Source organism: Henckelia pumila, chromosome 3 (genome assembly GCF_033568475.1).
Source record: "Henckelia pumila isolate YLH828 chromosome 3, ASM3356847v2, whole genome shotgun sequence".
Classification (NCBI taxonomy): Eukaryota; Viridiplantae; Streptophyta; class Magnoliopsida; order Lamiales; family Gesneriaceae; genus Henckelia; species Henckelia pumila.
Window position 1 is genome coordinate 169,882,595 of NC_133122.1, and position 72,089 is coordinate 169,954,683.

A 72,089-nucleotide genomic window follows, 5' to 3' on the forward strand; every position below is an offset into this window, starting at 1 on the left:
CCATGCTGCTATGGCAATAAGGATTCTTATGGACTTGAACATTGCGACTGGTGAAAAGGTTTCATCATAGTCAACTCCTTGTCTTTGAGTATAACCTTTTGCCACCAATCGTGCCTTGTAGGTCAATACCTTTCCATTAGGCCCAAGCTTTCTCTTGTAGATCCATTTGCACCCAATTGGAACAATTCCATCGGGAGGATCTACTAAAGACCAAACTTGGTTAGAATGCATCGAATCTATTTCCGATTGCATAGCTTCAAGCCATAAATTCGAATCCGCATCAGAAATTGCTTCCTTGAAGTTTTTTGGATCACATCCAATATCGGGTTTACTTTGATCCCCTTCAAGAAGAAGACCATATCTAATAGGAGGCCATGAAGTCCTCTCGGATCTCCTAGTAGTAGGCGTGTCTTGTGATGATTCTTGAGGTGTAGGATCGCTATTTTGTAACTCGGGTTCTTCTCGAATTTCTTCGAGTTCCATCATCTTGCCTTTCTTATCCAATAAGAACTCCTTCTCCAAGAAGGTGGCATTCCTTGAAACAAACACTTTTGTTTCAGCAGGATGATAGAAATAATATCCGATTGAATTCTTCGGATACCCTACAAAATAACATAAGGTGGATCGACTATCCAACTTATCTCCCACTGTCTGCTTCACGTAAGCAGGACATCCCCAAATCCTCAAGTACGAATACTTAGGAGCTTTGCCATTCCATAACTCGTATGGTGTTTTATCTACTGCTTTAGTGTGGACGTTGTTCAACAACAATACCGCCGTTTCAAGCGCGTAGCCCCAAAACGAAGGTGGAAGCTCAGTGAAGCTCATCATGGATCGAACCATGTCCAACAAATTTCGATTGCGATGCTCCGAAACACCATTCAGCTGAGGTGTCATAGGAGGAGTCCACTGAGAGAGAATCCCATTCTCTTTTAGATAGTCCAAAAACTCGGTACTTAAGTATTCTCCACCTCGATCCGATCGAAGTGCCTTAATACTTTTACCTAGTTTGTTTTCTACTTCAGCCTTGAATTCTTTGAACCTTTCAAATGCTTCAGACTTATATTTCATTAAATATAAATACCCATACCTAGAATGATCATCAGTAAAGGTAATGAAGTAGGTGTTGCCACATTTAGTACCAATCCTAAATGGACCGCAAACATATATATGGATCAAATCCAACAGATTTTGACTACGCTCAGGTTTCCCTTTGAAAGGAGATTTAGTCATTTTTCCCTTTAGGCAGGACTCACAAGTAGGTAGAGAGTTAATATCAAACATATCAAACATGCCCTCTCCCACTAGCTTGTTCATCCTCCTTGAGGAAATATGACCTAGCCTAGCATGCCAAAGGTTTGCCGGGTTTTGACTATCGTCCTTCCTTTTAATTGTTGTTACCGGTTTATCAACATAATTAATTGGAACGTTTTTTAATTTTAAGCTATATAGATCGTTTTCAAGTTGTTCATTTCCAATCAAACATTCATTATTGTAAATATTGCAAATCCCATTCACAAAATTGCAAGAAAAACCATCTCTATCAAGCATAGAAATAGATATAATGTTTTTGACCAAATCCGGAACATATAAAACATTTCTCAAAAATAACTTAAAATTGTTCTGCAAAACTAAATAAATGTCTCCTATAGCTTTGGCTTCGACTCTAGAACCATTCCCGAGCCTTAGCTGGGTCTCACCCATCCTTAGCTTACGACTTCTTGTCATCACCTGCAAATCATTGCAAATGTGAGATCCACATCCGGTATCCAATACCCAAGAAGAAGTATTAAGCGAAACATTTATTTCAATGTAAAACATACCCTTTGCAGTTCGCAACTGTTCGAGGTATTCCTTGCAGTTACGTTTTCAATGACCGGGTTTCTTGCAGTAATGGCAAACGTTTTCATCTTTTATCTCAATTGAAGCCTTGACCTTTCCCTTCTTATTTGGTACAAACTTCTTGAGCGGGGCAGAACGTTTCTTACCCTTTCCACTTGGTCCTTTCTTAGAGTTAGAAGAGGAGCCAACCAAGAGTACTGGTTTATCCTTCTTTAGTGTGGCTTCATATGTGACAACCATATTGACCATCTTTTCAAGGGTGGCCTCTATCTTGTTCATATTGAAGTTCATCACAAAACCGTCAAACGATGAAGGAAGTGATAGAAGCAACAAGTTCGCGCTAAGTTCATGCTCCAAAGTCAAGTCGAGTGTTACCAACTTTTCAATGAGCCCAATCATGCGCACCCCATGCTCACGGACCGAAGTCCCATCTCGCATGCGGCTCGTCATGAGCTCTCTGACGGTGGAATACCTCTCTGACCTTGACTGAGCTCCAAAGAGTTCCTTGAGGTTCTTGTGAATGTCAGCAGCATTCACGGCATCCTCGAATATCCTTTGAAGCTCATCAGACATCGAAGCCAACATGTAGCATTTGGCCTTGATATCATGGTCCCACCATAAATCAAGTTTGGCCAACTCTTCCGGACTTGTATTAGCCGGGGCTTCCTTCGGAGGCGGCTTCTCTAACACGTAGAAAGCTTTTTCCGAAGTAAGAATAATCTTTAACTTACGGAACCATTCCGTATAGTTTGCGCCAGTTAATTTGTTTTGTTTGAGAATTGAAAATAGTGGATTGCGTGGATTCATCGTAATATAATACTGAAAAGGAAACAGACAATAATCAGTGATTTGTTTAATTAATTTACTAAGACATAAAATATGGCGAATTTCATTTTATGAATTACACTCCCACTATTTTGACGATTTCACTACCCTCTAGTGAAAACGAGAAACATTTTCTTTAGTGGGAACATGGAGTCCAATTGACAAACTATGGTCCCGAATAATATCAGCCAACCATAATTTTCAAAAGGTAGAGCCCAATTGCTTCCAAAGCAACCTCCATGTTTTTACCTCATGTCCAATAAGGGCCCAATAATATGACGCCGTTTATTGTGACATGTCAAGATGACCCATCAATATTAAGTTGTGATGGACGGTCGCCATGTGGATCCCCAATAATATGAGCCAATCCCATGGGAGTTTCACCCAACTTACAACATGTGTCGATCCAATGTACAGCTTTCCGATGAACGGGCCCCCCCAATAATATGAGCCGGACCGTATCCGCAGGTAGCATCACATACATTGATCGTTGATGGAAGGTAGGAATATTTAAACAATATTTAAAATTCCCTTTTGTTTATCTTGATATCAATTTTAAATCATATTTAAAATGAGGGATTTTATTTTTGAAAATTTGTCTCATCATGCAAATTTATGTATGCTTGCGGGATTCATATAATTTAGTCTAAACATGCATACATCAATAATATCATATATTATTTAAGGATGATCGATCCCATTTACTAATCGACCCGTGGTTGCCAATCACGAGTCTAAGTCCAATCCTAGGTGATATGCAAGTATGCAATGCAATCCTATTACATTGAGCCTCCAATTTACATTTCTTCGGTCTTCATTGTCTGCTGGGCCCACCTTTTCTTCAAAACATTATCTCCCACTAAGTCTAATAAATTTACAATAAATTTCGATGACAAATATGGGATACATTTTGGGGTTGGGAACGGGCCATAAACCAGGCCCACTTTTATTACATATGACAATCATATTTGGGCTATAAACCAAGCCCATTAATAAACACCAACAACAATAAGACAAATGTAAATCACCTAACATACACCTAAAATATTGGTCATGGCAATCGATCATCCTTTTATCCAATAATTAATTCAATAATTAAAATAATTGGATAAACATGCTATGACATCATAATTAAAAGATAAAATCATATTTTATCTTATTCATCCATAAGATCATATCTTATCATCAATTGTACCAAAATAATTAATTTTATAAAATCTAATTTAACGGATAAAATTTATAAATTTTCCAAAAATTCAAATTTATCCAAAAATCAATTTTAAAAATTTTGGACTCGAACAATTCGATCCGATGCCTCGTGATCTAATCAAAAACAATTTTCGATCGGATCAAACACTAGAATTTCAAAAATTCAAAAAACTTTTTTTAAAAAATAAAATTTTAATTTTCCGGGCTGCCCGGGACAATCCCGGGCAGCCCGTGCCCCGACCGGGGCTCGGGCTGGGCAGCCCGTCGCTGCCCATTGGGCAGCGACGAACGCTGTCCTGGGCAGCGATCCGATCGCTGCCCGTGTTTTGCCCGTCAAAATTTTGGTTTTAAAAAAATTTGTTTTGTTTCAAAAACCGAGGCTTAAAAATTTTGTACAATCGATTAATTTAATCGTTTGATCTGAGCAACCTGGCTCTGATACCACTGTTGTAAAACGATGTTCAGATCAATTAGAATTGATACCCGGTGCAGCGAAAGTTTAAAATTTTATTTTTCTTAATATGGAACGATTCCATATCTGGGTATCAAAACTTTTACAATTAAATTGTGTAAGTAAAACAAATAATCACTATTAAATATTTTACCTTGTCAAGCAAAAGCTTTATTGTGGACTCCAACAGAATTTAATCTGCTCTTCTTGTATATCCCGGGAACTGATGGCGTCACGATCTTTCTCTGATTGACTGCACTAGAAATCAATCAAAAGTTTGCGTAGAGAATAAACAGATATGATCTGTTAATTCAGATTGTAATTTTTCATAAAAATCACAAGCCGAATTTTCTCCGAAAAGGACAGAGGATTTCGAAAATCCTCTTGAATAATCTAGACTGATTTTCGAAAATTCAAGACTGAATGCTCTTTGATTTTCGAACACTGCAGTCCTATTTATAGATAATTTCTAGACTGGATTAAGTTATAATTATATTTGGACTCTAACTCCTTAGGGCCCATAATCCATAACTTAAGTCCAACAAGCCAAGCCCGTTGTTCTAAAAATTAATATAAAATTCATCGTGACTCCGATTGATAAACTGATTTTACCAATGTGCACAGAAACCATTTCTGCATCTTTTAAAGTCAAGATAATTTTTCCGAATCCGAATTCAGTGATTTCCAAAAATGCCCATCCCTATGTCATTTTAGGAAATCCCACTCCCTTTAGTTAAGAAGTCCAACTTCTCTTTCATTAAATTTAACTCTTTAAATTTAACTATCTCTACGGGGTTTTAGTAATCCATTACTTGTGTAACCCTCAATGGTTCAGGAATACAGCTAGCCGTGGGCTCACAACTCCTTGTGACTCGGAACGACAATTTCCGACTTACCCGTCGAATCATGGTAAGAGCGTCTAGCAACATCGCCCCATGATTCTCTAGGTATTACTGATAGTGCCTGCAAGAACCAGTAGATTTTGGTTAGCGTACAGTACGGTCCCTTCATCCATATATCCCGATCGAATCAACAACCATTGGTATATCGAGAGTCGTTCGAGATTCGATAACTATGCATTACATCTTGGAGATCAAATAGTGACATCGCATGTGTTACTAAGAAAACTCATTAACCTAAAACACATCATGTACTCTGGCCAGAGATTCGTCACACTAATATCTCCTCAGATCGCATAGGATATCCACACTCGCAAGTATGTGGTGAATCCTTGACAACAAAGCATCGACTCCTATATGTGTCGTAACTGTACCCAATCCCAACACCTGATGACCCCAATAGAGTCGGTAAACGAGTCAAAGTACAGTACTAGCATATAGAGTCTCAATGATGTTTCAAGTAATAAGGACTAATGGTGTACAACCAAAACCGCGGACTTTATCCACTCGATAAGTGATAACCACTTGGAAAGTCCGAATAGGGTAGTTCGATCATTCATCATATGAATATCCATTTGTATGCTTTGAACATCTCTATGTTCCATACCAATGAAACGTGGTACTCGGCATCGCAAATGCTAGTCTCAATCTCGAGCGATCCTTATCCTTATTTGAGGACGGCTCAATTGACTAGGAACAGTTTAGAATATACAGTGACTATAAGATGTGTTTCATGATAGCCATCCCCATGTGCTACCACATCGTACATACACTATAGTATATTCAAGGTCTTTATCAAAACAACAATAGTATATCATAATATAACAATATGAAGAAAGATAAAGTCAATGCCATTATAAAAGTGTAAATTATATTAAACAAAAGATTGTTTTACATAGAGTCATAAAAGCCCTTAGCCACAAGTTGGCTAACCGGGCACCCACTCTTTCAAGATTTTCATACACCGAAGGTGTTTGTCTGTGTTTGGGGATATTGATCTTAATTTTGATATTTTGAGTTATTTTGAGTCTTTTAAGTTTATTAGGAAACTTTTAGGAGATATCTTTGATATCTTTAGATATATTCTGCTATATTTTGCATGATCTTTTATTATTTTGTAATTGTATTATAAATACAACAAAGACATTCATTATTGAATAACATAGTTCATATTATTGATTTTTATGAGTCTAAAATTCTCTCTAGAATTTTGTCAAAGCTTTGCTTTGTTTTTTATCAAAATCAAACTTATCAAAGTTCAACAACTTTGTGGTGTTTGTCAATTGATTATCTTCGTGGATTATCAGAGACAGGTTCCTCAGAAGGTTTCGTTGTGATTAATTGTTTATCCTCGTGATTATGTGTTGCTAGTTACGAGTTCAACTAGAGGTGGATATCCAAAACTTACTTGTTCAAAAGGTCGGGACAAAATTAAAGAATCTTGTTTCTATTGGATTGAGGGTACGATTTTAATATAGTCGTGTTTGCCTTCCATACTTCCAAGATTCGCATAAGAAAAAAAAAGAAGAATAAAAAGAAGAAGAAGAAGAAGAAGAAGAAGAAGAAGAAGAAGAAGAAGAAGAAAATAAGGACACCTCCACGCCTATTAATCTATTTATATCTAAAAGACCAATTCAAATTATAAAATCGTTTTGTGGTCCCTGAATTCTTCAAAAATTGCAATCTAGTCCCTAATCAAATATCACTTCAACCCTTGAGCTTCATAATCTCTGAACATCAATATTAATCTCCTATAATCTCGATTAGGCTAATTTTGGGTCGTTACAATTCTCCCCCTCTAAGAACTAATTTTGTCCTCGAAATCGCATATGAATCGATCACCTAAGATAAGAGATAGGATCAAAGACTGCAATAAGAATTCACCTCTCAGAAATAATTCTGGAAATCGCTGCTTCACATCGGAATCTTTCTCCCAAATCGCTTCTTCACATCCGTATCGAATCCACTGTACTTTCCCAATCTGAATCGGTCTATTTTGGAGCTACTTGTCTTTTTGGTCAAGAATCGGAATCGGTCGTTTCAAGGCAATTCGACGTCTCATTAAATTTGATCTCATCGGATAAAGAACATAAGAAAGATTCGGGTTGGTATTTTAGCAACGAAGAGACGAAAATAATGTCGTGAATACCAGAAAAGAGACAGAAAAATTCCAAGTCTATAGGAAAGATCGCCTATGTTCTCCAGAATCTCAAACGAACCGGTGAATTCACGGAGACAGATTCTCTCCCTTCTCATTTCTGACAAAGCCTCTGAAAGGAGAAATCTTCACCATATTCGATCTTTCTGATCAAATGCAGAGGTCTGCGTCTGAAATTAAATTAATTCTTCTGTCTATCAAGAGTCATCTTCATTCTCGTCAGAATAATCTTCATCTGCTCAATCGTAATTCGAAACATATCTGGTCCCAACTCAGGTGACTCAGAAAAATCATCCTAATACAAATGAGATTTTTATTTCTTCTCGTACAACTCTTCGAAAGATGCCATCAAGATATTCGTCCGATATCTGTCGTTGTACGAAATATCCACAAGAATCATGAATCCTGACAACTAGTGCCAAAGTCAAGAACTATAGTTTAGCATATCCTCTAAAATCTGAATCGCCTGCCCTGACTGTCCGTCGTTCTGAGGATAAAAGTTGTGCTCCAAAGTAATCTAATAACAAAAACCTCTAGAAGATTGAGTCAAAGAATGAGAAATAAATCGAGGACTGAACAGTAGAATTCGGCAGATCAGACAATCTAATAACATTTCTGACAAAATATCGGTAATCTGATCATGTCTCATAGTCATTCTGTACTGAACAAGGCAAACAGATTTCGTCAATCTGATAATCACTACTCAGATAACATCACCTCCTCATACTGAACGTGGTAGCTTTGTGACGAAATCAATTGAAATGCAATTCTATTTCCACTCTGAACAGATAAACTGTACCACAGACAATCGATTAGTTCTCTCTCTACTTTCAACTGCTGACCGTTCAAAACATCGGAATACAAACTTCGTTACATCGCTCGTCATCTGCTCCCACTAGAACCGACTCTTCAAATCATCGAATATCTTTCGACCATCGGAATGAATACTGTATCGAACGCAATGTGCCTCTTGAAAAATACGCTGTCTCAACTCTGCAATATCGGGCACAACAATACGATTATTTACAAATAAAGAATCATCACTGACCTGAAAAATCAGACTGATGTCTAGATCTGACTTTTCTCCATCGAACTCTGAATAATCGAATCAGATTTCCGTGCTTCTTTAATCTTCACAATCAACTCCGGTTTGGCTTGAAAAGAAAAATCCTGATAGACCTCCTATCTATTTTAACTCTAGTTCAGAAGTGCAATAATAATCGATCGAACGAGAACTATCTGAAAGAGTGGGTGCCCGGTTAGCCAACTTGTGGCTAAGGGCTTTTATGACTCTATGTATAACAATCTTTTGTTTAATATAATTTACACTTTTATAATGACATTGACTTTATCTTTCTTCATAATGTTATATTATGATATACTATTGTTGTTTTGATAAAGACCTTGAATATACTATAGTGTATGTAAGATGTGGTAGCACATGGGGATGGCTATCATGAAACACATCTTATAGTCACTGTATATTCTAAACTGTTCCTAGTCAATTGAGCCGTCCGCAAATAAGGATAAGGATCGCTCGAGATTGAGACTAGCATTTGCGATGCCGAGTACCACGTTTCATTGGTATGGAACATAGAGATGTTCAAAGCATGCAAATGGATATTCATATGATGAATGATCAAACTACCCTATTCGGACTTTCCAAGTGGTTATCACTTATCGAGTGGATAAAGTCCGCGGTTTTGGTTGTACACCATTAGTCCTTATTACTTGAAACATCATTGAGACTCTATATGCTAGTACTGTACTTTGACTCGTTTACCGACTCTATTGGGGTCATCAGGTGTCGGGATTGGGTACAGTTACGACACATATAGGAGTCGATGCTTTGTTGTCAAGGATTCACCACATACTTGCGAGTGTGGATATCCTATGCGATCTGAGGAGATATTAGTGTGACGAATCTCTGGCCAGAGTACATGATGTGTTTTAGGTTAATGGGTTTTCCTAGTAACACATGCGATGTCACTATTTGATCTCCAAGATGTAATGCATAGTTATCGAATCTCGAACGACTCTCGATATAACAATGGTTGTTGATTCGATCGGGATATATGGATGAAGGGACCGTACTGTACGCTAACCAAAATCTACTGGTTCTTGCAGGCACTATCAGTAATACCTAGGGAATCATGGGGCGATGTTGCTAGGCGCTCTTACCATGATTCGATGGGTAAGTCGGAAATCGTTGTTCCGAGTCACAAGAGTTGTGAGCCCACGGCTAGCTGTATTCCTGAACCATTGAGGGTTACACAAGTAATGGATTACTAAAAACCCGTAGAGATAGTTAAATTTAAAGAGTTAAATTTAATGAAAGAGAAGTTGGACTTCTTAACCAAAGGGAGTTGGATTTCCTAAAATGACATAGAGATGAGCATTTTTGGAAATCACTGAATTTAGATTCAGAAAAATTATCTTGACTCTAAAAGATGCAGAAATGGCTTTTGTGCACATTGGTGAAATCAGTTTATCAATCGGAGTCACGATGAATTTTATATTAATTTCTATAACAACAGGCTTGGCTTATTGGGCTTAAGTTATGGATTGTGGGCTTTAAGGAGTTAGAGTCCTGATACAATTATAACTAGAAATTATCTATAAATAGAGGTGTTGGGTTCGAAAATTAAACACATTGAATACTGCAATTTTCAAAATTCACTCTATACTATTCAAGAGGACTTTTCAAAAATTCCTCTGTCCCTTTTGGAGAAAATTCGACTTGTGATTTTTGTGAAAAATTACAAATCGAATTAACAGATCATATCTGTTTATTCTCTACGTAAAACTTCTGATTGATTTCTAGTGCAGTCAATCAGAGGGTTTTTGTTTTTCATTCGTGGACCTAATTCCGGAGTTAGATCGTGACTGTCATCGGTTCCCGGGATTTACAAGAAGAGCAGATTAAATTCTGTTGGAGTCCACGATCAAGCCTTTGCTTGACGAGGTAAAAATTTAACTGTGTTTTTATTTTTACTTGAACAAATTTAATCGTAAAAGTTTTGATACCCATATATGGAATCGTTCCATATAATAAAATAAAATTTTTTAAACTTCCGCTGCACCGGGTATCAATTCTTAATTGATCTGAACACAGTTTTCCAACACTATCGATCCTAAATAAAATAAAGAACAGATCTTTCGGCTCAGAGCATCGGGTGCTGCATTCAATTTCCCGGAATAGAACTAGATTCCACAGTCAAATTCTTCCAGCAGATTAAACCATCTCCTCTGTATCATATCCACTTCGGACTACACAAACAATTACTTCAACTTCTAAGATTAGAAAAGATTTCAGAAATCTCATCGTAAAGATAGTGATGCCAGATCTTCCAAGCAATAAGATTGCTGCCAATTCAAGATCATGAATCAGATATCAAGTCTCGTACGGCTTCAGTTGCCTTGATGCCTAAGCTATCATGTGCTTTCTCTGAATAAGAACACTTCCAAAACTTTAATAAGAAGAATCATAATAAACTGTAAGATCATCAATATCTGAAGGAATATAGAATACTGGAGCGCTGGTCAATTTCTTCTTCATGTCAATAAGAACTTATCTTATAAGATTCGGCACAGACAAAAGCGCATTCTTCAAAGTTAGCTGAGTAATCGACTTCGGAAAAGAAGAGAATCCCTCAATAATGTGCGATAGTAACCCCTAAATCCTCAAATATCAAGTACAAGTGTCAGTCTCGGCCAAATCATAACAACTTCGATCTTGCGGTGATCAACAAAAATTTCATCTCCAGAGATAAAATGATCGCAAAAGACAACTCGATTCCATCACACTTCGCACTTCGATAGAATATCATATAACTGATCGGCACGCAAAATCTACAAACGACTCTCAAATGATCTGTATGAGCAGTACGACTTTTTGAATAGATCAGAAAATCATCGATAAGAATAATCACAAATTTGACTAAATATTTCTGAGAGATTCGGTTCATAAGATCCTTAAACACTGCAGGAGCGTTTGACTATTCAATGGCATGAAAAAAAAAAATCAAAGAGGTCATACCTCGTTCTGAATGTGGTCTTAGAAACATTCTCTTCTCAAACTCTCAGCTGATGATGTCTGATCTTAAGTCGATGCTGAATTCAATCCTCACGAATCAGAGGCAAATTGGGAATCTCACCCGGAAGGGCGTCAGCAACTCTATAACCATTGGTATATCAACCAAATTCGGCTAAATTTCAGGACATCAACTGCTAATATCGAGAGTTCTTCTGCACTTTCTGTAACTAACAGGTCATCGACAAAAAAAATAGATATCAAAGGAATCTTGGATCGAGAATCCTTACCAAAAAATTTCCACTCGTCTATCATCTCGGATCTGAGTTTGACCACTTTCTGAAAACAATTTACGGTTGCCGTGTACTTGGTTAAGCAGCTATACAGACAACATAATCACAATCTGTTACCTCAGTACCATACAGCCCAGTTCAATCACATTTCCATCAATTCGAAATTCCAAATTTCGAACTAACCTTGGAGAAAACCATTCCTCCTCTAAAATGCGAAGAGTAGCAACTACAGTAATCAAAGCTCAAAGGCAGAGAATGCATCATAATGAATTCCTCAATAAGAAAAAAAAGGATGTACCAATATCTATCAGTATACGAGCAGAATACCAAACATCGAACAGTTACCTGCCAAGTCATCATCAGGAGTAGCCTGAGTCTAAGGATCCTCATTAAGAGCAAAGACTAAGGCATGTTGCCTCGGAGATTGATTCAAATTTTGATTAATTCCAAATTTATTCTGTGGCTGTGTTTGAAAGGAATGAACTACAGGAGCTTGCCTCTCAGGCTGAACTATCGGTCTAAAAGAGCTTACAGTCTGAGATCCATCGGTATTACGCTGAGGACATCTCCTACAAATTGTCCATTCTGATAGCAGATATTGAAACTTCCCTGGATTCCACGACAATGTTCACTGAGGTGTCGACCTCCACAATTTCTGCAAGACATGCCTGAAGTTCCTGAACTTTGTCCTGAGCCATAATGTTTTGAATCGCTGGAACTAGAAGAACTACTCCCAGACTTCTTGAATTTTTTTTCCCTCGATTGAAGATGATCCCTTAAGTTACTCCCTCTATATCGGGTTGACTGTTGAAACGGAATCTGCTGAAGAAATTCTGATTTAAATAGACTCCAAGAAATGATCGTACCTTGAGTCTCCAATGTTTTCTTCTTTGCAATCCACCAACTTTTCGCAATAACTTGCAGTTGGTACATCACTAACCGAATTCGACGGTCATCAGTGTAGTCAAGAGAATCAAACAATTGATCGATCTCATCTAACTAGTTTTCACACCCAACGACATTTTCAGTACTTTTCAGAGTCGGTGGTTTGAACGACTGAAACCTCATCAGTAACGCTTCCATCGGTGTCGGAGTGACATCCATCAGTTCAGTCGCAGTACAATTCTATTCAATCGGGTTCGCTGCTGGTTGTTTCCTATTCAATATTCGCCGAGGAAATATATATCTCATATTCAAGAGAATTAGGACACAAATATCTCAATTCAATCATGTCGTGTCCCTAATCTCTATTCAAAAATTCATTCCATCTTAGGAGTATTCAAATCCGCATTCCTGATATATCTTGCTTTACTACTGATAACAAACAACCATGCTTCGTAATTTAAATCACAAAATCATTTAATTCAAATAATTCATGAATAATAAAGAATGCTCGCATGGAATTCAAATAGTTGAATAAAGAATTCAAACACATGTGAAAAAATAAATCAAGTGGACTCGATCTACCCCGCGCACTCTAATTCAGTCCAAGAAACTTATCGCTTTGATACCACTTAATGTGAGGACCTCGTTTCTAATCATCTAATCAAGAATAAATAATGCAATCAACGATAGAGAGTCAAGGCAAAAAGGTAAAAAAAATTTTTTAAAAGGAATGCCCGGACCCTGTGCACACCTCCGTCCACGGGTTCGTGCATTATTCTGTAGCCACTAATCGGAGGCTACAAAGTACACGGACCCCGTGCACCTCTCCGTGCTCAGGTCCGTGTATCAAAATACACTAAAATCTCAAATCTATGCTTGCTTACACGGACCATTACACAGAAAAGGCACGGGGTCCGTGCATTACCAACTCTAGAAGTATAACAAAATCGAGAGCACACGGACCCTGACCCGGATGTGGCACGGGGTCCGTGCCCTGCTACACCAGCGAAGATAAAAGAACATCAGATCAGATTCTCATGCTAAAAAAACTCCAAAACATGATCTATAACATGCATTACAATCCTCAACTCATATAATGCCATACATGTATTTCTAGAGTTATTCAAATACTCGACAAGGTAGAACATACATCGGTTCTATGTTTTAAAATACAAAATAATATCAAGTTCGAAAACATAATTCGACTTCTAACACCAAGTCCTCACTCTATCATCACATCCCCATCTAGCCATGCGCTCTCTGACTCGGTCCTGCCCCACCTATTGCCAAGCACACATACAAAGTCAAGACAACAACTGGATAATTCGGTGAGAATAAATCCCAGTAAAAGAGACATAAACATGCAATAAAGATCATATATCAAATTCATGATATAATGTAAATGCAATGAATGTTTCATGAGTTTCTTCTATTATCGAGATTCGTATCCGATCCCATCATCAAGATTCGTATCCGATCTTGGTGAAATTATCCCAACGTATCCGATTCCGCCATCAAGATTCGTATCCGATCTTGATGCAATTATCCCAACTCCTCGTAGTTCGTATCCGACTCGGCATCTAGAATTGTATCCAATCTTGGTAAGTAGATATGTGAATGCAATATGAACAAATATAATCACATTCTCAATAAAAAAACACTTAAACATATAAGTATGTGATTTTTAGGGAAACTCGAAAATCTTCTATTTCGAGTTCAATTCCTTTCCAATTGATGTCAGCTTTTACCTTTCTCGATGATTCCAAGTGCTCCAATCTAGAAAATCTACAACAACAAGATTTCCAATCAAAATCCATTCAATCGTAATTCAACGATTAAGGTAAACTTGTTACCGATTCTCGATCAATACTTCGACTAATCCAATTCTGCGAATTCTGAGCTCAACAGCCTTCAGTCAAATCTGTACGGAGTTATATAAGAGCTCAATATCAATCAATCCAATTCAAATCAACCCAACAACTTAATTCAAACTCCTAAATTCTGAAATTTTAAACCGGCGACATAACGACTATAAAACGGCCAACCAAAAAACCACAGACAACAATAAATCGATCCCAACAACTCATAACAAACACAATTCATCCATTTCAACTCAAAACCAAAAAAAATCCAAAACCCCTATTTCAAATAATGTTTCCAAAAATCATAACAATTCCGAACTTCGTTCATTTTCTGATCCGACTTTGAATATACGATCTATGCTAGCTCAAGAACAACATACCAAAAAATAATCGAATTCCAACTATGTACGAAAATTTAAGTATAACCGATCGAAGAAAAACTTACGATACAACGGAGCTCTCGCAGCCGTGATCACAAATATACCTTCGGATTGAGTTTTTAACGAACGAATCGTGCAAAACCGGAAATCAAAAAGCTTGAGGAGGCGGTTATGGAGGTTGTCGGCCAAGGAAGGAGAAAGAAGAGAAGAAGAAGAATAAGAAAATAAGGCCACCTCCACTCCTATTCATCTATTTATATCTAAAAGACCAAGTCAAATTATAAAATCGTATTTTGGTCCCTGAATTCTTCAAAAATTGCAATCTAGTCCCTAATAAAATATCACTTCAACCCTCGAGCTTCATAATCTCTGAACATCAATATTAATCTCATATAATCTCGATTAGGCTAATTTTGGGGCGTTACAGTTGTTATCTCTCATGTCCTCGATTTTGTCTTGGCCATTCATTCTAAGGGACAGGGCTTAGGTTGGATGAACTAAAAGGTAGCGGTCGTTGAGGTTGCAGCTGTTCTGTGGATTGTGATTATTTCCAGTCTAAATTTGAGAGTATTTCAGTACTTTTTTCGACGGGTTTGTATAAACTATATTTCACCTTGGGTTTTAGGTTCGGTTGTATTCTGGTGGTTGATTTGTGGTAAGGTTTACTTTCCGCTGTTTTATTTCGTATTCGTACTTTAAGAGTTAATTGTATGTTATTATGGTTAATTAGGTGATCCGGGAGTGGGTCACTATATGAGGTGGCTCACATACAAGAATAATCGGTGGATATAGAATATCTGATCTCGTACAAGCGGGTCCAACCATCCACTCATGGAAAAAGAGGTTGAGCGTCTCCACTATATATAGGATATCTCAAGGGTACTGGCTCAACATGAAATTGCATGTAGCATAAGAATCGTGAAATAATATATGCACATAAGTCATGCCAGATAACATGCAACACATAGAACATACATACTCCACCAGAATATCTCTGATAGTACTTCCATACCTCAACAATTGACCTAGTTTTACATGCATCTATAGTCCATCACTACAAGCCAAGTGACAGTCATATCACTTATACTAATCTAAAAGTCTTAACTAAGTTAATAGATACTCCTTAATACTACTAGGGATCTCGATCTATACCTACGTCCGTCATCAGCTCGCTGATGTCAAAGGCTCTGACCCAAGCACAGCTCCACTACAAGATTTGTAGCACCTCGCTATCGCCCGTCCCTCGAGTACAAGGCTAAAAACACTAAGAATATACACTGATACACGATTTACAACTCAAGCATACACTAAATTGTAAGAAAATCTAAGCCTATTTATAGGCAGAGTTCGTATGGTCCGAACCCTAGTTCAGACGTTCCGAACTACGTATGCTTTGCCACGTGTCAGACTGCCACTGATTGGAAGCTCCGATCTGTACTTCGGAAGCTCCGATCCTCTTTGGAAGCTTCGATCTGCATGAATTCCCGTGTCCGTATATTCTTGACACATCAATTGTGTGCATGGACTATCTAGATTCAGATGATCCGATCTTGAGTTCGAAAGTTCCGAACTCACACTCTGCATCCGAACTCAACCGTTGCCATCCGCACTGTTCGGATCTTCCGAACTCCTTTGGCTCAGGTTCAGTGCTTTTGAACTACTCGAGCAATTTTTTTTTCCTACAGACCATTTTAGAACATCTTGGAGTCATTTTTCCACATGGTTATATCATAATAAAACCTTTGAATCATGTTTTACCATTTTAAACATATTTATCTAATTTAAATAACGTAAAAAGGATTTTTGGTTACATGTGAGCAATCTTAGTTTCCAAATCATTGAATTACAGTGAGTTTGCGGATCCAAATAAAATCAGAATTTTTTTTTGAAAAATTAAACATAAAAATTAAGATAATGTTTTCAATTACTTATTTTTAATGATTTCAAAATACCACATAAGCTTACAAAATTTAATAGAATTTAAATTTAATTTATTAAAAAATTGTTATTACATATATGGGACAACCAAATTTTATGATTCTCTTATATCTAATGTAATAATGTTATATAAAAAATCATAATTATAATTTTAACATTGCCACATTTGTATGTCAAGAAATTTAATGGAGTTATTAAAAGTTTATTGATATTTTGAATAACACTAAAATTTTATAGAGTTTTTAAAAGTCAAGATTTAATATTACTTTAATTTTAAAACTCTATAAAAATCAATTTTGAATACTACTGTATTTTATAAAATACAAAAAAATCATGATTGAATAAAAGTAGACTTGTACAAAAATAATTAAAAAAAAAGGAAAAAAAACCTAAGCTGAGGAACGTGAGTTAACCGTGTTAGGGTAAATTAGATCCTATTTATACAGATATTGCCTTGATGTAGATCTAATGGTGTATATTTACCAATAAATATGAGGTTAATTATTTTTTAGTGGACTCCGCATGTATTGATAAATGAGGACCATAGATTTATCATGGCCTAACGGTTCTAAAGGCAGGTTGAAATGAACCAACATGTGTTGGCGTTGGGTCGCTGTAGTGGCCGTATGACCAACTCGATTCCATTGTTCCTATCTCTTCGTTCGTTCAATCAATAATAATATAGCCCTAGAAAGAAACACACATAGCCTGCCTCTCCACCAGCGATTCCGCTACCCTTGTTGTAATTGTTATGGTAAGTGCGAGCTCTGGAAGAATGGGAATTGGGTTGGATAATTAGGTAGTTTCAGTGATAAGGATGGAGGGGAATTCTGGTGGTGGGGGAGGTAACGATGTGGAGTTGATGTGCAAAACACTGCAGGTAGAGCACAAGCTGTTCTACTTTGACCTCAAGGAGAATCCCAGAGGAAGATATCTTAAGATCTCCGAGAAGACATCTGCCTCCAGGTCCACAATCATACTTCCTTACAATGGCGTCTCTTGGTTCCTCGACCTCTTCAATTACTATGTCGATTCTGATGATCCACAAGTCTTTAGCAAAGAACTACAGCTCGACACTAAGGTACCCTTCCATAACCACACCTCTTGCACCACGCAATCATACCCTTCCTTTATTTTTATATTTATTTTTTTTTTATTTATGGTCATTGCAGGTATTTTATTTTGATGTTGGCGAGAACAGAAGAGGCCGCTTTCTCAAAGTTACTACTCTCTTTTTTCTGTCATTTGCTTTTTCTTTCGCTCATCATATACATACCCACTATTGTATTGGAGCTGCCACTGTTTCTCAAACTTCTTTGCATGATAAGTTTGTGAAATCTAAAATTTCAATTAAATATGTTTCAACGTCAACAATAATTATAAACCTTGACTTGATTATATTCCTAATTCTTGCAAAGGAAATCTGTATTTGCCACCATAGAGGAAAAAGTGCTCAGAACAGGACAGTCTGAAACAAACTTCTGAAGTTGTCAAAATTTCATTAATGTATTGAATTCATTTTTAAGCCTGACAAAGAAAACTGAACCATCCTTATGGGTCTATATTAGAGGCAGAGAAGAAACTCAAATTAGCAAGTAGTGCTTTAGTTAATCGCGTTTCATCATAAAAGAAATGTTTAAAGGGCAGCTCGTTTATATTCCTTGCTTATCTTTCTTCCTTTGACAATCCATTCTTCCTCCGTTCATGTGATTCTTTTATCACTTGTTAGTGCTCAAACCAATAAGCACTGATTGTAAGATTTGGAATGTTTGATAATTTGTTATAGAATGTGGATCGATGTTGAAAGTTCTTCTTTTTTAAGTGATATGAATGACGATATATTTATTGTGTATACAACCATAAAAGATAAGTATTTGTAGTATTGATTTAATGTAACGGTGATTTGTTAGTCATGACGAGGCAGTATGTAGAACCACTCTTTGTGGAAGAATGGCCTCTTTTTGTTAGGTTGCATCATAAAGTACTGGTTGGCTTGGAATATGAATGTTGTTATAGTTGGGCTGACAAATAGTGAAGAAATTCATGGGGCAACTTTTTATGTGTTTAACACTCAGGTAGGGCATGAATGGATGTGGGGGTGGTTGTATCACATCAGAATTTTATAGCATCTGTTCAAGTTTAAAGAAAACACTATTTTATGACTCAATGCATGAAAATTTTGAAAAAAAGTTATGTTTCCTGATTGGAAAATATATAATTTTGTTGGGGGGTATATTAGTCCAGTTGAGCTAGCAGTTGTTGGGATTGTCCTTGTATTACTCTATGTTCTTCACCCACCCCCCTCCCCCCCTAATGTTGGTTATCTTAGCATTTTTGTATACCATCATCCTTTATCATGTAAATTTGTTCAGGCCAAGTATTTTTACCTCTGTTCATTTTTCTGATGGGGAAGAATTTTTTTTTTTTTCTGGCGTTTATATCTGAAACTCCAATAGTCATGTACAGTTTTTGCATTCCTTCTTTTACGCATTTGTTACTCAACCACTTTATGGTTGTGGTTCGAGAAACAAATTTCTGAGCGGCAAAAGATTATTGAGGCTGTGGAAAAAAGTACATTAATTTTGAGCTCGAAAGAAAATTAAAACTCCATCGGTATAAATCGAATATTTGTCAACACCAATTTATTTTAGATTTTCGTCCAAATATGTCATGTCTTGGTTTTGTGTTTCTCTGATAGAGATTTGGGTATTATGCAGATATCTGAAGCTTCAGTCAGCCGAAACCGCAGCACAATAATTGTCCCTGCTGGAACTTCCCGAGATGAAGGGTGGGCTGCATTTCGGAATATTTTAGCAGAAATTAATGATGCATCAAGACTTTTCATCCTTCCAAATCAGGTAAATTTGAAATTTTCAAATGTTGGTTTTAGTTATCCGGGCCATGGTTTGTTGAGGAAACTCAGAAGCAAAACTTCATGCTTTTCTTGTTGCCTGTAATCTTTTGCAGGACTCCGAAGCTCCACAACGGCTTGTCGGGCTTTCAGATGATGTTGGGGCTGGTTTTATATCCGGTCACAGTTCTCAACCTTCTCCAGCGGCTGACTTAGATGTTGATCGCACCTCTGAAATGCCACCACCTGATGAAGTTGGTAACATGGGTGCCTCAAAAGTGATAAGAGTAGATCAAAAGAAGTTCTTCTTTGATCTTGGTAGCAACAACAGAGGTCATTTCTTGAAGATATCCGAGGTGGGTGGCAAAAATTATCCAATTTCACCATACGGAATTTGAGTTTATGAATTTCTAAAAAAGAAAAAGGTAAAATTTCAGGTCACAGGCTCAGATCGCTCTTCTATCATACTGCCGCTGTCTGGCCTGAAACAGTTCCATGAAATGGTCGGCCATTTTGCAGAAATCAGTAAAGATCGAGTAGAGGGTGTGAGTGGTGCAAATGTTAGGTCTCAAAGGTGAAACCGAGGATCCAATGAACCCTAATGTGTGTGAATCAATCGTGTGCTGTGGCACCAGATGATCTTGAAGATCTGCTTTTGTGAGTTGCTTTACTTTATTTGTCTTCTAAGTGAGTCTCAATTAGCGTGGTGTCTCATTTGGTTATTAAAGTTGTTTTTAAGCTTCTAATACGAAAGAACGATGCATGAATAAATGAATCAATAAGTATGTTCCATGGCGCACGCTAACATTTATTTTCATAGATAGATTACCTCCTTGTGTCTACTTTAGCTTTAAATCAAACTATCTGTGTTAGCTTCAATTGTGTTTGGTTTGATAGGTTACACGTGTAATCAAAGTTCAATTGTTCTTTGATGGCTTAAAAAGAATTATTGAAAAAGCAGACGTGATTAGCTTTTCTTGATCGTGTGATGGGCATGTTCGAAAGATTCACTTGTCCATTATATTCAAAACACTAATTAGTTTAAATAAAAAACAAACAAACACTAATTATATTTGGGTAGAATTGCAATTTTGGCTTGGAAAATTTGTCACTTTGCGAATTTGGTCCTTTATGTTTTCAGATTTCAGTTTTACCAGCATGTTCTGATATTTGGCAATTTTTGTGACGCCCCGTATTTTGACATTTTCAAGAATTTAGATGCGGAAAAGTGTGGGAAAATTTTTCAAATACAACAGTGCATGACATGCATCGCGTTTTCAAGTTCAATAATTCGTGATTGAAATTAAAATAAATGTAAATAATGCTTAAAAAATATAATGCTTTTAACGTGTATAAAATATTTGAAACAAAATATGCAATCCTACAATCAACATCGGTTTTTATATGAGCACGCCAAACTATTACTTACATAGTAAATCTTAACCGATAATTAAAATCTTAAGAAAGCAGATGAAACATGAGTTTCAATAAAATAAACTTAGTGCAGAAAATATTTTTTAAAACATTCGTGAAACCAAACATAAAATTATCATAGTGAATTAAACGGGATAATTCTTAAATATATCCTTATAGTTTCATTATCGTACCAAATATATCCCTTTTGTTTTTCGTATTCTGAAATTATTCCTTATTAATTGAAAAGTGTCTCGAATATGTCCCTAAAACTAATTAATATCTATTCTGTTTGTTATTTCCCAATTTATTATTATAAAGCTTAATATCATCATGCTTCCGTAAGTAAATTAAAACAAATTACCTCTTTGACCAAGATGTTGTCGGGTTATGTCCACCGGGTTTTACAGGTTGTTCCTCACAATCGAACCACGCGATCACAACTGATGGTTCCTGACGCAGACTCCTTCAGCAACACCTAGCACAACCTTATTTCGTTTCCTACTGACCGCTAAAATCGGTGTGATAAAAATCAACTGGCAAGTGTACCAGGTCAAGTTATAGATAGTGAATAAAATCAGATGTCGAACCCACAGGGACTGTATAAATATGACTACCAGAATATGATTATTCCTACTTAATCTAGACAAATTAATAAGAGTGATTTCAGGAATTTAAACTAAGAAATTAAATTGTAAATAATATTCAACTCAAAACACATCAGAAAATTTTGATTAAAATTCAATTTGGAAAAAGCTCGATCAAGGACACACGTAGGTATCAGACAATTCATGTAACAAGAAGTCGATTTAAGAATTCAGACTTAATCTTAATTCACGGGAATTTCCTAAATTATTCAAAGGACTATTTCTAGAACAATCAAACCTATTCAAATATTGACAGATTAATTTTTCGTAACTCTAATCAAATTTGAATGCAGAAGAACTGTAAAAATTCAGTTAACACCCAAATCGCACACTGAAACCAAATTCTATTTTTAGTTGGTTTTACAATATGTTGAATATCGAAGTGATTAAAATCGAAACCTCCTCTGTCGAATTGGAATCAATTAACATGCAAGCAAATAACTGTCCAGAAAATTAACAACAAAAATATAAATTCGATAATCAATAAAATAAAATAAAATAAAGTCTGAAAATTCTCAAATAACAAATCAAGTTTTCTACATAAATTGTCTGGCCCAATCACGTGGCCTTAATCGAATAAAAACTACTACTCACTAATAAACATAATTAATCAAACAAAGTCAAAAACCAAAAAACTAGAAAATACGAGAATATAAGAAAAACTGGAAAAGTGTTCAAGAGCAGCCGCCTTCAGCTTTCGTGCACAAAAATCAGAAGACCAAAAAGTTCCCAAAAAGATCATAAAACTTCTATATATATAGTCCGCGCCAATTAGAATTCTTCTCAACCTAGGAATTCTCGAAAACATCAAGCTCCCGAACACGCGCGCGCGCCTGGAAGGGATCTCGCGCGCGCGCAGTGCAATAACACAGTGTCTCGATCAACCTCTCGCGCGCACGCGAGACATGAGCTCGCTTGCGCGCGGTCTTCCTTTGAGTATCTGGAATTTCCTTCTGCGCGCGCGCGAGGAAGAAGCTCGCGCACGCGCGTCTTGATTCTCATGTTTCTGGAACTTTGTATGGCACACGCGCGAGTCTTTATCACAGTTGGTTCCTAAAAGCTCCATTATCCTACAAAATTCAACCAGGAGAGTAGAATACATGCACATAAAATAAAATACTAATAAAACACACGAAATAAAATAAATGCATGCGAAATAAATATAAAAATGACACAAAATAATGTATACACAACACACTTATCAACACCCCCATACTTGAACCTTGCTCGCCCTCGAGCAAGACATGCAAAAACACAATGCAATAACACAAGTATGAATGAATCATGTTCAAGATAGCCTCAGACGAGCTCTACTTCAATTTCCCAAAAACCAAAACAATTTTCGATTGTCCACAATACACTGTCAGTTGAACGCAAACGTGTGTGTGTGCCATGTTATTCCAATTTCGTGCAACTTCAAAAGAATCCATCCTAAGAATGTTTAGCGACCTATGACAATTCAATGTAAGTATCACTATCCAGCACTATGTCATCTCAACAATCCCAAACAAAAACATGCACTTTCTTGGGATTTAAAACATACCTCTTGATTTTGCAATTAATTTTCTTATGCCCCAATAATTACCCGCATACTTAGCTATAACTAAGATAGGATTAGAATTTCAATCCCCTCGTCTATAGTCCGGATGGAGTTACAATCCCATTTAACCCGCAAACTTAGCTATGGATCAATGATTAGGATTTCAATCATTGTCCAAGCCCGGATGGAATCGCTATTTTAAAAATTCAAAATTTTGGTAACCCCATTGAATCCGCATACTTAGTCAAGAATAAAGGATTAGGATTACAATCCCTCGCTCGTAACCAGGATGGAGTTAACTTACGCTTACAACACAAGTAAAAATTTTAAAGGTACGCCCAAAATCATGCATGCAATGTCCAACAACTATCAAGAATCCAAAACACTATCATGATCTACAAGCATCTATTGTCGTGCAATGGTCAAATAAACACGAATATCATCAATTACATCGCTACACTATACCGGTCTAACATGCGTGCTTAAGATGATTCACGAGTCAACGTACAGTTTCTCATGTTTAATCAAAAGAAATTTTTTTTCCAAAAAAACAATTTTCCTTTATCAACTCAATCATTATTGGCTATATGCATCATTCGACTCGCATCAACAACACAAACAACAACAAAATGTTATGCATGATTACGAACAAAACACAAAGACTAAACCAAATGAATGCAAATAGAATGAACACAAAACACGATAATTGAACACCCCCCATACTTATCTAAAGCATTGACCTCAATGCTTCAGAATATACATAAACGACAAAAGAAAACACAATCAAATTCAACAAAGAAAATGCAAAAAAACGAACTCCCCTGGTGACTAATATTCTTCTTCTTCTTCTTCTCCTTGGATGGAGGCATCCTGAGGTGCAACTGGGGCAAATTGGGCCGGCATGTCAGACGGGAACGGGAATGGTGGCGGATAATGAGGAGCCGCACGAAAACCGGAAGTATCCAGCCCCAACTGAGTCGCCATGCTGCGCATCATGTGTTCAACATGTTGAGATGAGAGGAGGTGGCTTGAAAATAATCCATGACATAATGGTTGAAGGCAGAACTCTCAATGGTCATGTCCTGGGCGGTACGGCGAGGAGGTGCTGGCTGCGGCGGACAAGTGCTAGATGAACTCCCAACAGAGGGTGGCCACTATGAAATTCTAAATTGCGTTTTGCTTGCTTGGAGGTGGCGAGCTTCTCATCCACTGTCTTAAAAGGTGGCAGTCATTCCTCATCTGGACTAATCGGCACACCCGCTTGGAGACAAAGAGCGGTGATGGTGTGAGGAAAGTAAAGGCCCATCAACGGAGTTCGCATCGAGTAGACAATGGAATCATGGATAAGGCTGCCCACATCAATCGGCCATCGCTTCGTAATTGCATACACAAAAATAGCCCGATCCGCTTGCATGTCAACAGTGTGTAGCACTGACAAAAGCCGCCGGGCTATGAAATCATACCACAAAGCCGGCTCAAGTTTCAGAAATCGCTCCGGAAAATGAGTGAACTTGAGAGGATCGTGCCAGTGTGCACCCGCATAACACATCTCTCGCAGAATCAAATTGTAATCTGGGTTCGCCTTAAAATTTCTAAACTGACTATCATCAGCAGGTGTATCGAACAACGTATTCAACGTCTCAACATCAAACGGAACAAGTTTCCCATGGACAAAGGCTTTAAAATCATCTCGGGCTGGGGAATTGGCATAAAATTCCCGAACCACCAGGACAATGGTGGGTTCGGGCACTTTGCAAAATATATTCCACTTACGCTTATTAATCTACAATGCAATATAGTCATGACAATCCAGAGATAATCCACGCTCAGCAATTGGATTACGAGTGAGTCTAGCGTGTTCATACCTCTCTTGGGCCTCCCGAGAGACGAAGCGATTGGAGAGTACGGCGGATGAAGATGAGACAGCGACGGCATGTCCGAACGAGCGGGATCTTTTGACTGGCATGGTGGTGGTGAACGGCCGGAATCAAAGGCGGTGAGTGGCGGCACGGCGGTGGGTAGAGCGAAACAGGAGAATTCTCGATGGCTTGACAGAAATTCACGGGCACCAACTTGAATTTTGTCTAGAAACTCCAGAGATCTGCAAAAAATGGGCAAATTTAATGGAAATTTAGTGAGAAATAAGAGATTAGGTAATTGGGGATTTAGGGTTTATGGGAGAAGAGGGAAGATGAAGAAGGGAATGGGGAAGAAACAAAATGGATCCCGTCTTTTTTTTCGTTTAGATTCTCTCGCGCGCGCGAGAGACGAGAATAGGCAGCTTCTGGAATTGCCAACTGCGCATTTTTACTTCATCCGTGTTATTACCGAAGTATATTGTTACCTTTTACTTCGTATTTCCTAATTGGCGAAGTAAAAACTGACGAAGTAAAAGGCCCATTTTCTACTAGTGTGAGATTGCTTTGGATTGGATTGAAATCTTGCACACAAACCAACTGAGAATATAATATCTGGTCTGATTGCTGTCAGGTAAAGTAATGATCCTATAAGGCCTCTGAATAGAGTTTGATCTACTGAAGTTCCAGCTTCATCCTTATCCAGTTTAATTGACTCATCGGAGTACTAGTAGTAGAACAATTCTCCATGCCAAACTTCTTCAGAAGTTATTTTGTATATTTGACCTGATTTATGAATTTTCCTTTGTACATTTGTCTGACTTTCAATCCCAGAAAGAATGTCAATTCTCCCATCATACTCGTTTCGAAATTATCCTGCATCATCTTTGACAAATTCTTGCACAATTTGAGGTTAGTTGACCCAAATATAATATCATCAACATATATTTGTACTAATAAATTATGATCACCTTTAACAAACTTAAATAAAGTTTTATCTACAGAACCAATAACAAAATCATGATTACTGAGAAAGAGTGAAAGAGTATCATACCAAGCTCGTGGAGCTTGTTTAAGCCCATAAAGAGCTTTATCCAGCTTGAACACATGATCTGGATAAGCTTGACTTTGGAATCCAGGGGGTTGTTCAACAAACACTTCTTCTTGAAGAAGACCATTTAGAAATGCGCTTTTAACATCCAACTGGAACACTTTAAAGTCCTTGAAGACAACATAAGCAAGGAATATTCTAATAGCTTCGAGTGTAGCTACCGGAGCAGAGGTTTCATCAAAGTCTATTCCTTGTTCTTGTCTATAACCTTGTGCGAATAAACGTGCTTTATTTCTTACTACAGTGTCATTCTCATTGATTTTGTTCTTAAAGACCAATGTGGTTCCTATTACAGATTTATCAGATGGTCTAGGTACTAAGTGTCAGACTGAATTTCTTTCAAATTGATTCAACTCTTCTTGCATAGCTTCTATCCAATTACTGTCAAGTAAGGATTCTTCTACTTTCTTAGGTTCTATATGAGAAATGGAAGCAGCATGCAATATTTCATTTAACATCTGACCTCTGGTTCTCAAATGTGCATATGGATTAACAATTACCAGGCTTGGCGGATTAGTTTTGGTCCATCTGTAGTTTGGACCAAGTTGATCTGTATTGCCTTGTTGATCTTGTTGATTTTCATTTTCAACATGATCAGTATTTGGTGGAACCTCATTATCAATATGTGGTTCTTTTGGTCTCTGTTCTTCAATTTATTCTGGTTCACATGTATTTTCTCTGTTCTGTCTGATCTGGATCTCTTCTTCATCATTTGTGTCTAACTTCGAATCTTCTATCATGTTGCTAAGGCCATTTAAGTTTGGAGATTCATTAGTAACAAATGTCTCATAAAAAACAACATGAACTGATTCTTCAAGTGTTAGAGTTTTAGTATTAAAGAATCTATAAGCTTTACTAACAGATGAGTACCCAAGAAACAAACCAGAATCTGATCTGACATGTAGAGAAGTCAGATGATTTTTTCCATTGTTGTTAATGAAGCACTTGCAACCAAAGACTTTGAAATAAGATATCACTTTAACTTTACCATAACAGATCTCATAAGGTGTCTTTCCAATCTTCTTATTAATCATTGATCTGTTCTGAGTATAACAAGCTGTATTTACAGCTTCTGCCCAAAATTTTTGTGAAATACCTGAATCAGCAATCATTGTTCTAGCAGCCTCTTTAAGAGTTCTATTCCTCCTTTCTGCAACACCATTTTGTTGTGGCGTTCTGGCTGCAGAAAATTCATGATTAATTCAAAGACTTTCAAGATAAGTGGACAGAGTTTGATTTGTAAATTCGGTTCCTTTGTCACTTCTAATTTTGACAATCGTTTGAGATTTCTCATTTTGAAGTCTTAAAAACAGTTTAATCAATTGGGTGTCAGTTTGATCTTTGGATTTTAAAAATATCACCTAAGTAAATCTTGAGAAATAATAAACAATAACCATGGTGTACTTCATTCTCCCTAAGCTCATTACTAGTATAGGACCAAAAAGATCCATGTGCAGCAGCTCTAAGCTTTTGGAAGAAGATTTACAACCTTTGTTTTTAAAAGTTGATCTAACTTGCTTACCTAGCTGGCAGGAAGTACATATCTTATCTTTTGAAAACTCGATTTTAGGCAAACCTGTAACCAATTCATGTTTACTCAGATTGGCTAAAGCTTTGAATTTCAAGTGATTGAGTCTTTTGTGCCATAACCAGTTCTGATTCTTCTTTGTAGAAACTAGGCAGATTAAAGTAGATGGTTGATCTGACCAGTTAACTCTATAAGTGTTTCCACTTTGTTCTCCTGCCATAATGATTAGTCCAGACTGATCTTTTATGGTGCAAGTGTGCTTCTGGAATTCTACACAGTAATTGTAATCACACAATTGACTAATACTTATCAAATTATATTTCTAATTTTCTACAAGTAAAAATATTTAATGTTAATATTTCCATGGATAATCTTACCCTTACCCATGGTTGTACCTTTAGATTTGTCTTCGAAAGTGATCTTAGGTCCTGGTCCTTGTACATATTCAGATAACATCTTTATATCTCCAGTCATATGTCTGGAGCACCCACTATCTAAATATCGACTGATTGTTTGACCAGTTCACTTCTCTTTACCTGTAAAAACAAAATAAAGTAACTTTGGTCCCCATTCCTACTTGGGTCCACGCTTTATTAATCCCTTTGAAATCCATACTTGAATTATCTTTACAGACTTTCCATAGTATTGATATTTGGGAGTGACAGTCTATCTGATGCTCTTTGTGCATTGTGATGTGTAAGCCAAGTGTAGTGATCAGATCGATTGTTCCTGTTTTGCTTCCAATACTTTCTAGGAGAGTTATTGAAATGTGGTCTATATTGAGTTGATGAATCTATTTGTCTTTCAAGACTCTGTCGAGACCAATTTGATCTGGGTTTAGTCCATCATGACTTAGATCAATCTGGCTCAACATATCCCAACCCTTTGTGTAAGAGTTTGCTCTGTTGAGGTACTGAATGTATCATTGGAATTTTTGGTTCATATATCTTGTTGGATGCCACAAACTTCACAAAGTTGTTCTTTTTCAGACAAGACTGAGTAGTTGAGTCAGATGAACTACCTTCATTTATGCTATAGCCCAAGCCAGATTTATTTTCAGTCTTCTTTTGCATTCCAGTAAGTTTATCTAACGATATAGATGATTTATTCCAAGAGTTTACTAGATCCGTTAATCTTTGATTTTCAGATAAATTCTCTTGAAGTTTACTTCTTATGTCATTGTTTTCAGTCATTAACAAACTTATCTGAGCCTTTAGACTGTCTGATCCGATGAACTCATTTGAGTTACTTAGATCTGACTTATCTATCTGACTCTTTCCATCTGTTATGACCTCCTCAAACTTATGAGATAATATTCGATATTCATTAACCATCTCATTTAATGCATTGATAAGATCTTCTCTAGTAAATTCATCTGAAGTAAATTCAAGTACCTCTCCATCAGCTGGAATGTTTGAATCATCAGCCATTAGGCATTTGACATCATCATCTTCATTTTCACTTGATGACGTTTCTGAGTCAGATGAATTAGAGTCTGATTCAACCCACTTGTTTTTTCTTTCATCTGCTAATAGTTTCTTTTGTTCCTTCTTTCTTCTGAATCTTTTCCATTCTTCATTGGATATCTTCTTGTGTAATGTTCTTTTCTCATCTTTCTTTGGTTTGGTGCAGTCGGCTATGAAATGCTCTTTCTTGCCACAGTTGTAGAAAGCTTGATTATCATTGACTGGTTCTTTTCGTCTGAAGCTTGATCTGTTTGTGCTTTGAAAAATCTTGTGATTCTTTCTCATGAATCTTCAAAACTTCTTGACAAATAGTGACATTGCATCACTACTGGGTTGTTCTGCGGATTTGATTGTTGTGGTTTTATTTGCTGCAGTGAGAGCTTTGATTACTTGTGAGGTGGATGTTTCTTCTTCAATTCGAACTCCCAGTTCAAATTCATATGCTTTAAGATCTGCAAATGGATCATGTAATTTGATCTTATTGTGATCCTTGGATTCTCTTATAGCTACAGTTTTTACATCCCATTCACGAGGTACATCTCTCATGACTTTCAGAGCTACTTCTCTGTTGCTGTAACTTTTCCCAAGTGCATTTAGCTCGAGCATAATGCTGCCGAATCTTTCATCGAATTCATTCATTGTTTCTCCTGGTTTCATCTTTATATTATCAAACTTTTGAATGGCCATCATGTGCTTGTTTTTCGTTGTTTGATAATTTTCTTTACATAGTTGAGTGAGCTTTTTCCATATTTCCTTGGCTGTAGTGCAGCTTTTGATTTTGCTAAACATGTTTTTGTCTAGAGTCTTGTATAAGATATCTCTTGCAATATTTTCCAAGTTGGAATTCTTCTTATCCCCAGAGGTGAAAGAGTGGGTGCCCAGTGAGCCAACTTGTGGCTAAGGACTTTGATGACTCTTTGTATAAACAATCTTTTGTTTAATATAATTTACACTTTTATTAATGGCAATGACTTTATCTTTCTTCATATTGTTATATTGTGATATACTATTGTTGTTTTGATAAAGACCTTGAATATACTATAGTGTATGTAAGATGTGGTAGAACATGGAGATGTCTATCATGAAACACATCTTATAGTCACTGTATATTCTAAACTGTTCCTAGTCGATTGAGCCGTCCGATAATAAGGATAAGGATCGCTCGAGTTTGAGACTAGCATTTGCGATGCAGAGTACCACGTTTCATTGGTAAGGAACATAGAGATGTTCGAAGCATGCAAATGGATATTCATATGATGAATGATCGAACTACCCTATCCGGACTTTCCAAGTGGTTATCACTTATCGAGTGGATATAGTCCGCGGTTTTGGTTGTACACCATTAGTCCTTACTACTTGAAACATCATTGAGACTCTATATGCTAGTACTGTGCTTTGAATCATTTACCGACTCTATTGGGGTCATCAGGTGTCGGGATTGGGTACAGTTACAACACATATAGGAGTCGATGCTTTGTTGTCAAGGATTCACCACATTCTTACGAGTGTGGATATCCTATGCGATCTGAGGAGATATTAATGTGACGAATCTCTGGCCAGAGTACATGATGTGGTTTAAGAAATGGTTTCTTAGTAGCACATGCGATGTCACTATTTGATCTTCAAGATGTATTGCATAGTTATCGAATCTCGAACGACTCTCGATATACCAATAGTTGTTGATTCGATCGGGATATATGGATGAAGGGACCGTACTGTACGCTAACCAAAATCTATTGGTTCTTGTAGGCACTATCAGTGATACCTAGGGAATCATGGGGCGATGTTGCTAGGCGCTCTTACCATGATTCGATGGGCAAGTCGGAAATTGTTGTTCCGAGTCACAAGGAGTTGTGAGCCCACGGCTAGCTGTATCCCTGAATCATTGAGGGTCACACAGTGTAATGGATTTTTAATCCCCGTTGAGATAGTTAAATTTAAAGAGTTAAATTTAATGAACAAAGAAGTTGGACTTCTTAATTATGAGTAGAGGAGTAAGATTTCCTAAAATGACATAGGGATGAACATTTTTGGAAACCACTGAATTCGGATTCAGAAAAATTTATCTTGACTTTAAAAGGTGCAGAAATGGTTTCTGTGCACATTGGTGAAATCGGTTTATTAATCGGAGTCACGATGAATTTTATATTAATTTCTGAACATGCGGGCTTTGCTTGTCGGGCTTGAACTTATGACTAATGGGCCCTAAGCTGTTAGTGGCCTACATTATAAATAAGTTATTGCAGTACAGAAATTAGACATAACAAGGTCACAATTTTCGAAAAAACCCTATTTTTATCTCTGAAGTGGCCGACCCCCTCTCCCCTCTGCTCGGTAAAATTCAGTCTGTGAATTTTGAATTGCAGTCTGGTTTAACGGATCAAATTCGTTAATCTCTTCGTAGAAACTTCTGATAGATTTTCTAGTGCAATCTATCAGAGGGATTAAATATCCGTTCATGGACCTGATTGAAGAACAGTTCGTCCATCAGTTCCAGGGATATACAACAAGAGCAGAGCAATCTGTTGGTGTCCAAAATCTCGATTCGAGATTGAGGTAAAAATTTATAATCGTTATTTAATTTTTACACACACACAATTTAATCGTAAGGTTGATACCTATTATGGAATCGTTCCATACAAAAATTTTAAATTTCCGCTGCATCGGGTATCAATCCTAATTGATCTGATCGCCGCGTTCTCCAACAAGAGGTCCATTCAACTCGAGGCTTTTCTATCATCTGTGGAGCACCAACAGTAATAACAGTGGCAGTGTTGGTTTTCATGATCTTCATGGGTCCATCTGTAACCACGAACCACATATCATCATCCTGTGCTTATAAGTGTGTCTGCATACGAATTTTCCAATCATTATAATCTTCTTTTGAGAACATAGGAATTTTACTGAAAGATGCCATAGTTTTTGTAAAACGGTTCAAGTGATAAGCAATAACCGCTCTGATACCACTTGTTAGGATCAAAAAACAGTGTAGAGGGGGGGGGGGGGGGGGTTAATACACTTTTCAAACTTTAAAAGAAACTTTGATCTGCTCGTTAAAACATATAGAAGATTTGCGTGCTTAAAAACTTTGTTCTGCTCGAAAGATATGATTATATCGGGCGAAATAATCTTCTTTTCAAAATTGAACTACGAAAAGCTGAAGGAAGATCAAATAAGGGAATGCACTAAGTAAAAGAGACAAAGAGTTTTTTATGGATGTTTGGAGCTTAATCTCTACGTCACCCATTTTTCTGTTTCCAAAAGGATTCCACTAAAAGAATTTGATTTATACTACGCTTTGTACAAATCCAATCCAACCAACCCTTGAAAGGAACTCCTAGCTATACTCTCTCGAAACAGATCAAACTCTGTTCGAGTTACAGAAGGAAGTCACAAGAATGTGCTTCGAAAACTTGATCTGAGAAGATACAAATAACTTTGATCTGGATCCATCTGATGTGATATGTATTGCTTTGAACTCAATCGATCTTTAATATGCTATCTAACTCAGAGCTTCGAAACTTTTGATATGGTAATCTGAGTTTCTGAGTTAGAGTATAGAGTGAAAGATTTTTGACTTTTAGGATGGAATCTTGAATTCGTGGTTTCCTAAATTGTTTGCTCTTGCTTCACACTTGAATCTTCATCATCATCACATATTTATAGTCTTCAAAAATGTATCCAGTGAGCCGTCAACATCTTCTGAGAATGAGCAGCCAACATATCTCATAAATTGGCTCACAAATCTTGACTTTAAGAAAAAGTTTGACAACGTTCAAAACTTCATTAAATGATTTTGTTTTTTAGCCCAACAACTTTTGAAAAATAGCGGCAACTGATCTTGAAAGCTTTCATCCGATTTTTTGATTTGATCTGACAGAAAACATTCGAGCTTGATCTGGGTGATGAGTAAATATTTGATCTTGGCCGAATATATTTTAACCAAGTATGATTTGAACTCGATCTGGCAGAAGACATTTGAACTTTGATTGATCTGAATTGTTCTTCTAGAGGATGACCATTTGATCTTTTAAAATGTAAGGATTGGGAGAGTACATAGATCAAATGCTTGTTTGATCCGGATTGGTCCAATTTACCGAAAACTTGATCTGAACATTAGTGAAGTCTTATTCGATCTGTATGATTCCATTGTTACCCATTTTTTTGATCTGAAATCCTACTTAATGATCTTATAAACTTGGTTTTGTTTGAACTGTTTTTAATCACCAAAAATTTTGATTAAATCACCAACAGAAACTTTTTTGAAAATTGTCTTAAAAATTTGGAAGAATTTTTAAAAAGATGTGAAGAAAAAAAATCATGTTTTAAATTGAGAAAAATTTCACTAATTGTTTAAATCTGGAATTGTGTTAGGGCATGTCATATCTAAAAAAAATAATTGAAGTTGATAACCCAATTTCAAATATTTTAACAAAAATGTCACGACGCAAATGTAATATCTCTCAAATACCGACTCGAAGGGAAGCAAAAATGTCCATTCAATTTCAACTGGCGGCTCACTTCGTTCCTTGTTACTGTTGCAATAATGCGACATCACATTCACACCACATTGGTTGGAAAAAGTAGTCCACTTTTGACTTTTGAGCTCTCAAAACAATTGATTGCCTCACTCCCCACCAAAACCAAAAAAAAAATAAAATCATTGTCTTTTCATTTCCCCGAACTTGTGGAGATGACTGGAAATTTTTCATATGATATTGTGTCGTTAGTTTTGACAGCTTTGGTAACCTCTTTATTATCATTAATCATATTCAAAACTAGTTTGATAAGAAACAAATGGGCAAAAAGGAATCTTCCTCCCGGAAGCTATGGGTGGCCAATTTTGGGCGAATCTCTGGAGTTTCTTGAGGGCAGCAGGAGCGGGAATCCAGGGAAATTCGTGAAAGAAAGAAAGGACAAGTACAAGTCTGCGGTGTTCAAGACTTCGCTTATGGGGGAATCTGTAGCTGTGATATGCGATGGCCCAAATGGGTACAAGTTTTTGTTCAGTAACGAGAATAAATTGGTCAGGATTTGGTGGCCCGCTTCGGTGAGGAGGCTACTCGGCAGGTGCCTGGCTACTACTTGTGGAGTTGAAGGTATGCAAATGAGGAAGATGACATCTCAATTTTTTAGCCCACATGCCTTCACAAAGCTTTACATCAGAACCATGGATTTGGTTGCCCAACACCACATAAATACTCACTGGCAAGGTACACCATTATATTATATTATATTATATTATTATATGATACTCTCGTTGCTGGCTGTTTTTCTCCCCCACACTCATTATCTAATTTTCATATCTAAATAAATTTATATTCTTCGCCAATCTCTACAACAAATTCCAGGGTGCCATGTCGATTAGTAACATTCATGTAGACTATCAAACACTCACTCAGCAACTACTTTACTCATGTTTACGTTGTTAGGTAAAGAGGAGTTGAAGGTGTTTCCGGCTATCAGATCATATACATTTGAGGTGGCCTGTAGATTGTTCATGAGCATTGAAGAGCCTGAACTGATAGCAAAATTAGCTTCCCTCTTTAATGTTTTCATAAAAGGAGTCATCTCAATCCCTCTAAACTTTCCTGGAACAAGATTCTTCAAGGCAAATAGAGCTACTGATGCTATTAGGAGACAACTACAGATGATAGTCAGGAGGAGGAGAGTGGAGTTGGAACAGAAAACCGTGTTACCTTCTCAAGATCTTCTCTCGCATTTGCTTGCAAACCATGATGAAAATGGCGACTTTATGCCTGAATCAGTTATCGTAAACAACACACTTCTCCTACTCTTTGCGGGTCATGATACTTCAAGTTCTGCTATAATGATGCTCATCAAATATCTTGCGGAGCTTCCTGAAATACAAGAACAAGTGTTGCAAGGTCAGGCACTCAGTCTGCATTATCATCCATGTTTTTGTTTTTTCATGTTTAAAATACTGATTTAATTATGTTTGCGAGGCAGAACAGAGAGAAATTTCAGCATTGAAAGAAGGTGAGTTTCTGCAGTGGGAAGATATACAGAAGATGAAGTATTCATGGAATGTTGCGTCTGAAGTTTTGCGATTATCGTCACCGGTGTTAGGCGCTTTTAGGGAAGTTGTGGAGGATTTGAAATATGGTGGCTATGACATACCCAAAGGATGGAAGGTATTCACGAAACATAAAATTTTATAAATGACATTAGTTTCAGGTGTATAACGAAAGCCTTGATTTTTGACAGTTCTATTGGAACGCACCAATGACACATACAGATCCTAGCTTGTTTCCAGAGAATGAGATATTTAATCCGTCAAGATATGAAGGTGGTGGTCCTATTCCTTATTCCTATGTTCCATTTGGCGGCGGACCTAGGATGTGCTTGGGGAAAGAGTTTGCTCGACTCGAGATATTGATTTTTCTACATAATTTGATAAAAATATACAGGTGGGATTTGGTGATTCCTGGTGAAAAGATCATATATGATCCAATTCCCACCCCAGTCCATGGACTTCCAATTTCACTCCACCCTCGTGGAATCTAAAAGATGACATATTTTCGACATATATAGTTATGCACCAGTTGTTATTCTTAATTGTGTATATAGTAGAGTGCTTGGAACTTGTTGCTTTGACTCTTTATATGATTTGAAAGATCTGAATTCAACCATTACTTGTTGGTAGCTATAAATTTTGATGTTGTTGCATTTATCTAGAGGTTGAGTTGTGATCACATTTGGGAATGGAGTTTATGTTTTTGTTGACTTTTGTTCCGCACTGCATCTGATGTTGGGCAACTAAATTATGGCCTTTTATGGGCTTGGCTGGGAAGATGTTGGAAAATCCTTAAAAAGGGCCTAGGTAGCCACTGCTTTGGCTGCATATGAATGCATACAATCAGATTGAATTGGCAAATGAATTGAATGGAACTGTAAGTTTGTGTTTAAAAGCCTAGATGAAAAATCAAACCTCAATTCATTAGTTTTTGCCATATTAGATTTCTTGGTTTTATTTCTGTCAAAATGCTTTTCTGTAGTTTTGAATATTTCATCCTTGAATTTTTTTAAATATCATGGATATGTATTTTGTGGTTATATTATTAGTTTCTTTGCCGACTTGGGAGTATATTCTATCGCCGACGTTAACTGTTGCAATAAAAGTGGAAAAACTGGTTGCTGTTATTTTGTCATGAAATACGCAGTACTTTTGCATAGCTTCAATTGTCGTGTTGCAATTTTCCCACATAAATTTGAACATAATATGTACATATTGTTGTGTGTAAATGACTGTGATTCATATATCTCTATTTACATGATCTTTTTCGTGTTATACGACCCTCAAAACAGTCCGATTGTAGATTTTACGATTTTACTGGCTCCGACTAAACGTAGAGTCCGCTTAGTTTTTGTTTTATAAATTTAATTAAATTGACCTGCAAGTTTTCGAGAATGTAAATGCAGTAAAAGTAGAAGAAATCACATAAATCAAAATCTAATGGAAAAGAAAGAAACTTATGAGGATAATTTTATTAATGGATTTGGGCAAATTCATCAAAATATTTATGTTAAAATAACACTGTTCCCAGCAAAGGAAGCCGCCTGAGCCTCACATGTTCAAATCACATATATATTGCGTACAAGCTTCGGTGACAGTTTCTGCATCTTCAACGCTGTAAAGAATCCCCTTTATCTTCCTGACAAGTGCATCTAATTAATTGTTCCAACTGAAATTTAAAGGCCGAAATTTATGAGGTGATTAGAAGGGTAAAAAAAAAAAGAAATAATTTTAAGTCAAATTAGCACTTTTAACAAAAAAATAATAATACTTTTCATGGAAAAAATAATACTTTTGATTGGAACAATAATAATTTTTATGTTAAATTAGTATGTATCATAAGTAATAATTTTAATAAAATTACCAATTTTTTTACCTAAAACATAATACTATTAACAAAAAAAAAACTCACTTTTTATGTCAAACTTTCATACTTTATAACTATTACTTTTCATATAAAAACTATTATTTTTCAATGAAAAAGTAATACTTTTGAATACAAAAGCAAAATCTTGTCAAATTAGCAAACGATGGAATTAATAATTTTAACAAAAAAACTAATATTTTTAGCATAAAAACTAATACTTTTGATCAAAAAATAATACTTTTTATGTGAAATAAGCATACGTTGAAAGTAATACTTTGACATAAAAATTAATATTTTTAACAAAAAAACTATTACATTTGAGCATAATAATAATAATTTTTTGTGTTAAATAAACATTCATTAAAAGTAATACATTTCATATCACTATGGATCAACGTGCTCTATACTTAAAGTTCTCTTTGATAAAATGGAATCACTGTTTCATCAAGAATTACTATTCCCCAAGGATCATAGAAATCTTATACCAAAGATTCATCCTTTCTACATATGACAAAGTCAGACGATAACTGCAAATAACCACTGGCACAAATCCTGCACGAAACTGAATCTAATCACCAGGATGATCTCAGTCCTATCTACGATTGATACTGTATACCATTATTAGTTTTGGACTTGCTCTAGTCAAGGAATAATCCTCCGTCACTAACAATACTGTCAACAAAAAACCTTAATCCGTATCTCTGACGAAGTCAGACGATAAACATACTAAAATCCTTTGGCAATAACCCAATACCAAAATCAATCAAAAAGGATCCAACTATCACTGAAAACTCTCCTGGCAGTTATACCCATCGCTGTGACTGTGTAAAACATCAAGACTGAGGTAGTATCCCCTATGAGTCTATCTGGAAAAATCCTCCCAGAAAAATCATCGGCATAGGATCGCGCTTCCTCACCCGTCTCAGATCGATAACCAACACAGTCCACAACACCTAGTATAAACTATTATCGTGCCCCTGATGAAACCCATCATCTCTTGGAAATAACCAATAAGGTCTCAATCCAAATCAACTGGTCTAGGAAAGACTACCTAGATCAAACCATACAACAAACCGGTATGAACTATGACCCCCGATAAAAACACATCATCCCTGGCATAAACCTCGAGGTCACATACTTACCTATCCATTCTAGGGAAAACGCCTAGAACTAATCGCACGACAAGTGCTTACAACCAAATTATTCAAATGATCTATGAGTCACCTGAAGTAGTTGAACACTACTAGAAACAATCACTGGACTCAGCCGAATAATCCAACACTGAAAACATTAAACCACTGAACCAAAGTTAATACAATCCTTATTACAAATACTTAGTTACAACCACTAAGAAATTCCCAAATATCCTGGAATAAATAATACAAAGATTCAATTGCTTACAACAAAATACTTACAATCTGACAAAATGCAGAAATTTTACATTCCGTCTATGATACCCCATACAACTATCCGTCGTATGAATCATAGTATCTACTGACGCGAGGTTTCCAATCGTCCTTACAAAGTTCCCATGTAAACTCCTGGTAGAACCTCTTCCTCACAAGATCTACAAAGATCTTACCAATCTACCAGATCCTTCCAATGTTATGGGGTCCATTATCTAGTATATGAGGCAGGATATACATGACAATCTCTCCAACTACTTGTGGAGAAACTACAAAAATGCCTTCCCAGGTCAAAGCAGAATGGACAGTAGTATCCAGTATATCTCGCCCAATCCTCTGACATATCTGAGGGCTCAATCTAGATTTGGAAATGATTTGAAACACTATTCCATGCTCTCCAACCAATCCTCTACAACCTCCGGTATTTCATTGTCCACCAATGGTCTAGGCTCCGACCGGATAGATCTACATAGACTAAACTTACGACAATTTCTTGGTGATGACGATCTTGGAGATGACTATGGTCGTCGTCTAGGCGTTCCTGACTGACATGGCAAATCTTGTCGTAGAATCCACCCAACACTATAATGTCCCAATGGAACTCAACCCCTAAAGATGCTTCTACATCCCAAAGATCTAATGCATGCTCTGATACTAATGAATGTAGTGTCCCATCCTGGAATCACCTACTAACAGATACTTAAGCATTCAATTAAAACTTAAACAATCAATAATAAGAGAAAACTATGAAAACTTAAAACAAATAATAACCCGACATAATACAGCGGGTAAATAATTGCATCCCAAAATAATATACAACCCAATCGAAAACCCAACACAAGAGAGTTAATCCTAACTAACTCCATTGGTACCAACTGAGTCCACAACTCCTTAGTCACCAACTACAAACTGGTCCCCTATCCTTGGAAACCTGCAACTGTTCCGTCGAATGGGGTTGTCCAATAAAATACACGGACGTGAGCTAACAACGCTCAGTATAGATGTATGCATATACACGTGATATGAATGCATAATGCAAGTTAAGGGTACCGGAAACCTATCATCGATAGAATACTGCTTAGTCAAAGGCGTCATGGTATGTAGTACGCTGGGCCATCGCATCAGGAGGCACTCCCATACCATAAACCGTGGACATAACCGGATACAAAAGTCCATGGAATCTATTCACAAAATATAATGGGGCTGTGCGAACCTTACTGGTAATATCAATGGAAACATGCTCAACATGATGATGTATGCAACATAATATCTGTGACATAATCAATGTACATATCAATAATGCCACATAAAACATGCAAATATAGAATATTCATACTCAATCATAGTATCTCGGATAGTACGTTTGTACCTCAAATCATGAAAATCAAGCAACCTTGACACTCGAGTACTCAAATCCAAGCCTACAAGCAGATAATCACTATATCACTTATAGATTACTAATAGCCTTAACTATACTAAAAACTATTCACATAAGCTAATCTAAGTATAGTAGTATACCGCATCCGTCATTTTCCCTTTGATGGCGATGGCCTCCAAACCTAGGCACAACTCCACTACAATCCTGGTAGCACCTCGCTATCGTCCGGCCTCCGAAACAATGCATAAAATGGCCTAAATCCCATTAGAAAAACCTAGGGACGAGAGAGAGGGAAGAGGAAATGAGTAAGTGAAATGAGGTCTCGGCACCTCTATTTATAGACTACATTCGGAACTACCGAACTCACGATCGGAACTTCCGAACGCACTTAAGAGCTTCCGATCATGCTTCCGATCTTTCTTCTCCAAATGCGTGTCCTTTGATGGGAAAACTCAGCTGCCGACAGAGTTAAGAACTACCGAACTATGGGATCGGAGCTTCCGAACTCCACCCTATCCAATCAAGTCAAGTCACGAATCAAAAACCCCATATCTGCCTATCGGGGAATGTTTAGAGCTTCCGAACTCAGGATAGAAGCTTCCGAACTCCAATTCTTGCTTCTGAAGGGATTGGAACTTCCAATCTTTATTCAAGTTCGGACCTTCCGAACTGCTCGAACACTTGGAACCCTCCAAACGATTTTTGAACGTCCTGAATCCGATTTTCTACTTATTAATCTCATTCGAGAATTCTTTAATCATATTTTAACCATTCTAAACATGCTTATTCCCTATAATCAATAGAAATGGAATTTGGCTACTACAATAAGATTAGTCTTAAGTTGAGTTACTAATCAGAATATGAATTCTTTAGAAAGTATGATATTCAGTTCAACATGTAGGATCAGTTGAGATGTCTGTTGTGCTCCTTCAGTTGACTACTTAAGATATCAGTTTGGTTCTCAGTTAGAGATAACATCAGTTGAGATGGAGTTAGTTGAGATAGAATCAATTTGGTGGGCATCAGTTGAACAACATCAGTTGAGATAATATCAATTGATCATAACACCAAAACTGATCTTCATTTTCTATCACTATGGTACCCATATCTACTTGGGTCCAGGTTGGATTAGTCCATTAGGAACCCATACTTTGATCAACCTAACTGGTCGACCATTGACTATTTTCCATCTGGTTGGTCTTGTGCAGAAACTCGTGTGTGATGTGTATTAAATATAACATGTTGTTTCACCCTTCTCACATCATGATTCTGCCTGTATCTTGTTTGAGCATGCTTTCTGTTAGAGCTTTGGTTATGCTTGCCATTCATTGAGCCATGTTTAACTCGACTGGTCTTTTAGTCTTGCCTAACACAAGAGCTCTCTAGCACATATCCAATGCCAAACTTTCGGCTATTGTTCTTAAATTCAACTGGTTTATCATTTTTCGGGGTAGGATTACTTTGTTAATGTACCAAAGTGGACTTAACAAAATGAATTTATTTCCACTTGAACATATCTAGTTTTGGTCGAGTATCAACTTCAAAACTTCTCTTATCTTCTTTAAAACCCAGGCATGTTTTGTCTCCAGCTGGTCTCTGTAGTTCTTGTATTTCAGGCAAGGTGACTGAAGACTTGTTCCAAGTCTTAAACAATTCATTCAGCTTTAGATTACCTGATTCCAACTACTGATTCTCAACTTATCCTATAATTCTCAGTTTTTAGCTCAACAATCTCTACCTCTAGGTTTAGCTTGTTAATTAACTTTCCCCAAATGGGTTTAGTCGAGGGATCTGGAAGATCACTTTGTCTAGTTTTGACATCCTCAAATGAAAAGGAAATACTTTGATACTCATTTGAAATTTCATGTAATGAATAAATTATTTCTTCACGTGTAAAATTGTTAAAGTTCAAATCAAATACCTGCTCATTGGGATATTCTAGTTCTACATTAGTTCTGGTTCACAAGTAAATGATCTCTTCTTCATCATCAGAATTTATGGATGCTTTATCATTATTGGTCATCAGACACATGGTTGGTTCATTATCACTTTTTATTGATGGGATTTCTGAGCAGCAGAGTTATCGTTTGATTTGGTCAATTGACTCCTACTCTGCTCAGCTTCTTCATTATCTTCTTCTAACTCAATAAACTTCTGCCAAATGTCCTTGGTAGTTGGACAAGTCTTGATCTTCCTGAAAATGTAGTTTTCTAGAGTGTTGTATAAGTTGTTCTTGAAAATGTTATCGAGACTGACAATCTTCTTTTCTTCATTTTCTACTCACATCTTGGTTTAATAAGAATGGGATCATTTGTGATTGTATACCACATATCACCATGTAAAGATGTTAGATTATCTTGTAACCTCAATCTCCATTCTTCAAAATATTCAAAAAAGAACATGGGAATGCTGCTTGTAGATTCCATCTTCAAATGCAGAACGTTCAGAGACGAGAAAAACCTCTCCCTGATACCACTTATTAGGATTGGTGACGTGTGTAGAGGGGGGTGAATACATACTTTAAAATTTACTGATTTTTACATGACTAAAGGTAGTGTTTGGTAGAGATTCTAGGAAGAACTTCTCTACTTTTTCTTCATAAAATTTTTAAATTTTGTGAAATTTTGTCAAGGAAAAGCTGAGAAGTGCTTTTCAGAAGCTCTCCCAAACACTACCTAAGTTCAATTGGGTTGGAAACCCATGAACTGCTTCTTTGTCCTTTGGAGATGTTAGTTTACTAACTGATAGTGCGGAATGAAGTAAACTAACAGATTTGAAATTTACACTAAGATGGTCGACTGAATGGCAGTTATGTGGGTTGACTAGATGTAATGCTTGTAATTAAATAAGACAAAGTTTTTTTTATCTATGTCACCCCTTCTTCCACACATGAAAGGATCCACTAGAATACTTTGAGTATTACAATCATTGAAACACCCCATTTAAAGACTAGGACTTACCCAACTGCCTATCCTGGAACTCCTAACTTGCTAGAAGACTTTGAATATTAAAACAACTTGCAATACCCCACTTCAGTTGTGTGAGACCCCGATTCTAATCATCTAATCAAGAATTAATCCTATCAATAGACATCCAAAGATCCAAGAGATAAAGCAAATTTTTTTTTTTTTTTTTTTTACACAGGGTGACGCGCGGGCGCGCATACAGACCTGCCCGGGCCTCCGAGAAAGGGAGCAGAACGCGCGGGCGCTCCTCACCAAGCGCGGGCGCGCATGGCCTGCTGTTTTAGCTCAAAATAAGGCTCCAAAAGTGCAATCCAACACCCGGAAAGGCTTCGACATGATCCAACTAACACTTTCCAACAACGCAGTATTCAATTACAAGAAAGAGTAGGACATGCATCAATTCTAAGTTCCAAAATCCAAAATACAAATCAAGTTCGAATACAATCTAAGTTTGATTTCAAATTCGACTTCTACAACAACAAGGCCTCACTCTATCAACTCATCCACCTAGCCATGCGATCTCTGACTCGGTCCTGCCCCACCTGTTGCCAAGCACACATACAAAGACAAGACAACAGCCGGATAATCCGGTGAGAATAATATTCCCAGTAAAAGAGACAAACATGCAATATCATAAAAACATCTCAAACGAAATGCATCATCTTCTAGATATTCATAAAACAACCATGAAATTCCACAAGCATGTCTAAAACTCAATTCATATGCATAAATGCAATGCATGTCTTTAAATCTGAGATTATCAAGTCGGATAATCAAAACATTTCAGCTTTTGCTTTTGGGATCCCGAGGACGAGATCACGTAAACAACTCACCGACTCTCCCGATCGAGGTGGTGCTACGTATCTCCATCCTCTAGACTTTGGTGCAACTATAAGGAGTATGCTAGCACTAGGTGAAACAGCTACACCCAGGCCACTCACAATATAATTCCCAAAACGTCTATCATCAAAAGGGCCGTCCTGCCCGCTATTCAAATCAGGGTTCATATGCTCAATATGAATGCAATGCAACATAACTCAAATAATCAATTAACATGCAAGTATGTGATTTTTCCGGAACACTCGAATCAAGTCGGATTCGAGTCATTCGTTCCATTCCATTCCAAGTCATCTTATACCTCTTTTCAACAACGTCGATGCTCCAAACCTGGAAACAACATCGATACAAGAATTCCAAATCAAAATTCCATTCCAAATCAAGTTCAACGATAAAGATAATTCAATTCAACTTTCGAGGATGGATCAACTCGATACCAAACCTCGATCAACTCTTCAACGATTCGAAAGCTGCCAATTCGGAACTCCACGATCTTCAACTAATCTGCGGAGATAAAATCAATCCAATATCAATCCATTCAAAACGAGCAACTCCCAAAAAACTCAAACGAATCTCCAATTTCCAAAATCTCAAACCGGCGGCATAACGGCTATAAATTCAACTAACCGAAAATGCAAACAGCATAATATCACTCTAAACAACTCATATCAATCAACATTCAACCAAAACAATCCAATTCCAACAAATCACAAAACTCACTTTTTCGAAAATCCCTTCAAAAATTCATAACAAATCCGAACGTCGCTCTAATTCAAAACTGACAGATAATAAACGATCAGAACTCCGCCAGGAACAACATACTAGAATCTAACTCGATTCTAACCACCTCCGAAAAACAAAACATATCCGATCGGAGAAATACTTATGGTATAATGAAGCTCTCTCAGCCGTGATCGCTAATCTGCCTTCAGAAATAATTTCTAACGGACGGATCGTGCTCGGGGTGAAATCCAAAAGCTTGAAAAGCTTATCTCACGCCTTCAATGGAGGAATCGGTTGGGAGAGAAGAGGGTGGAGTGAAGGAGAAGTCAAAACAAGGTATAAATATCTAATTAAGTCCATATTTGCGTTTTAGTCCCTGAAAAATCCGAAATTTGCAAAAAGGACCCTGATCAAAATCAAGTCGGCCCTTGAACTCTGGAATCTCCGATTATCTCAAATAAAGTCGAATAAGATAAAATCGGGGCGTTACAATTCTCCCCCTCTAAGAAAAGATTTCGTCCTCGAAATCGACACGGTTCCAACACGAACTCTGTTCTCCAAACTACTCCTTCAAGTTTGTCAATCAAAAGTCGACTCCTTCTCTACAGAAAATCCTCCTAAGCTCAGTCACAATCGAATCATCTTTGGTTTCAACTCAAGGCATAACATCCAAAGTTCGACTCGTCTAATCTGGCTGTCCGTCGTTCTGAGGATATCGAACTGAAAAAGTTGAAATCAGGCAACAAAATCTCATCGAAGTCCTTGCCGAAAGAATGAGCGCATCAAGGATCTCTGTCTAAACTGACAGACTTCAACAAAAACAAGACATCTGACGACCTCTGACAAGATATCAATCCTCTAATCTTGACTGAAAGTCATTCTGTACGGAAAACGGTAGCAGATTCCAACAATCGGTCAATCAAATCAGATAGTAGATAAAATAAGAACAGCTCAAAACATCGGTTGCTGCATACAATTCCTCAGATAAAATTCGCAGTAAGAAATCTCATACAATCTAATCCTCTTCTCTGCTTTCAAATCAGTTTCGTCTGCTAAAATAATTACTCCAACTCTTAAGATTAGAACAGATCACGTGAATTTCCGCATAAGACAAATAGAAGAACAGGTCTTCAAATCAATAAGATCGCTACGAGCTCAAAGTCCAGATTTAGACATTGAGTCTCGAGCGTCTTCAACTGTCTCGATGTCTAGACTATAGCGCAATTCCACTTAATAAGAATACATCTCCAAAATCTCGATAAGAAAAGATCGCTGATCGACATAAATTCCATCATCAAATCATACAATCGAAGAAGACCATTCGATCCAAAAGAATTCAGACATCGAAGAAAAACATACAACTGCTCGGCACAAACATCTGCTATACGAGTCTCAAAAGCTCCGAAAGATCAGTACAATTCTCATTCCAAAAAGATAAGAAATCAGCGATAAAAATTCCTAGTCTCAACTAATTCTTCTAAAAGATCCGGTTAACAGAAGTTAACAACACTACTGGAGTATTCATCAATTCGAACGATTCAACAATTTAAAAGAGGCACGTTAAACATAAACAGACTCTTCAATAAGAAGGCAAGAGATTCGCCAGTATCTAACAGTCCAATAAGAATAGGAAACTCAATATCGAACGTTACCTGATCTGTCATTATCGGGTGCAGCCTGAGTCTGCGGATCCTCAGACAGAGCAAAAACTCGTGCCTGCTATCTGGGAGGCTGGCTTGCATACTGATTACCTTCCTGAACATTCTGTTGCTGAGGTTGGAAAGAGTGGATAGTAGGTGCTTGCTGCTGAGGCTGAGCTGTCTGTCTCGGGAAAATTCCACTCTGAGCTTGCTGAGGAACACGCTGAGGACACGTTCTCGCAAAATGCCCCGCCTGGTTACAAATATGACAGCTTCCAAAAATACCTCTACACTGATCACTGGAGTGACGACCTCCGCAGTTGGCACAAGACATGCCTGACTGTCCCGAACTCTGTCCCGATCCATACTGCCTCGAACCACTCGAGCTCGAAGAACTGGTTCCGTGCTTCTTAAACTGCTTCCCCTTCGGGAGATAGTAATCCTTCCTGTTACCTCCACTGCTACCACCCTCAGAACTCGGTGGTTGGTTCTGAAACTGAAAGGATTGATTTTGGTAATGGAACGGTTGGTTTTGGTATTGAGAAGATTGTGCCTGAAACTGTCCTTGCTGCTGCTGAGGCACAAACTGATTTCCTCTCTGTCTCCACAAACCTGCTTCTGCTCCCTTTGCGTGATTCATGGCATCCGCAAAGTTATTAGGCCTGTTGGTATTTACCAACGTGAAGACGTCGGGATTCAAACCATTGATGAACTGATCTGCCTTAGCTTCTTCATCTCCGGCAATTAGCGGTGCAAAACGCAACAGACTATCGAACTTAGCCACGTACTCTTCAATGTTCAGATTCCCTTGCCTCAGGTTGGCAAACTCTGCTCCCTTATCTTTGCGATACGAGATAGGGAAAAACCGCTTATAAAATTCCGATTTGAAAAGAGTCCAAGTAACTTCCGTACCTCTATTCTCCATTGCTTTCTTCGTCATGATCCACCAACTCTTAGCAACCCCACGAAGCTGATGAATGACTAACCTGATTCGACGGTCATCTGTGTAATCGATGGAATCGAACAACTGATCGATATCATCCAACCAACTCTCACAGTCAACTGGATTTTTTGAACCCATCAACAACGGCGGATTGAACGACTGAAACCTTTTTAACAGGGTTTCCATAGGCGTCGCTGAAGCATCCATCTCTACCGTTTCAGTACTAGCTTGCTCAGTTGTAGGAATAACTGGCGGTGAATTCCTATTAATAACTCGTCGAGGACCCATCTGATTATCAAAGGTTAGGACACAAGATATCTCAATCGCTGCAATTCGGTGCCCTTGCAACCTCTCAGAATTCCGGATACAGGTGAAATACAGTTCATATCTCAAATAATTCATGCTTCATATTTCAAATCATAAAATCATGTAAATCAAGTAATTCTCAACAACAAAGCATGCTCGCATGGTATTTAAATAAATCAATTTAAATAACTCAATCACATGCGAGAATCAATTCATGCGGACTCGATCTACCCCGCTCACTTCTAAATTCAGTCCAAGAATCTTATCGCTCTGATACCACTTAATGTGAGACCCCGATTCTAATCATCTAATCAAGAATTAATCCTATCAATAGACATCCAAAGATCCAAGAGATAAAGCAAATTTTTTTTTTTTTTTTTTTACACAGGGTGACGCGCGGGCGCGCATACAGACCTGCCCGGGGCTCCGAGAAAGGGAGCAGAACGCGCGGGCGCTCCTCACCAAGCGCGGGCGCGCATGGCCTGCTGTTTTAGCTCAAAATAAGGCTCCAAAAGTGCAATCCAACACCCGGAAAGGCTTCGACATGATCCAACTAACACTTTCCAACAACGCAGTATTCAATTACAAGAAAGAGTAGAACATGCATCAATTCTAAGTTCCAAAATCCAAAATACAAATCAAGTTCGAATACAATCTAAGTTTGATTTCAAATTCGACTTCTACAACAACAAGGCCTCACTCTATCAACTCATCCACATAGCCATGCGATCTCTGACTCGGTCCTGCCCCACCTGTTGCCAAGCACACATACAAAGACAAGACAACAGTCGGATAATCCGGTGAGAATAATATTCCCAGTAAAAGAGACAAACATGCAATATCATAAAAACATCTCAAACGAAATGCATCATCTTCTAGATATTCATAAAACAACCATGAAATTCCACAAGCATGTCTAAAACTCAATTCATATGCATAAATGCAATGCATGTCTTTAAATCTGAGATTATCAAGTCGGATAATCAAAACATTTCAGCTTTTGCTTTTGGGATCCCGAGGACGAGATCACGTAAACAACTCACCGACTCTCCCGATCGAGGTGGTGCTACGTATCTCCATCCTCTAGACTTTGGTGCAACTATAAGGAGTATGCTAGCACTAGGTGAAACAGCTACACCCAGGCCACTCACAATATAATTCCCAAAACGTCTATCATCAAAAGGGCCGTCCTGCCCGCTATTCAAATCAGGGTTCATATGCTCAATATGAATGCAATGCAACATAACTCAAATAATCAATTAACATGCAAGTATGTGATTTTTCCGGAACACTCGAATCAAGTCGGATTCGAGTCATTCGTTCCATTCCATTCCAAGTCATCTTATACCTCTTTTCAACAACGTCGATGCTCCAAACCTGGAAACAACATCGATACAAGAATTCCAAATCAAAATTCCATTCCAAATCAAGTTCAACGATAAAGATTATTCAATTCAACTTTCGAGGATGGATCAACTCGATACCAAACCTCGATCAACTCTTCAACGATTCGAAAGCTGCCAATTCGGAACTCCACGATCTTCAACTAATCTGCGGAGATAAAATCAATCCAATATCAATCCATTCAAAATGAGCAACTCCCAAAAAAACTCAAACAAATCTCCAATTTCCAAAATCTCAAACCGGCGGCATAACGGCTATAAATTCAACTAACCGAAAATGCAAACAGCATAATATCACTCTAAGCAACTCATATCAATCAACATTCAACCAAAACAATCCAATTCCAACAAATCACAAAACTCACTTTTTCGAAAATCCCTTCAAAAATTCATAACAAATCCGAACGTCGCTCTAATTCAAAACTGACAGATAATAAACGATCAGAACTCCGCCAGGAACAACATACTAGAATCTAACTCGATTCTAACCACCTCCGAAAAACAAAACATATCCGATCGGAGAAATACTTACGGTATAACGAAGCTCTCTCAGCCGTGATCGCTAATCTGCCTTCAGAAATAATTTCTAACGGACGGATCGTGCTCGGGGTGAAATCCAAAAGCTTTAAAAGCTTATCTCACGCCTTCAATGGAGGAATCGGTTGGGAGAGAAGAGGGTGGAGTGAAGGAGAAGTCAAAACAAGGTATAAATATCTAATTAAGTCCATATTTGCGTTTTAGTCCCTGAAAAATCCGAAATTTGCAAAAAGGACCCTGATCAAAATCAAGTCGGCCCTTGAACTCTGGAATCTCCGATTATCTCAAATAAAGTCGAATAAGATAAAATCGGGGCGTTACAAATTGGGACTTACCACACTGCCTGACTGAAACTACTAGACTTCAATAATACAAATTAGTCCTCGAATGACAAGTTACAACTTTACTGGCCAATATTTGCCTGACTTTACAACAATATGTTTACAACACTCAACTGATTTATTACAATCAGTGTGATTACAACTCAATTATTTGCACAATTTGATCCTTCACTAGATCTGATAAATCTTGTAGAGTGTGCTTGAATTCTTTGGCTCAAATATGATTATTCAAAGTAAGTTTGGTATAAGGTCCAAAAGTCCACTAGTTCACTAACGATATTTTTTAAATGATTTTATTGTTTATGGTTTTATGTATGTGATTTGTGGGATTTAAGTTATGATATGTTTATTCCTTGTTTTTAATGTTTGAAATTAGTTTTGATGTTTTCAGGTTGGGATTAATTATGAACTGAGGAATGAGACTAGCCTTCAAACGAGGTTAAGAAGATATTTCATGATTATTTTGAGTTTAAAGTTTGTGTAGTGTTATTTCAATATTTGCAAGAGAAAATTTTAAAATTCTGTGTTTGAAATTAATGGGCCAACTTCCAAGCCAATTAGCTACAAATTTATTGAGCGTGTAATCATTTTCCTCAAACTCTTTCTCTCAATCACACGCCGCCTACCCCATTCCCCTCTACGTCTTCACATTCAAAAACCAGCACCAAGGGCAAGCAGAAACCTTTGTTCTCGTTCGTTTGAGGCTATAATCGCTACCAAAGTACCGATTATCTCCAACCTACAATGATCAGGAAAATTTTTAAATACTTTTGAAACCACCATTCAAGAAATATGTATTTTGATGTGAAAATTTTGTGCGTTGATGTGTATGTATTGTATATCGCATTGATTCTACGAGTTTTTGAAGAGCATGATGTAGGATTGTGATATGTGAATCGTTCTTAACATTTTATGTAAAAAAATTTTAGATTTGATGAGAAAGATTCGTGAAACATATATTTTTGGTGTTTGTATTTTGATCATAAATTTTTTGATTCCAAATCTTTTGTAGATGATTTTCTTGCTTGAATCCTTTAGAGTTTGATGTTCTTCATGAGTATGATAAAAAAATTTCAACGAGTGGGTGAATTATATTGAATGAGAATAAAAAAGATCAAGTTAAGGGCCAAAATTATTGAAAAAACCTTGTATGTTATGCATTAGCAGGGTTGAGGCACCGTCCAGAGGCGCCAAGGAACTGCCAAGGTCGAAGCCCTGGCGCCTAGGCACCACTCAGGTGCGCCTTAGCAATAGGGGTCATCCCAGAACTTCTTTTAAACATGTATTTGATGTCTTAAATTAAATTTTAAGGTCTTTAAGTTGTTGGAACTATTTTTAAATGTTTTCAAGAAAACATGTTCAAGGTTTGAAGTTAGAACGGAAAGAATGACACACGCGGATCAATTTAGCTATGTAGTGCATTTATATGTAAATTTTACTCATGAAAGTTATGTTCATTATGCAAGCATGAATTTTTATGAATGTAAATTTGTTGAACTCATTTCTTTCAAATAACATGCATGATTTTAAGCACGAAAGGTTTCAAAGACATGACATGTTTATGATGAGCAATTCTGACGAAGTTATGATGATAATGCTCCAATGATGAATGATAATGTATTTTGGATTTTTTATGTGTTCTTTCTGTATCAGTACGGGACTGGTACTCCGAGATGATCTTTAGAGGGCCCCTCCAAAATAATGAAGGTGTGCATATTGGCCAAGGCCAGTATGAACGGTATAGAGATTGTGCACATATTATCCAAGGCTAGTATGGCTATTACATCTATATGCTTTTTGTACAACGACCATGATCACAGGAACCTGTGTGCTCATAAGATATGAATACCATAATTTCACATATTTAACCACTCCAAGATGAAGAAGTTGATGTTCATGTTTTTATGCATGATGTTTATAGTATGTTTATAAGTTTAAGGCATGATGAATTTTTATTATGTGCTTATTTTGGATACGAATAATGTTTGTTGAGTCTTTAGTGAAACGACCCTAAACTTCTACTTTAAATAAACTTAAATAAAAATGCGGGTTTTTACAAAAATTTCGGCAAGACCCATCTGTTTATTTTAAAATCCACTTGACACCGACAACAAACGACAAAAGCAACCAACAATACAGATAATCTAATCCAGAATAAATGAAAGAGAAACTAGGGGAAAATGTTCAACATCAAAAACATCAAAATTTTACAATTTAATCCTTACAGACTAAGAAACAAATCTTAAAAATTATTTCATTTACATTTGCCAAATAAACAAAATAAATACTTCATAACATTTAAGTTTGAATAAACTTCTGCGGAAGAATAGCATAGGTCGGAGGGATGTGCCGTGCCCGCATCGCAGTCCACTCGAGAGTCATTTCCCTTGATCTCAACAAAGTACAATCTGCACCAAGCATAGTAGTGAGCCTAAAAGCCCAGCAAGATTTAAATAATACAGCAAGAGTTCAAAATAATGCATCGTACTAAAAGTAGTACTAAGTATACAATGAAAATTCTCACGAAATAAAAGTGTCATAACATGCCCGAAGTAGGAACAATAGCAATATGCGATGAAAAACAACATTCATGAATCATTTATCCTTTACTTTTACTTTTGAATTTAGATCCTCGATTGTGACTATGGTTTTGATCAATCAATGGCTATAGTATACAATGCCGGCAAGGAAACCGAGTTCTTCTCGGCCCCACATTGCCCCTCTGATTTTTTAGGGAAGTTGAGATTTCTCCCAACCCCGATCTACACGTCTAATTTGGTAGGAAAGCCGAGATGTATTCCGACCCCGATCTACACGTCTTATTTTGGCAAGTGACCCAGGGCATCCCCTAACCCATCATTGCACGTCTAAGTCACAATAAACTCACTTCATTATTTAACTTTCCTTTCATTTAACATTTTCTCATCTCAACAATTATCTTTACAAGCATTCTTTAATACAAGACTTCGGGACTAGTTTAATAAACAAATTTGAAGTCACACACGCGAATAGATTGCGTTGAATAATTTAGATGACATGAAACTCAAATGATAGCATGAGATAAATTTTATGGATGATTGGAGTGTAGGTGAACACCCAAGGTTTAAGGCTTTCTATTTACACTTAAGTTTACGCCCACAAAGGGTCTATCTCGAGCGGTTAACCCGTATGATTCATAACTCATCCTATTTTAATTCAAAAGACTTCCCGTTCAAACCGGCACCTTAAACACACCTTAATATACACCTAGGATCAGTGGTCAACCTTTAATGGCAACCCGAACAACCCAAACAATTTAAATTCCCGGACAGCCCCTAGAAGATAAAAAAATCTGCTCACGACACTCCAACTTAAAAAGCACCTAACTTAATTGATTCTTATCCGAATAAGCCCAATTTGCACCAAAACGGCCTTAACATCACACAAATTTAGAAAGTTAGAGGTAGCCCCTACCCAGGCCTTGCCAAGGAATCCATTAAAATCGAAATCTTAGAGGCTATGCGTAGGTGAAAAATTCAGTTTTGGCACCCTTAATGCTAAGGCTTCTCAACTCACTCTTTATGACTTAACACATCAAAAACTCACCCAAGCATCCTCTAAGTGTTCCTAAATGTCCAGCAAGAGTTCTTGAACTAGTCTCTTGTCCGGCGCTAGCTCGTTCAATCATTTACCCCCAAAACGCTTGCCCGATGCCCTCAAACTCCACTAACCGAAAATCCAACCAAAATGCCCAATGACCAGCCCTATAATCCACCAAAAACTCAATCAAAAACACATGTTTAATCCCAAGAACATCTCATGGGCAGCCCCTCCACTCCTTCCATCCATTCACACAAAATTTTCAATCCAACGCCACAAAATAGATTCAATTTACAACATTTCAAAGCATATGCATTAAATAACTTGACCAACAACATATGAGGCTTAAAACCAACCATACACACATAAAAATGGATCAAATACAACATACTATATACTGATTTTTGTTCTACGTACTCACTCATATTTCCATTTTCATGCATGAAACTCATCATTTCAAATCCAATAAACAAGCTAGCAATGAAAAATGCACAAAACCAATTTTCAAACTCTTCCTAGATGATGACCGAACCCACACACCATAATAAATCTGTAAATTTCGAATTTAAAGGGGTGGAACCAAGAAAAACTTATACCATATGCTTGGGTTTAAAAATAAATGAGAAGGAAGTTTTTCTTGCCTAGACTTTGCAATCCAAGAAGAGAATGGGGTGGCCAAGGGCTGGGGCTCTCGACCAGCAGCTGAAATCGGCCTTCTCATGTGTTCCTCGGGGCGGCACGGTGGTGGCTAGGCGGCTGGACGACGTCTGGAGTTGAAGGAGAAGAGGAATGTTGGAAGCCGATGGAAAGAAAGGAAGAAAAGGGAGAATGACGTGAGCTTGGTGAGGAAGATGAGGGGAGGCGGCTGATGCTTAGGGTTTTAGGATTATTTTGTGTTGTGTGTGTTATATTTAAGTGTGGTGTATGTATAGGTAGGTGGTGTGTGTATAGGGTATGCACAAAAGTGCTCTTTCATTAGTGAAAGTGTTGCTTTTATTATTAAAACTTTAGGTTATAGGATTTTGAACTCATTTTTAATTTCTAAGTCTAAAATCTTTAAATTTAAATATTAAGAATATAATTTCACTAGTCCGGGTCTGAAAAGGCAAATTTTGAGAAATAATGGGAATTACGCGCAAAGATGTGCTTACGCGATTTTCTTTACTCGAAAAATTTAAAAATAAAATTTTCTTTTTATTTCCTTCAACTTTTAAGAATTTTAGGCCATAAAAATTTAGAATATGAGATTTTCCCGCCGTGTCCACCTTTACGCGTGCCGGGGCCGAAGGTCACTAATTTCAAACATCTCAAGTAATTAAATTTAAATATCCTCGCAATTAAATTCTAAGGAAATTTAAATAATTTAAATCACCATGAATTTTAGAAATTTAAATATCAAAGCTAATTTAGACATGGAATTTAAATTTTGGAACTTAGGAGTCACAACAACAAATAAACATTTGAAGGAATTTAAACACTAACTTAGAAATTAAAATCAATACTTTAATTATTTTGATGTCACAATATTAAATAAAATATTTAAATAATAAACTGAACGATTAAAATAATTTAAATAAACTAAATGATTGTTTAAAAGTCATGTAAATAAAATACACAAGCGGAATAAAAAATATTTAAAACGACTGGACGATTGAAAGCATTTAAATAAATAAGATAGACATTTAAAATGATTTAAAGTAACTAACCGCTAAACTTAAATTATTTAAAACAAATAAGTTTGACAATTCAAAAATATTTAAATAAATAAGTTAACATTTAAAATCATTTAAAAAACTATCCAATAAACTTAAATCATTTTAAATAAATAAGTGGGACAGTTAGGATCATTTAAACAAATAAAATAAATAATTAAAATCATTTAATTAACCAAACTTAAACCTTTAAAATATTTAAAGCAAATAAGTTGCACAATAAAAATCATTTTGGCAATTAAACTTAAGAAATTAAAAGTATTAATTAAATAGTTAGTACAAAAAAAACATTTAAATAAATAATTAATATTTTATTAACAAATAATTAAGATAAAGAATTTTAAATCGATTAAAATTAAAAATAATAATCATAATATTTATTTAATTTAATGCATGCGATTTAATAGATTGGATTTTAGGTGCTACAATTCCTTTTCCACTTGTATGGAATTTCGTCCTCGAAATTCAAAACTTACTAACCAGGTTCGAATACCTTAGACCATAATAACACTAACTCTTCTTACCTCGCACCCATAAGAGTTGACGCTAATTGGATTTCGCTGCGCACTCTGATACTTATTAATATCTATATATCACCAAGGGTCCAACTAACTCTTACTGTCATATAAATTCCTAGTTCCTATTTATTCCCGAGTGATTTTATTCAAAATTAAATTTTATCACCGCACCAAATTACCTTTGATCTAAATTTCAAACCTATGAATGTCATCCTATTGCAACTCATAAGTTCCACAACCTACAAATTCTTAGACCTTTAAGTTATTGCACAACTTACATTTCTCTAATCTTATATCCTTCGTTATTGATCAATTATGCTCCACATAAAGTCCTACAAGGCCTGATACTTCTCTTAATTTGATAACTTTAGATCCCTAATAACAACTTCAAGCATTAGAGTCCGTGAAATCAATAAATAATTTATGTCGGTCTCAACCATATATTAAAAGCTTTATCGCAAGAGATGGCGCTTAATATCTACTTATCGGTCAAACTCTATAGGACTCGAGCTCCTATGAAATTCCCAAGTTCCCAAAATATTTAACAACCAACCACTTACCTTTCTAAACAGATAGCTTCAATAAAATGGTTTTCTAAAAAATTTTCATGAAGTGCAGTTCAAAATTTTCTACATCATTAGTCGAAGTCAAAGCTCCGTCAAAAATCATTGAAAGGTATGTTTAAAAGTTTTAAATAAATAATTTATGCACGGGAGCTATCAAAGTCCATGCTTTCAAAAATTATATTTTCGTTGCCAAAACATTTTCTTAAAATTTTTCTCACAAGTCAACGCATTTCTAAAAAAAATATTTTGCATGCAAATAAATAATTTCAGATATCATTTTAGAAATGAAAATTTCCATGAAAGTTTGTTGCCCACCAAAGTTCTAAAATCCTTAATCGCCTCGTAGGACTTGTTCAAGCTTCTAAAATCATTTAAAACTTCTCCCAAAATTTCTTATAGCTGATCCTCTTATCAAACTCCTCTACGCGTCCCAAAATCTCACTCATACCCAAGAATCAAATTTTAGACCTTAAACTCGATAAGGACAGAAACTTAAATATCTGATACCTCAACTTTTAGACAACCTACTGCAACTAGACTAATTACATCCATTAATCATGTAGTAGCAACTTAAAGTAACAAAACTTAAATGTTCAGCAGCCACTAGAAAAATCCACAATAACTCCAAGATTGGACAACAATAATTTCTTATTGTTAGCAGCCTAGAAGAACCAATTGATAATTTTGTATACTGTCCATAGCAAGAACACACTTTTCAAGTCATACCTGTAACACAAGCATGCATCCTAAACATTAAAGTCAAGTCCTAGCTACACTACTGACTCAAAATATAATCCAAATTCAAAAGCACATAGTAATAAGTGAAAGATTCCAAGAAAATGGTAACACAGCTTGCTTAGTCTAATGGTTTGCTTAACTCGACTTCTAGAATTTTTTTTTTACCCAAACCGATGCTTCTCCAACATTCTAACTTATCTCCTAAATCACCACTCAAAATTCTTTTCTTCTCACAATATACAATCAATCCTAACAACGACAGAATACAGTCACCTGTTACAACTAACGACCCAAATCCTTGGTCGACTCTACTTCTTGACAAAAAAAAAAAACTTACTCCCAACAACCCATAACATAACTCGTAAAATTCTTAGCACAGCTGCAACAACCATCAAAATAAGATCAAGAAAAATAAAAAAAATTCCCATTGGCGTCAAACAATGAAAATATGGGAAAATAACTAAATAAATAAATAAAATATAAAAAAAAATGTTTAAACAACATTTAAAACTTGATTGATGATGATTTTTTTTATACACTAAAATCATCAATAACAAAGCTATGACCTCCTGATGTAGTACAAAAATTGGAGGCAAACAGTTTTAAATTGGTTTTGAAGCTATCAATTAGGATTCTAACTATATTCTAAATCCCTTACTTAATTATAGCGCGCAACATTCCTCAATTCGATGTTCACACAAAAATAGCAATGATTACTTAAGTTTATCCCAAGTCATTGCACGAGTTTCGATTCATAAATTTAACTGACAAAACACATGCTTATCAATTTTTAAACAACTATGCACTTAGTTGTATCCAACTACAATCCATTCTTAAGAGAATGAATTACAACAACATAATATTTAATAATTCCTAATGCGCAAGTTTAATATTTTTCAACAAAATCCTACAATCCCCCAAAAAAATTAAAACTTCTTAATAACTCAAACAACTTCCACGTACTGTCTAAAACTGGAATGAATATTAGTACACCAACTCTGTTTAAATAGAAGTCGCATGTTGTAAAATAATCATTTAAATGGCACACTTTAATCTATTAAAAGAAATTTTTTAAAACAAAATAAACACTAAGCTACTCATTTAAATAAATTAAAAATCTAATTTTTTTGAAAATATTTTAAAAGGGATGACATCAAAACATTTAAAGTATTAATTCAAGTATGACTAGCATATAAAATTCTTTAAAACTTACAGAATTTGAGGGGAGACTTCTCGAGTTTCTTGCAACCGGCAGAAGGCACAACCCAAACCAAAACCATGCTCTGATACCAACTAAAACGACCCTAAACTTCTACTTTAAATAAACTTAAATAAAAATGCGGGTTTTTCAAAAATTTCGGCATGACCAATCTGTTTAAAACCCACCTGACATAGACAACAAACAACAAAAGAAACCGACAACACAGATAATCTAATCCAGAATAAATGAAAGAGAAACTAGGGGAAAAGGTTCAACATCACAAACATAAAAATTTTACAATTTAATCCTTACAGACCAAGAAACAAATCTTAAAAATCATTTCATTTACATTTTCCAAATAAACAAAATAAATACTTCATAACATTTAAGTTTGAATAAACTTCTGCAGAAGAATAGCATAGGTCGGAGGGACGTGCCTTGCCCGCATCGCAGTCCACTCGAGAGTCATTTCCCTCGATCTCAACAAAGTACAACCTGCACCAAGCATAGTAGTGAGCCTTAAAGCCCAGAAAGATTTAAATAATACAGCAAGGGTTCAAAATAATGCATCGTACTAAAAGTAGTACTAAGTATACAATGAAAATTCTCACGAAATAAAAGTGTCATAACATGCCCGAAGTAGGAACAATAGCAATATGCGATGAAAAACAACATTCATGAATCATTTATCCTTTACTTTTACTTTTGAATTTAGATCCTCGATTGTGACTATGATTTTGATCGATCAATGGTTATAGTATACAATGCCGGCAAGGAAACCGAGTTTTTCTCGGCCCCACATTGCCCCTCTGATTTGATAGGGAAGTCAAGATTTCTCCCAACCCCGATATACACGTCTAATTTGGTAGGGAAGCCGAGATGTCTCCCGACCCCGATCTACACGTCTTATTTTGGCAAGTGACCCAGGGCATCCCCTGACCCATCATTGCACGTCTAAGTCACAATCAACTCACTTCATTCTTTAACTTTCCTTTCATTTAACATTTTCTCATCTCAACAATTATCTTTACAAGCATTCTTTAATACAAGACTTCGGGACTAGATTATTAAACAAATTTGAAGTCACACACGGGAATAGATTGCGTTGAATAATTTAGATGACATGAAACTCAAAGGATAGCATGAGATAAATTTTATGGATGATTGGAGTGTAGGTGAGCACCCAAGGCTTAAGGCTTTCTATTTACACTTAAGTTTACGCCCACAAAGGGTCTATCTCGAGCGGTTAACCCGTATGATTCATAACTCATCCTATTTTAATTCAAAAGGCTTTCCGTTCAAACCGGAGCCTCAAACACACCTTAATATACACCTAGAATCAGTGGTCAACCTTTAATGGCAACCCGAACAACCCAAACAATTTAAATTTCCGGACAGCCCCTAGAAGATAAAAAAATCTGCTCACGACACTCCAACTTAAAACGCACCTAACTTAATCGATTATTATCTGAAATAAGCTCAATTTGCACCAAAACGACCTTAACATCACACACATTTAGAAAGTCAGAGGTAGCCCCTACCCAGGCCTTGCTAAAGAATCCATCAGAACCAAAATCTTAGAAGCTATACGCGTAGGTGAAAAATTCATTTTTGGCACCCTTAATTCTAAGGCTTCTCAAACTCACTCTTTATGACTTAACACATCAAAAACTCACCCAAGCATCCTCTAAGTGTCCCTAAATGTCCAGCAAGAGTTCTTGAACTAGTCGCTTGTCCGGCGCTAGCTTGTTCAATCATTTACCCCCAAAACGCTCGCCCGATGCCCTCAAACTCCACTAACCGACAATCCAACCAAAATGCTCAATGACCAGCCCTATAATCCACCCAAAACTCAATCAAAACACATGTTTAATCCCAAGAACATCTCATGGGCAGCGCTTCCACTCCTTTCATCAATTCACACAAAATTTTCAATCCAACGCCACAAACTAGATTCAATTTACAAAATTTCAAAGCATATGCATTAAATAACTTGACCAACAACATATGAGGCTTAAAACCAACCATACACACATAAAAATGGATCAAATACAACATACTATATACTGATTTTTGTTCTACTCACTCATATTTCCATTTTCATGCATGAAACTCATCATTTCAAATCCAATAAACAAGCTAGCAATGAAAAATGCACAAAACCAATTTTCAAACTCTTCCTAGATGATGACCGAACCCACACACCATAATAAATCTGTAAATTTCGAATTTAAAGGGGTGGAACCAAGAAAAACTTATACCATATGCTTTGGTTTAAAAATAAATGAGAAGGAAGTTTTTCTTGCCTAGACTTTGCAATCCAAGAAGAGAATGGGGCGGCCAAGGGCTGGGGCTCTCGACCAGCAGCTGGAATCGGCCTTCTAAGGTGGTCCTCGGGGCGGCACGGCGGTGGCTAGGCGGCTGGACGGCGTCTGGAGTTGAAGGAGAAGAGGAATGTTGGAAGCCGATGGAAAGAAAGGAAGAAAAGGGAGAATGGCGTGAGCTTGGTGAGGAAGATGATGGGAGGCGGCTGATGCTTAGGGTTTTAGGATTATTTTGTCTTGTGTGTGTTATATTGAAGTGTGGTGTATGTATAGGTAGGTGGTGTGTGTTAGGTATGCACAAAAGTGCTTTTTCACTAGTAAAAGTGTTGCTTTTATTATTAAAACTTTAGGTTATAGGATTTTGAACTTATTTTTAATTTCTAAGTCTAAAATATTTAAATTTAAATATTAAGAATATAATTTCACTAGTCCGGGTCCAAAAAGACAAATTTTGAGAAATATTGGGAATTACGCGCAAATATGTTCTTACGCGATTTTCTTTACTCGAAAAATTTAAAAATAAAATTTTCTTTTTATTTCTTTCAACTTTTAAGAATTTTAGGGCATAAAAATTTAGAATATAAGATTTTCCCTCCGTGTCCACCTTTACCGCGTGCCGGGGCCGAAGGTCACTAATTTCAAGCATCTCAAGTAATTAAATTTAAATATCCTCGCAATTAAATTCTAAGGAAATTTAAATCATTTAAATCACCATGAACTTTTGAAATTTAAATATCAAAGCTAATTTAGACTTGGAATTTAAATTTTGGAACTTAGGAGTCACAACAACAAATAAACATTTGAAGGAATATAAACACTAACTTAGAAATTAAAATCAATACTTTAATTATTTTGATGTCACAACGTTAAATAAAATATTTAAATAATAAACTGAGCGATTAAAATAATTTAAATAAACTAAATGATTGTTTAAAAGTCATGTAAATAAAATACACAAGCGGAATAAAAAAATTTTAAAACGACTTGGACGATTGAAAGCATTTAAATAAATAAGATAGACATTTAAAATGATTTAAAATAACTAACCGCTAAACTTAAGTTATTTAAAACAAATAAATTGGACAATCCAAAAATATTCAAATAAATAAGCTTAACGGTTAAAATCATTTAAATTACTATCCAATAAACTTAAATCATTTTAAATAAATAAGTTGGACAGTTAGGATCATTTAAAAAATTAAACTAAATAATTAAAATCATTTAATTAAGCAAACTTAAACCTTTAAAATATTTAAAGCAAATAACTTGCACAATAAAAATCATTTTGGCAATTAAACTTAAACAATTAAAATTATTAATTAAATAGTTAGTACAATAAAAATATTTAAATAAATAAATAATATTTTATTAACAAATAATTAAGATAAAAAATTTTAAATCGATTAAAATTAAAAATAATAATCATAATATTTATTTAATTTAATGCATGCGATTTAATAGATTGGATTTTAGGTGCTACAATTCGTTCCCCACTTATATGGAATTTCGTCCTCGAAATTCAAAACTTACTAACTAGGTTCGAATACCTTAGACCATAATAACACTAACTCTTCTTACCTCGCACCCATAAGAGTTGACGTTAATTGGCTTTCGCTGCGCATTCTGATACTTATTAATATCTATATATCACCAAGGGTCCAACTAACTCTTACTGCCATATAAATTCCTAGTTCCTATTTATTCCCGAGTGATTTTATTCAAAATTAAATTTTATCACCGCACCAAATTACCTTTGATCTAAATTTCAAACCTACGAATGTCATCCTATTGCAACTCATAAGTTTCACAACCTACAAATTCTTAGACCTTTAAGTTATTGCACAACTTACATTTCTCTAATCTTATATCCTTCGTTATTGATCAATTATGCTCCACATAAAGCCCTACAAGGCCTGATACTTCCCTTAATTTGATAACTTTAGATCCCTAATAGAGTCCGTGAAATCAATAAATAATTTATGTCGGTCTCAACCATATATTAAAAGCTTTATCGCAAGAGATGGCGCTTAATATCTACTTACCGGTCAAACTTTATAGGACTCGAGCTCCTACGAAATTCCCAAGTTCCCAAAATATTTAACAACCAACCACTCACCTTTCTAAACAGATAAGCTTCAATAAAATGGGTTTCTCAAAAATTTTCATGAAGTGCAGTTCAAAATTTTCTACATCATTAGTCGAAGTCAAAGCTCCATCAAAAATCATTGAAAGATATGTTTAAAAGTTTTAAATAAATAACTTATGCACGGGAGCTATCAAAGTCCATGCTTTCAAAAATTATATTTTCGTTGCCAAAACATTTTCTTAAAATTTTTCTCACAAGTCAACGCATTTCTAAAAAAAATATTTTGCTTGCAAACAAATAATTTCAGATATCATTTTAGAATTGAAAATTTCCATGGAAGTTTGTTGCCCACCAAAGTTCTAAAATCCTTAATCGCCTCGCTGGACTTGTTCAAGCTTCTAAAATCATTTAAAACTTCTCCCAAAATTTCTTATAGCTGATCCTCTTATCAAACTCCTCTACGCGTCCCAAAATCTCACTCATACCCAAGAATGAAATTTTAGACCTTAAACTCGGTAAGGACAGAAACTTAAATATCTGATACCTCAACTTTTAGACAACCTACTGCAACTAGACTAATTGCATCCATTAATCATGTAGTAGCAACTTAAAGTAACAAAACTTAAATGTTCAGCAGCCACTAGAAAAATCCACAATAACTTCAAGATTGGACAACAATAATTTCTTATTATTAGCAGCCTAGAAGAACCAATTGATAATTTTGTATACTATCCATAGCAAGAACACACTTTTCAAGTCATACCTGTCACACAAGCATGCATCCTAAACATTAAAGTCAAGTCCTAGCTACACTACTGACTCAAAATATAATCCAAATTCAAAAGCACATAGTAATAAGTGAAAGATTCCAAGAAAATGGTAACACAGCTTGCTTAACTCGACTTCTAGAATTTTCTTTTTTTACCCAAACCAATGCTTCTCCAACATTCTAACTTATCTCCTAAATCATCACTCAAAATTCTTTTCTTCTCATAATATACAATCAATCCTAACAACGACAGAATACAGTCACCTGTTACAACTAACGACCCGAATCCTTGGTCGACTCAACTTCTTGACAAAAAAAAAAAAAACTTACTCCCAACAACCCATAACATAACTCGTAAAATTCTTAGCACAGCTGCAACAACCATCAAAATAAGATCAAGAAAAATAAAAAAAAATCCCCATTGGCGTCAAACAATGAAAATATGGGAAAATAACTAAATAAATAAATAAAATATCAAAAAAAATGTTTAAACATCATTTAAAACTTGATTGATGATGATTTTTTTTATACACGCAAATCATCAATAACAAAGTTATGACCTCCTGATGTAGTACAAAAATTGGAGGCAAACAATTTAAAATTTGTTTTGAAGTTATCAATTAGGATTCTAATTCCCTTACTTAATTCTAGCGCGCAACATTCCTCAATTCGATGTTCACACAAAAATAGCAATGATTACTTAAGTTTGTCCCAAGTCATTGCACGAGTTTCGATTCATAAATTTAACTGACAAAACACACGCTTATCAATTTCTAAACAACTATGCACTTAGTTGTATCCAACTAAAATCCATTCTTAAGAGAATGAATTACAACAACATAATATTTAATAATTCCTAATGCGCAAGTTTAATATTTTTCAACAAACTCCTACAATCCCAAAAAAAAATTAAAACTTTTTAATAACTCAAACAACTTCCACGTACTGTCTAAAACTGGAAGGAATATTAGTACACCAACTATGTTTAAATAGAAGTCAGATGTTATAAAATAATCATTTAAATGGCACACTTTAATCTATTAAAAGAAATTTTTTAAACAAAATAAACACTAAGCTACTCATTTAAATAAATTAAAAATCTAATTTTTTTGAAAATATTTTAAAAGGGATGACATCGAAACATTTAAAGTATTAATTCAAGTATGACTAGCATATAGAATTCTTTAAAACTTACAGAATTTGAGGGGAGACTTCTCGAGTTTCTTGCAACCGGCAGAAGGCACAACCCAAACCAGAACCATGCTCTGATACCAACTGAAACGACCCTAAACTTATACTTTAAATAAACTTAAATAAAAATGCGGGTTTTTTTCAAAAATTTCGGCATGACCCATCTGTTTATTTTAAAACCCACCTGACACAGACAACAAACAACAAAAGCAACCGACAACACAGATAATCTAATCCAGAATAAATGAAAGAGAAACTAGGGGAAAAGGTTCAACATCACAAAAATCAAAATTTTACAATTTAATCTCTACAGACCAAGAAAGTATCGGACACGTACACGACACAGATACTGACACGATACGTAAATACGCGTGTCGGACACGGCAAAAACCGTGTCATTGACTTTTTTGAGGTTTGACCAGTCGGACACGGCTAGGATACGGCCAGGACACGGCTAGGACACGGATTGGACACGTTTTTGGATAAGTTTTGGGCTAAATTGCAATAAAATTATAGTTTCAGGGGTTAAATTGAAAAACAATAAATTTCTGAGGACTACTTAATGAATATATTAAAATGAATTGGGCCTAGAAAGCCCTAATTAATCCTTTATTCGGTCTTTCTTCTCCTGATTATTTCCTCTCAGTGCTCTCATTCTTTCATCATCGTCCATCGATCATCACAAATTCCCAACACCACTCGCCGCTGCTCGCCACCGCCCACTGCCTCTCCTCCTTTCTATGGTTTTCTATACTATGATTTTTAATTTATAACTAATACTAAATTTATAAATCCATATCTATATTTTTATATTATTTAATATTCGTTGTATCCTAACCGTATCGTGTCTTAAATTTTCAAAATTTTTCGTATCGCCGTATCCGTGTCATATCCGATACGATACGCGTACCCGTATCCATGCAACATAGCTCGAGAGTCATTTCCCTCGATCTCAACAAAGTACAACCTGCACCAAGCATAGTAGTGAGCCTAAAAGCCCAGCAAGATTTAAATAATACAGCAAGGGTTCAAAATAATGCATCGTACTAAAAGTAGTACTAAGTATACAATGAAAATTCTAACGAAATAAAAGTTTCATAACATACCCGAAGTAGGAACAATAGCAATATGCGATGAAAAACAACATTCATGAATCATTTATCCTTTACTTTTACTTTTACTTTTGAATTTAGATTCTCGATTGTGACTATGGTTTTGATCAATCAATGGCTATAGTATACAATGCCAGCAAGGAAACCGAGTTCTTCTCGGCCCCACATTGCCCCTCTGATTTGGTATGGAAGTCGAGATTTCTCCCAACCCCGATCTACACGTCTAATTTGGTAGGGAAGCCGAGATGTCTCCCGACCCCGATCTACACATCTCATTTTGGCAAGTGACCCAGGGCATCCCCTGACCCATCATTGCACGTCTAAGTCACAACTAACTCACTTCATTCTTTAACTTTCCTTTCATTTAACATTTTCTCATCTCAACAATTATCTTTACAAGCATTCTTTAATACAAGACTTCGGGACTAGATTATTAAACAAATTTGAAGTCACACACGCAAATAGATTGCGTTGAATAATTTAGATGACATGAAACTCAAAGGATAGCATGAGATAAATTTTATGGATAATTTGAGTGTAGGTGAGCACCCAAGGCTTAAGGCTTTCTATTTACACTTATGGTTTACGCCCACAAAGGGTCTATCTCGAGCGGTTAACCCGTATGATTCATAACTCATCCTATTTTAATTAAAAAGGCTTCCCGTTCAAACCGGCACCTCAAACACACCTTAATATACACCTAGGATCAGTGGTCAACCTTTAATGGCAACCCGAAAAACCCAAACAATTTAAATTTCCGGACAGCCCCTAGAAGATAAAAAAATCTGCTCACGACACTCCAACTTAAAATGCACCTAGCTTAATCGATTCTTATCCGAAATAAGCCCAATTTGCACCGAAATGACCCTAACACCACACACATTTAGAAAGTCAGAGGTAGCCCCTGCCCAGGCCTTGCTAAGGAATCCATCAGAACCGAAATCTTAGAGGATATACGCGTAGGTGAAAAATTCAGTTTTGGCACCCTTAATGCTAAGGCTTCTCAAACTCACACTTTATGACTTAACACATCAAAAACTCACCCAAGCATCCTATAAGTGTCCCTAAATGTCCAGCAAGAGTTCTTGAACTAGTCGCTTGTCCGGCGCTAGCTCGTTCAATCATTTACCCCCAAAACGCTCGCTCGATGCCCTCAAACTCCACTAACCGACAATCCAACAAAAATGCCCAATGAACAGCCCTATAATCCACCCAAAACTCAATCAAAAACACATGTTTAATCCCAAGAACATCTCATGGGCAGCCCCCCCACTCCTTCCATCAATTCACACAAAATTTTCAATCCAACGCCACAAACTAGATTCAATTTACAAAATTTCAAAGCATATGCATTAAATAACTTGACCAACAACATATGTGGCTTAAAACCAACCATACACACATAAAAATGGATCAAATACAACATACTATATACTGATTTTTGTTCTACTCACTCATATTTCCATTTTCATGCATGAAACTCATCATTTCAAATCCAATAAACAAGCTAGCAATGAAAAATGCACAAAACCAATTTTCAAACTCTTCCTAGATGATGACCGAACCTACACACCATAATAAATCTGTAAATTTCGAATTTAAAGGGGTGGAACCAAGAAAAACTTATACCATATGATTGGGTTTAAAAATAAATGAGAAGGAAGTTTTTCTTGCCTAGACTTCGCAATCCAAGAAGAGAATGGGGCTGCCATGGGCTGGGGCTCTCGACCAGCAGCTGGAATCGGCCTTCTCAGGTGGTCCTCGTGGCGGCACGGCGGTGGCTAGGCGGCTGGACGGCGTCTGGAGTTTAAGGAGAAGAGGAATGTTGGAAGCCGATGGAAAGAAAGGAAGAAAAGGGAGAATGGCGTGAGCTTGGTGAGGAATATGAGGTGAGGCGGCTGATGCTTAGGGTTTTAGGATTATTTTGTGTTGTGTGTGTTATATTTAAGTGTGGTATATGTATAGGTAGGTGGTGTATGTGTAGGGTATGCAACAAAGTCCTTTTTCACTAGTAAAAGTGTTGCTTTTATTATTAAAACTTTAGGTTATAGGATTTTGAACTCATTTTTAATTTCTAAGTCTAAAATCTTTAAATTTAATAAGAATATAATTTCACTAGTCCGGGCCAAAAAAGGAAAATTATGAGAAATATTGGGAATTACGCGCAAAGATGTGTTTACGCGATTTTCTTTACTCGAAAAATTTAAAAATAAAATTTTCTTTTTATTTCTTTCAACTTTTAAGAATTTTAGGGCATAAAAATTTAGAATATAAGATTTTCCCTCCGTGTCCACCTTTACCGCGTGCCGGGGCCGAAGGTCACTAATTTCAAGCATCTCAAGTAATTAAATTTAAATATCCTCGCAATTAAATTCTAAGGAAATTTAAATCATTTAAATCACCATGAACTTTTGAAATTTAAATATCAAAGCTAATTTAGACTTGGAATTTAAATTTTGGAACTTAGGAGTCACAACAACAAATAAACATTTGAAGGAATATAAACACTAACTTAGAAATTAAAATCAATACTTTAATTATTTTGATGTCACAACGTTAAATAAAATATTTAAATAATAAACTGAGCGATTAAAATAATTTAAATAAACTAAATGATTGTTTAAAAGTCATGTAAATAAAATACACAAGCGGAATAAAAAAATTTTAAAACGACTTGGACGATTGAAAGCATTTAAATAAATAAGATAGACATTTAAAATGATTTAAAATAACTAACCGCTAAACTTAAGTTATTTAAAACAAATAAATTGGACAATCCAAAAATATTCAAATAAATAAGCTTAACGGTTAAAATCATTTAAATTACTATCCAATAAACTTAAATCATTTTAAATAAATAAGTTGGACAGTTAGGATCATTTAAAAAATTAAACTAAATAATTAAAATCATTTAATTAAGCAAACTTAAACCTTTAAAATATTTAAAGCAAATAAGTTGCACAATAAAAATCATTTTGGCAATTAAACTTAAGCAATTAAAATTATTAATTAAATAGTTAGTACAATAAAAACATTTAAATAAATAATTAATATTTTATTAACAAATAATTAAAATAAAGAATTTTAAATCGATTAAAATTTAAAACAATAATCATAATATTTATTTAATTTAATGCATGTGATTTAATATATTGGATTTTAGGTGCTACATTTAGACCCACTATACTTGGATGGTGTAGGTATTGATAAAGTTAATGATGTAATTGACGAGTATGTTGAGGGACATCAAGCAGAGAATATAGTCGACCAGAGAGAAGATGAACGAGCGTGCTGTCAAAAGAAATTTTATATTGTGCATATTTTAAGTTTATTTTAAAAGGGATAAAAATTTGTTATTTTTAAATATTTTATATGTTGGCACAATTTTTTTGACGAATATTTTATTAAGTTGTTTTATGCACAATATTTTCTTTTAATGAAAGTTTTTATTTTTTGCAAATTTTGTTTTTTAAATAAGATAGTATGTTTAGTAGCGTCCTCGAGTTTTGGGATGTTACAGCTTGGTATCAGAGAGGTTGGTTCTATAAGACAGCGTGTGCATGAATTATCGCAAACGACTCGGATGCTTCGTCTTTATGTCTCTAATTTTTAAGGTTTTAATGATTAATTACAAATAGTATGCTAGAGTTATGATTTATGCATGTTAAATGTTATGTTTTTTATGTAAAAGTCGTGAATGAGTGATGTGGATGATATTGGAGATCACGACTATGGCTGCACATAGGGGGACAGAACAACAACGATGCCAATGATAAGAACAATTAGTTCTTGGTAGGATTAGCCACACTAATGCAGTAACAGAGTCATGCCCTGGGGGAGCAGATTCAGCAGTTACTGCAGGCTCAGGTAGCCAACGTGGGAATAACCGTCCTATATTTGTCACAAACCCCATTTTCAAGAAGTTTAAGAACTTGGGGTGGAGCAATTTCAAGGGCACTACTGACCCTATTGTGGCTGAGGAATGGAGTAGTTCGCTGGAGACCATTTTTGAGTTCATGCAGTAAACCGATGCAGAAAGAGTGAGGTGTTCCGTTTTCATGTTTCGGGATGATGCTCACATTTGGTGGAAAGGGGCCAAATCTGCAGTGAATATGACCACACTAATGTGAAATGGGTTCAAAGACGGGTTCTATGGGAATTATTTCATTGTGAGCACTAGGAATAGGCTGGAGAGAAAGTTCTTGAGGCTTCCTCAGGGAAGCATGAGCATAGCAGATTGATAAGTGTATTTTGTGTGCATTATTTTATGTTATTTTATGTCTATTTTGCATGCATTCATATCGTCTCATTTGGTTTTTGTGTGTTTTTATGTGATTTATTGCATATGTGTGTATTTCACTCTCCGAATTGATTTTTGTAGGAATTTGTGAAAAAATCATGATTTTGGGGCAAGAGAAGAGTTGCAAGAATGAATTACGGAGCAACAATGGTAAAAAATTCATTTTTAATGATAGAGAGATTAAAATTCAATATCCATCGTTCCAAATAAATTTCAAGATGTTTTAAAGCTGTTGTCCAAATTTCAGCTCGATCCGACGGTTAGAAATCAAGTTATGAATTTCTCAAGAATTATGCGCGAGCTAGAATAATTAATGGGAAGATGACAGATTACAGCTCGCCCGAGCGCATGAATAGGTGCCCGAGCGAGCCTGGAACAGCTTGAAAAAAATAAAACATAAGATATATCGCTTGGGCGCATGTTCTTGCGCTCGAGCGTGATCTCGGAGTGTAAAAAAAATAAAATTATGAGAAAATTAAATCGTGTACTCGCCGGGCTTTATTTTATGGGCTTTCAAAGCCATATAAAAGGGCGACTTAACAGCAAATGAGAGGGGATTCATGCAGCAAAACAGAAGGAGGCGGCTAGGCTTGGAGATTGGAGATCTGCTCCATCTTCTTCAGAGTTTCTTCTACCTTTCTTATCTTGATAATTAAATTTTTTGTTTGAATTATTGTTTTCATTATTTGATTAGTTTTTCTTCAAAAAAGAAGGCGAGATTGGGCAGAACAATTTTATGTTGAATATGTTGATTTTGATTTGGGATTTTTAGATTTTTATTAAGATTATTGATTGTTGGTTTATGTTCTGTTCTTGTGAATAACTTGATCAATTATTTACTTGCATGTTAATTGATTCTGAGTCGACAGATGAGGAATTGATTAGATCGCTCCAATAATTGACATATGGTTAAACCGACTAGAAATAGTATTCGATTTCAATATGCGATTTTAGGTGAAAACTGAATTCTCATAATTCTCAGTGCATTCGAATTTGATTTGAATTATGAAAGATTGATCCTTCAATATTTGAATAGATTTAATTGTTCTAGAAATAGACCTTTAAACAAGTTAGGAGAATTCACCGTAATTTAAGACTTAAATCTAGATCCTAGATTTGCCACTTGTTTGCATGATTTGTTTGGTACCTTCGTGTGTCTTGGTTGTCTGGTTTTAATTAAATATTTCTTCAGCTATTTTAATTATTATTTCTTATGCAGTTCTTATTTTTAATTCTTATTTTTATTCAATTTAAACCCTCTTTATTATTTTTGTCTAGATTACGCTAAATAATTAATTCTTGAGAATTGACTATAGTCCCTGTGGGATCGATACTTGGACTCATTTTTCACTTACTATTACTTGACCTAGTGCACTTGCTAGTTGATACCGAATTTAGAGGTCAAGTTTCTGGTGCCGTTGCCAGGGACTGTTTAGTTAATATTAGGATAGATTATTTGCTTTAGCCTAGACATTTTTTTTCTTGAATTTGCTTATTTTTTTGAATTTTAATTTTAATTTTTCTTACTTGTGAGTTGCTTGGAGATGAATCATCGACAGATGTTCACAAGGTTTTGTCAACAATACTCAAAGTCATTCTTTGCTGCTTGGAGGAGATTCAATTATTTGGCAAACAATTGTCGATATCATGATTTTTCGAACTACACTCTAGTTCAGACTTTTTAAGGTGGTTTGGATGAGACAACAAAAAGTTGGGTAGATTATGGAGCTTTGGCAACTTGCAGTTACTTGTTTCACAGAGATTACGATAGTGCGATGCACTTGTTAAATGATATGGCAGATTTTGACTACCATTGGTATTGTGATCCTTCACTGCAGGGTTGGAGTCACCAATATCCTCCAGAATTCAACTCCTCAAATTTTGCGAACCAACCACTTGAAAATCAAGAAGAGTGTATAGGGAATTTTGAGGATCATGTGACTCAGTTGAAGAACATTGTGCGGCAGCAGGCAGAGACAAATAAGTTCTTAGAAAGCCGCAGCAACTCTTTGAGTCTTTTGGATGAGCAGATTGAGCGTTTTATAGAACCATTTTCTAAGATCTGTGAAGAGAATGAAGTAATTGCGCTAGATCATGAGGAAATAATTTTTGAAGAATTTTTAATTGAAGAGGAGCCAAAAGTGAACTTGGAGGAGGAAGAAATATACAAGGCGACAAATTTGACCTCATCAATGGTCTTTACATGTACACCATTAGAAGATCCTTTATTTCCATTGACGCTGGTAGCGCTTAGTCGTATCGCGTCCATATTAACCCAACTGAGATTAACTAAATAAACATGTAGTAGTGAGAGTAGGAATCATTCCCATGAGGAAGATGCAATTTATTGTGTTCTTAAAAATACTAAAAATAAATGAAAAGGGTTTTTTGGATTTTGAAATTAACTAAATTAAATAAAAAG

The 72,089-nt window shown here is 36.1% G+C and overlaps 2 protein-coding genes and 1 long non-coding RNA gene across 4 annotated transcripts; 2 read left to right on the top strand and 1 right to left on the bottom strand.

The window, feature by feature from the left end:
• Nucleotides 1-17,391: 17,391 nt before the first annotated feature.
• Nucleotides 17,392-20,468, top strand: LOC140890912 (transcription factor Pur-alpha 1). Of its 2 annotated transcripts, XM_073299067.1 has the most exons (5): nt 17,394-17,856; nt 17,948-17,995; nt 19,493-19,633; nt 19,743-19,982; nt 20,064-20,468. In XM_073299067.1, exons 1-5 carry the CDS (start codon nt 17,593-17,595, stop codon nt 20,202-20,204), a joined length of 834 nt encoding a protein of 277 aa, XP_073155168.1. In that variant the 5' UTR covers nt 17,394-17,592; the 3' UTR covers nt 20,205-20,468. The 2 variants fall into 2 exon arrangements, with proteins under 2 accessions (XP_073155169.1, XP_073155168.1); XM_073299068.1 differs by lacking the exon at nt 17,948-17,995 and having other exon boundaries at nt 17,392-17,856.
• Nucleotides 20,469-33,831: 13,363 nt separating this feature from the next.
• On the top strand, nt 33,832-35,837 carry LOC140891748 (beta-amyrin 28-monooxygenase-like). The gene is made up of 4 exons (XM_073300376.1): nt 33,832-34,400; nt 34,620-35,075; nt 35,158-35,342; nt 35,416-35,837. Exons 1-4 carry the CDS (start codon nt 33,881-33,883, stop codon nt 35,713-35,715), a joined length of 1,461 nt encoding a protein of 486 aa, XP_073156477.1. The 5' UTR covers nt 33,832-33,880; the 3' UTR covers nt 35,716-35,837.
• Nucleotides 35,838-51,752: 15,915 nt separating this feature from the next.
• On the bottom strand, nt 51,753-67,276 carry LOC140892958 (uncharacterized). Its single transcript, XR_012152949.1, has 3 exons — nt 67,042-67,276; nt 65,094-65,222; nt 51,753-51,979 (listed from the first exon to the last, which is right to left on the bottom strand). It is a non-coding gene; the product is annotated as an uncharacterized lncRNA (long non-coding RNA).
• Between the last annotated feature and the right edge of the window lie 4,813 nt (nt 67,277-72,089).

Excerpts from the sequence above, each read along its gene's own strand:
- LOC140890912 (XM_073299067.1), top strand. The coding sequence starts at position 17,593 with ATGGAGGGGAATTCTGGTGGTGGGGGAGGTAACGATGTGGAGTTGATG. Across the intron at positions 17,857-17,947 it reads AACTACAGCTCGACACTAAG|GTATTTTATTTTGATGTTGG; the intron begins GTACCCTTCCAT and ends TGGTCATTGCAG. Across the intron at positions 17,996-19,492 it reads GAAGAGGCCGCTTTCTCAAA|ATATCTGAAGCTTCAGTCAG; the intron begins GTTACTACTCTC and ends GGTATTATGCAG.
- LOC140891748 (XM_073300376.1), top strand. The coding sequence starts at position 33,881 with ATGACTGGAAATTTTTCATATGATATTGTGTCGTTAGTTTTGACAGCT. Across the intron at positions 34,401-34,619 it reads CATAAATACTCACTGGCAAG|GTAAAGAGGAGTTGAAGGTG; the intron begins GTACACCATTAT and ends TTACGTTGTTAG. Across the intron at positions 35,343-35,415 it reads ACATACCCAAAGGATGGAAG|TTCTATTGGAACGCACCAAT; the intron begins GTATTCACGAAA and ends GATTTTTGACAG.